At 33.6% G+C, this 72,089-nt stretch overlaps 5 protein-coding genes, 1 long non-coding RNA gene and 1 pseudogene across 7 annotated transcripts; 4 read left to right on the top strand and 3 right to left on the bottom strand.

Moving 5' to 3' along the window:
- Nucleotides 1-1,336: 1,336 nt before the first annotated feature.
- On the top strand, nt 1,337-4,601 carry LOC139898055 (uncharacterized). The gene is made up of 4 exons (XR_011776867.1): nt 1,337-1,482; nt 1,577-1,659; nt 3,830-4,162; nt 4,272-4,601. It is a non-coding gene; the product is annotated as an uncharacterized lncRNA (long non-coding RNA).
- Nucleotides 4,602-13,857: 9,256 nt separating this feature from the next.
- LOC139898054 (ATP phosphoribosyltransferase 2, chloroplastic-like) lies at nt 13,858-18,068 on the top strand. Its single transcript, XM_071880759.1, has 11 exons — nt 13,858-14,224; nt 14,338-14,397; nt 14,932-15,045; nt 15,141-15,206; nt 15,301-15,408; nt 15,508-15,591; nt 16,132-16,233; nt 16,323-16,436; nt 17,111-17,191; nt 17,274-17,393; nt 17,729-18,068. Exons 1-11 carry the CDS (start codon nt 14,000-14,002, stop codon nt 17,822-17,824), a joined length of 1,170 nt encoding a protein of 389 aa, XP_071736860.1. The 5' UTR covers nt 13,858-13,999; the 3' UTR covers nt 17,825-18,068.
- An 11-nt stretch (nt 18,069-18,079) lies between these two features.
- On the bottom strand, nt 18,080-18,722 carry LOC139901609 (uncharacterized; annotated as a pseudogene).
- A 13,399-nt stretch (nt 18,723-32,121) lies between these two features.
- On the top strand, nt 32,122-45,656 carry LOC139898053 (DExH-box ATP-dependent RNA helicase DExH7, chloroplastic). 2 transcript variants are annotated; one of them, XM_071880758.1, is made up of 34 exons: nt 32,122-32,532; nt 32,813-32,918; nt 33,034-33,224; nt 33,312-33,350; nt 33,729-33,879; nt 33,955-34,325; nt 34,948-35,166; nt 35,378-35,489; nt 35,606-35,797; nt 36,211-36,290; nt 36,507-36,629; nt 36,733-36,819; nt 37,159-37,259; nt 37,702-37,759; nt 38,257-38,322; nt 38,781-38,863; nt 38,970-39,150; nt 39,546-39,692; nt 39,779-39,880; nt 39,978-40,130; nt 41,048-41,152; nt 41,459-41,599; nt 41,698-41,787; nt 41,913-41,969; nt 42,110-42,193; nt 42,797-42,895; nt 42,975-43,115; nt 43,377-43,447; nt 43,957-44,026; nt 44,140-44,232; nt 44,544-44,756; nt 44,871-44,963; nt 45,096-45,218; nt 45,403-45,656. In XM_071880758.1, the coding sequence occupies exons 1-34, from the start codon at nt 32,233-32,235 to the stop codon at nt 45,478-45,480; spliced, it is 4,320 nt and encodes a 1,439-aa protein (XP_071736859.1). In that variant the 5' UTR covers nt 32,122-32,232; the 3' UTR covers nt 45,481-45,656. The 2 variants fall into 2 exon arrangements, 1 of the variants encoding a protein (XP_071736859.1); XR_011776866.1 differs by lacking the exons at nt 44,140-44,232; nt 44,544-44,756; nt 44,871-44,963; nt 45,096-45,218; nt 45,403-45,656 and adding an exon at nt 43,194-43,283 and having other exon boundaries at nt 43,957-44,022.
- Nucleotides 45,657-48,628: 2,972 nt separating this feature from the next.
- Nucleotides 48,629-50,734, top strand: LOC139898052 (uncharacterized protein At5g49945-like). Its single transcript, XM_071880756.1, has 3 exons — nt 48,629-49,615; nt 49,759-49,962; nt 50,409-50,734. The coding sequence occupies exons 1-3, from the start codon at nt 48,650-48,652 to the stop codon at nt 50,637-50,639; spliced, it is 1,401 nt and encodes a 466-aa protein (XP_071736857.1). The 5' UTR covers nt 48,629-48,649; the 3' UTR covers nt 50,640-50,734.
- Nucleotides 50,735-52,871: 2,137 nt separating this feature from the next.
- On the bottom strand, nt 52,872-57,084 carry LOC139898051 (embryogenesis-associated protein EMB8-like). Its single transcript, XM_071880755.1, has 14 exons — nt 56,739-57,084; nt 56,023-56,112; nt 55,650-55,711; nt 55,453-55,553; nt 55,267-55,356; nt 55,047-55,169; nt 54,883-54,960; nt 54,709-54,794; nt 54,525-54,573; nt 54,053-54,109; nt 53,775-53,905; nt 53,595-53,678; nt 53,401-53,470; nt 52,872-53,292 (listed from the first exon to the last, which is right to left on the bottom strand). Exons 1-14 carry the CDS (start codon nt 56,987-56,989, stop codon nt 53,080-53,082), a joined length of 1,485 nt encoding a protein of 494 aa, XP_071736856.1. The 5' UTR covers nt 56,990-57,084; the 3' UTR covers nt 52,872-53,079.
- Nucleotides 57,085-62,701: 5,617 nt separating this feature from the next.
- Nucleotides 62,702-63,739, bottom strand: LOC139901608 (uncharacterized). Its single transcript, XM_071884302.1, has one exon. It carries the CDS (start codon nt 63,737-63,739, stop codon nt 62,702-62,704), a length of 1,038 nt encoding a protein of 345 aa, XP_071740403.1.
- Nucleotides 63,740-72,089: the final 8,350 nt, after the last annotated feature.

Here is a 72,089-nt window from a genome sequence, read left to right as displayed (position 1 = left end):
ACGAGATCTCCCCGAGATCCGAATTCTCCAACCTTATTCTTATATAAGTTTAAGTTTTTTTTGGGAAAAAAGGATGGTTTAATTTCATAAGACATCAAATCTTGGTTATTATCGAATCATATTATATTGACCATTCAAAGCTACACACAAAAATTATGACTCAACAATCTTTGGAGGTAGAATAAGTTTTACAAAAATACCCCTGCATCTAATTCTAATTGAAGTAAAGTTGCAAGGAGGAAAAAAAAGAAAACAACAGTGGAGAAAACCCTTTGAATCCCCATCGAGTCAAAAACCCTAGAAATGTACGTATCATTATATTCGTTTCGAGTTATCAAACGATTTTCGTTCGTATCAATTGCGTTCGTATACATTCGAAATGTTCAATCGATTTTCAACAAGTGATTTAGTGCCGTCTTATTTTCTGCTTGACCAAGTGATTTAGTGCTCAAATTTATGGTGGCCTATTCTCCGATACATCTGCAATGGTAACTACATTCGATCTGTACTGTAAGGTTAGTTAATGAACTTGTTTTGTAATTATAGATTTCGATTTTATTGTTGCCGTTTTGATTTGTGCAATACCAATTAATTTAATGCTCAACTCATTGGTTCATATAATCTAAAGCATCACAGATCTGTATTGTAAAATTTGGTATTGATTTTGAATTTAATTGTATGCTTTGATTTTAAATTGTAATCTTAGGTTTTCACAAGATGTTGATATTACGGTGTTAATAATATGGTTTTAAGATTTGGATTAGGTTCTACTAAATATATTTAAACACTTGAATTTTATAATGTACGATGTTGTTTAATGATTGATCTATATACATATATATTATTCGTATTTTAAAACTGGGTTATCTCTAGAGTTTTTTGGATTCTCCCTACTGTTAAAGTCCATAACTATCATTGTTTGCAATGATAGTGGGAAGAAGTGTCAAATTACGTTATAACGGATTTTATATAACACCGTATCAATAATTTCATAGAGGGACTGGTGGTGGGATTTGATGACTTGAAACAGGTAAGCCATGGCATCGGCGAGAAGTTGAGGAAAAAGCACATGGGTGATATATAGATAATCAAAAAGAAAATTTATGTTTATATAAATGTATCTTGATTTCATGCTTCATTTTTTGCGTCTCTATACTAGTATCATGTTTAATCTAATTTCTTGTTTTTATGCTTATATTTGGGTTAGACACAATATTTTTTTTATTTTTACTAATAAATAATTCGATGAGTAGGAGTGAATAGATTTGCAGGCTACAAAATTTATGTATAACTTGATAACGTGTTTTTTTTATGCAGAACCATATATGGTGAAGTTTGTTCCCTTGAAGTTGTTGCATTAGAGATTCGATGATTCCATTAAATAATGCATAGATGAGTTCATGATATGATAAATATTCATCTAATCAATTATCAACCAAATACATCAATAAACAATCATCAACCAAACACATAACAAAACACGTAAGTGATATCATGTAAAACTTTGTGAACTGACTTTGTTTATTAATTATTTGCGGGTCATATGTTTATTATCAATATATTATGTTGGATACAGGTTAATCATGATGTAGTTGCTGCTTTGATCAATAACCCAAAAGCATTTGCAGTATTTGCAGAAATAATTTTAGAGTTGGTCTCGTAAGTGATTACCAAGTTATATTATGTTTACATATTATTTTGATTGTCTTGATCTGAAACACACAGTATGATTTAACTAATTACCTAAGCCCAGTATTATAGCTAAGGTGTAACTACAGTTTGGCGTTATACAGTGATATGTGTAATATACTCACAATCAATTACTTCGTAGTTTTTGTGGGTGTTATCTTTTTAAGTCTCTTTTAGCAGTCAATGTTTTCATTTAAGCAGAACAATTTTTAGTCGGCTATTCTAAATATGGTTGGAATTCTATATCTACATTAAAAAAAAATTAATATTAAAGCGCGTTGTCCTTTGTTGTCATTAATCTACGTTTATCTTCACAATTTAAGTGTTTAAGTTACTTTCACATGCTTAATTAAGCTTCAACAAATAACCACCATAGTTAACAAATTATTTTTTTACTTTGGATATTTGATCTCTACCAATTATTAAAACATGATACGGTTTATTTTTTTATTTGTAGCTTGATAGTGAAAAGTCTCAAAGTGCAAGTTTTTGATCAAAAAGCTTAAGTGTCGTGTGGATGTGTTAAAACAAAACATGTTTTGTTACAAAGAAAAGACGTTGCACAATCAATTTGAGATGATCATTATTAAACTGTCTCTGATAAAGTTGACAAAATTTACAAAGACGAGTGCATGGTCGCAATATTCAACCTTTTAGCTATTTTTTTTTCAAATTTTTCTCTAAAACTTTTTTATATTTAGCAAACGAGATTAATCATTATAATTTTTATACACCCTATTAGAGGAGGCTAGGGTTACATTATATACGTGTTTATATAAAAGGATCCATAATTGCAAAACTTGCTAGCCAAGCCGAGGCTTGTGTTTTGTGAGATCTCATTTTGGACTTTTATCTCGACACCACTTTTAGTCTCTTGGATGGTCAATAGCTCGAAAAGTAGCGTCGAGAGAAAATCCACCTGGTGGAGATCGCGCGAAACGCGTGCGTCAGCTTGGCCAATAAGTTTTGGGATTCTGTTTCCTTTTATGTGAAAATCTATATAATGTAACTCCAGACTCCTTTATTGAGGTGCATGAAAATTTTTAATGTAAAATCTATTGTTTGCGAAATATAGGAAAGTTCTTGGAGAAAAATTGATAAAATTTAGTCAACAGGTCGTACGCTGCGATCGTGCACTCATTCTTGTAATTGTTTTCAACTTTATCAACGACAGTTTGACAATGATCATCTCGAATCAGTTGCGCACCGTCGTATATTTGTAACGGAACATGTTTTCTTCTTCAACACGTCCAGACACTTAAACTTCTTGATCAATTTCTTGCATTATGAGACTTTTCTCCATCCAGATCCATAAAAATAAACCGTAAAGAGAATACTAATGTTTTTGTAATTGGTAGATATCAAAAACCCAATGTGAAGATTAATGTGTTAACTAGGTGATTATTTGTTTAACCTTGATTAAGCATAAATTAGTAACTTAAAGTTGCGAAGAGAAACACATATTAGATTGATGTTATGACAAGAAAGGACAAGGTGTTTTTGAGGTCGGTTATTACCAACTCTCCTACAGGTGAGAGGAATGGAAAGAACAATGAGACGACCGTTGAACTCAATTTCAAAGGGAAAATATGGACCAGAAAAGAAGGGAATGGTTGATAAAAGGAGGTTAACTAACATTAAAAAATTTCTTTATGCATATTTAGAATTTATTCAATCCATCTTTAGAAGAGCCTGCTAAAAATGTTCGTTTAATTGACTACTACACGAGGAAGTTAGAGTATTAAGGTTAGGGTTCTTGGAGGTCTAATGTCAAATATTAAGGAGTGGTTTAATATCACCGGTGAGTTATCTCACTTCTCGAAAGTAAACTGTAGAAGAGCTGATTGCTCTCTCGATTTTTCTATCTTATTTATTGTTTTATTCGTCCTTTTTAAGATATGAGAATTTGGTTCGTGTCATTAAAATACCCAGAGACGCTCTAATTCAAAATCTATAGTTGATAAGATATCCACCAATGTTATAGAAATAAGAGTTTGTTGTCATTTTAAGTGCTATGACCAATTGGTATATTATCATGTCCCAACTCTCAACATGGAATTCATACTGTTTTAATCATGGTACTTTTGATATGATAGTGATTTCTTTTAATGTTCTTGACTTGGGGATGAACTTTCTGTAGGCTGATGATATGAACTCGATACTTGAGATTAAATTGACGAAAGGATCGGGATTAAAAATGTGAATGAAGATGCATTTGACAGTAATGCATGTTGAAGGAAATGCGAGTTATAAATTTCTACTACATACATGCTTGTCAATTGTATGTATTGTACTCATTTTTTTTTTCAGTTTTTATTTATTTATATTGTTTAAGGTGTTTGCTGGGATGAAGTTCCTTCCAAAATCGCCTTATATTGGACAACTTATGGTCTGCTTTCTTGAACCGCCATGTGAAACCTATATTTGCTCACGGGTTAGATGTTAGTGAGAAACCTTGTGTCACCTCAGCCAGGTATCTTAACCTATCTCATCTATATTATAACACCGCAAAGTGTGTATGATGAAATGAATAACAATGTATGTTGTTGCATTTTTATTAATTGATTAAATTTATATTTTAGAATCTTGGTTTTCTATGGATGCGAAACAGCCTGTTAGAAATTGTTGGAGATTGTTGAAGCATCTGGCATCAAACCATTAGACATGAATGGTAAGTTTTCAATGCAGACTGTTCAGTTAATTTTTTAACCAATATGTTGATAACAACAATACGGTTAACCGATGGTGGTGGGCAAGGCGGTTGATAGCTAATGACCTTGAATATATAAGGTTTTTCTAAAAATTATATATTTTGAATTCTATTTCTATTGTTACTTTAAATAGTAGAAAAAAGTATGTTTTGTTGTCATCTAGGTCGATTGTGCGATGAGTGAGTAATTTTTATCACTACTAGCCAGGTACTGTAATTTTTTGTATTCTATTATCGGTTTCATACAAATTTGGAATTGATTGTTAATTAAAGTTAAATAATATATGTTTGGATGTCATCCAAGTGGATTGTCCATTCTACTAATTTATGTTTTTTCTGGTGACGGCCTCCAAAACTTTGCTGCTACCACAAGATGAAAAATACATTGGCTATCCCGGGTTTTAACCGAGTATGACCGAGTTTTTGCGGGTACTCCCCAAGTTGCAAAAAACCTAGTACTCGTTCCGAGTTCTGCAACACTGGTTTCGATCCCTATATGATTATATAGGTCTATTTTGGTTTTAATATTCAACCGAGTCATAATGGGGGAACTAAAAAGTTTGTTACAGTGTATATCGAATGTTTAGAACTTTCTAAATTATATTGTTAGAAAAACATAGATTATCATTGTAGTAATCCATATTTTTATGATATTTAAGACAAACTATATATAAAAATCCATACTGAGAAATTTACGGTTCTTTAACGTTACCCAACACATCCTTTTGTTGTCTACAGTATTCCTAATGGTATACCCTTTTCTCACACATGCAATCCTATTTCTATTACGTAGAAAAGCAATGTTGAAGCAGCTTCACACGAGCACACATTATCAATAATGGGGCCCGAAAGGCTGCAAGAAATAGGGGCGAACCATTTCCTCCATCTTATCCAATGTAAGATACGCCCCTATTTCTTGCAGTCTTTCGGGCCTTATTATTGGTAATGTAATGTGTGTTCCTGATGCAATGAAGTTGTTTCAACATCGCATTTCTACATAATAGAAATAGAATAGAAATAGAATTGCATGTTTGAGAAAAGGGTATACCATTAGGGACACCATAAGTAGACAACAAAAGGATGTGTTGGGTAACCGTTAAAGAATCGTAAATTTTCCGGTATGGATTTTAATATATTGTTTGTCTTAAATATTATAAGAATATGGATTACTACAGTGATAATCTATATTTTTCTAACAAAATGATTTAGGAGGTTCTAAACAGTTGAAATACACACTAACAAACTTTTTAATTCTCTCATTATGACCGGGTTGAATATTAATACCAAGATAGACCTATCTAAGCAGATTTGGATCGAAGTCAATGTTACAGAACTCGGCGAGTACTAGGTTTTTGCAACTTAGGGAGCACTCGGCAAAAATTCTGCTTGCAATAGTGGCTCGGTCAAAATGGTGACATTAAGATGAAAAATGGCATTTGCATACTAGGGCCGGCTTCAATTTCAATGTAATTTTTCTGTAGTTAGCTCGTCCTTGTTTAGATGAGTTCATTAGGGCGGTTAGTGATTCGCCAGTCAAACAGATTTGTAATATGTATCAATTGTAACCCCACAAGATCGACAGATCTTCCCCTTTTTATTTATTTATATATAATATGTTTTTTCGCCAAAAAAAAAAAAAAAAAACAAACTAGGGCCGGCTTCAGGATTAAGTGACCAGTAATTGACAATTAATACTTTATTCACTTACTCTAGATTTCATTGTGAGTTATGTGCTAAACACTCGCCTTACTTCAAATGTATTCGATTTCAGCCTTCATGGTTACTGTTGTTATCACTCTTTTATTTTAAATTTTAAATTCATTATATATTTATTACTGATTTGCTCTACAACTGTATTTATGTATTTTTGCTTGCATGCATTTCTTATACATCACGTTTTAATTCTAATCCCATGAATTCGCGGATTATAAATGAGTATTATTTTCAACTAATATTGCATTTTAACAAACGGACAAGAAATGTTTGATTTCTTTATATGGTATTTCTTACTTTTATAGTCGATTTACTAAGTTGTCAGAAATTGCTTTTTGAAGATAGATATGCATTTAATAGCTGGAAAATATGCAGTATACGAATATGGTCAAACCTTTTGATGTATGAGTTTTCATTAACAAAAAACAATTTTTAATTACATGGGTCAATTTTAAGACGTTCATTTCTTTCTGTTTTTGTTACAAAGGTGTTTAGGTTCTGAAGTCATTTATACTAACCAATAGCCCTAAATAATGGAAAACATGGGATGAAAGTGCGTGTATGTGAGCTGAGAATACGAGACAGTTCATAAAATAATCACATACCAACAACTTATTCAACCAACTGCTACACTAACTGTTAATGGATCAGGTGTGCCACAGATTATTCTTTAGCTTGAGCCTGGGCCGAATGGACGAGGGGAATTTGATGCATAAGTCCATGCTCGTATCACTGGTGAAAATGCCCTATTCTTCAAAATGTTTAACGATATGGCATAGAAAAAAACAAAGTTGTAAAAATGCCCTTGCACCATGCATCGAGCACCACACAAGCTTGATGAGTGGTGTGTGTTCATGAACAACACCTAACCCATTTCATTTTTTATTTTTTTTTTGGCAAATTGTTTTGATTCATCATTAAACTAATCTACACTCATTAGTCACCGAATACTTAAATTCGTACGGATCGTGATTTTAGGGCAAAATAAACATAATAAACACACAAATTAATTGGGGGCGGCTATCGTTGAAGGATAATGTTATGTGAAGCTGTTCGAATCTCGGTCTATCAATCTCAGATCTTAATTTATAAAAATCTATATCTAGAACCCTTAATAATAAAAATTATCCATTTTATACCTTACTAATTTAAATCTTCGGAATTCATCAAAGAATTGTTGAAATCGTCGAAAACAACTTCATATACGAACTGTCACCGGCTATATGAACACAAACGAACATTCAATCCCTCTACCAGTGGCCACTGTTGCTACCGGGAAAATAAATTGCCTTCGCTTTCATGATATTTTGATTGACGGTGGGGTGCTTTTGAACCTAGATTTTGAGGACAAATCGAACAATCCAACGAGGATGAATATGAGCAAGTGATGGAGAGTTGTGGATTTTTTCTGACCAAATATTCGATTTGGGCAACACACACGATGCGTGGTGTGTGGTCATGGTGTGGGTAAGGTAAAACGATGTCGGTGAAAGGAATCAACGACAAAAGAACACACACAACACAAGGCCCGGCACGCACGGTGTGTGGTGTTTAAGGACATGTTTGTTAGACATTTTGAGATTTAGGGTCATTTTGACCGATTTCACCGTATCTTTTCTCACCTACCTCTTTCTCAAAATCCTTGCTTTATTTACTCTTGTTCGACTTTTATCATTTTCGGTGATCTATTTATTCTTGTTATAAAGCTTTTGTTATTTCAGTGAAAGAACAATAACAATTATTTTTATGGGTAGAGATAAATTCTTCAATTAAATATATGAATATTAAATTTTAACTAATATTAACCACAGGCGTTGCCTAATGAAGCACACCACCCGGGTTTAATTTCTGGCTATGCCAAATTATTCAAAAAAGGGAGTTTCACTAGAGCGTGCGCATTTATGCGCAATTCACCCGGTACCAGGTCTTGCGCTCGAGAGGCTTGATTAACCGAGGTTTTACTTTCTATGGGGGAGCCAATGTGCTTATGAGAGTTTACTCGCTTAGTAAAAAAAAATATTAACTAAAAATTAAATATAGATTTTATTCACATGTTCATTTTCTTTTAATATTTTTTAAAATAAAACATAAAAACTGTTATAAAATATCTAGATTGGATGTTAATTTTATTATTATTATATTTCTTGCATAGTAATATTTTATACTATAAATAGACATGTATGGTAACCATTTAAGGTGCACCATTTCTCTTGAAATATCAATATCAATATTTCTTCTCTCCTTCTTCTCTCTTTTTCTCTCTTTGTTCTTATAACCATTAAAGGTAGTTATAAGCCTACTGAATTATAACACGTTATCAGCACGAAAAGCTTAGTGTAATTAAAAGATATCTCAAACGATCACGAATCACTAATCAAGGTATGAAATTATTAATAATTTTCAGACTCGAATATATCAAATTTTGGACTACTAACATTTATATTTATGTTATTTAAGTTATATATGGTCGGTTATACCACCTGAATTATATTTCTGTAATCTAACTTTTACTAACTTCACTAACATTTATATTTATGTTATTTAAGTTATATATGGTCGGTTATACCACCTGAATTATATTTCTGTAATCTAACTTTTACTAACTTCACTAACATTTATATTTATGTTATTTAAGTTATATATGGTCGGTTATACCGCCTGAATTATATTTTCTGTAATCTAACTCTTATTAACTTCACTAACATTTATATTTATGTTAATAAGACCTCATGATTGTACGCAACACGTCATTTGACAACACGGTACTTTATGTACGCAACACGTCATTTGACAACACGGTACCATGGGTCGAGATTAATTCCGATCAATACGAATACGACGGAGTCTTTATATGTTATCTAACATTTATGATTACTTATGCAATTAATCATTATTTATTTCATGCATACTAATGTTTATTCTTAAATTTATAATTTTAAAAGTTAAAATAAAAAAATAGTTTGTATTTTTATTAAAAGTAAATCTTAAAAGTTAAAATAAGAAAAAGTAGTTTGTACTTTTATTAAAAGTAAATCTTAAAAGTTAAAATAAGAAAAAGTAGTTTGTATTTTTATTAAAAGTAAATCTTAAAAGTTAAAATAAGAAAAAGTAGTTTGTATTTTTATTAAAAGTATATCTTAAAAGTTAAAGTAAGAAAAAAAAGGGGATGGTAAAATGGAATAGTTTTTTTTGTCAAAAATGAAGTATTGAAAATGAAGTGGTCTCCTTCTATAACTAAAAAAAATATATACTTTTATCAAATGAATTTTTTTGTGGCCGACAATTTCAAACACGAGTCCGTGTTTAGTTTATCAAGAATATCTCTTGCTTCGGTGAAAGGTCACGATCACGATATCAGGTGTTGTGAAAGAATTAAAAAATTGGTCAAGTGGCCTTTTAAAAACTAGAAAAAAAATTTAAACAAAATTTTTTTTTATATATTTATAATTTACGGGTAACGTAAAAAAAAGGAAGTTTTTTTTTAAAAAAAAAAAACAAAGAAAGTGTTTAAATGAGTTTTACAGAAAGGGGGAAAGCAAAGTAAAAAAAAAAAACTTTTTTCCAAACAAAGGTAAATGAAAGTAGGACTTAATACAAGAAAAAAGTAAACATCTCCTAGACGTGATAAAATCTATCAATAATAAGTATTAGACTTGATGAGCTAAATGTGACAAAAATGTTTCAACATGTCTTATGTTAATTTTCTAAAATAAGTTATTATTATTCCGAGTTTAACACATATACATATGTTAATTAAAAATAACCTTTTTGTTCTTATGTAGTGTTGAGTTGCAATTTTGGTTGTATGCCATAATTCCATCCAGTAGAGTGACAATATAAAACTTTTGATGATAATCAATAAAAAACTTTTTTCCAAACTTGTCAAATGTTTTGTTGTGACCGTTGAAAAAAAGGAGGTTGAATAATAAAACTTAAAAAACAAATTATTTTTTTAAGAGTGTGCATCAAAATGGCCCGTTTAATAATGGGGAGTAAAAATATAGTCAAATTGTTTCAACGAACAAGGGTTCAATTGGATGTCTCTTAAAAAAAATCCGCGGGTACGGGTGATGGATCCAATGGATCCGCATCCACGACCCGCGGGTGCTATCCCTAATTGTGACAAGTACAAATCAACTAAAAGTCTAAAAAATAAATGCTCTTATAGGGACCAAATGTTCACAATAATTGCCTAAGCTAGATATGAAACAAATAGTTCATAAATAAATAAAAAAGGTCGTTGTGCGTTTTCGGGATGATAGCCGAAATACACTTACAAAAGTAGGTCAGCCGTCAATTCTTTATGGCCATATCAACGTAGATCAATAAAATCATTTATGGTTTTGATAAAAGATTAATTAAAAATTAATTGTTTTTTGGTCTTGGATTCTCGGTAACAAAAGCAAAGGTTGTTTTTGGCTGCCACAACAAACAAGACAGAGGTTGTTGACTTTTGTTGTTAAACATGGCACAAGTGAACAATAACAATAGATTATTGTTTTTGAAAAGAATAATGATGCGTTAATTTTATTGTATAAAATAAAATTAAAGAAAATGGTTTTCATTGATGACTATGAACAAACGCAAACAAAGTGTTTGTGGTATTTGGTGATTAAAAAAAAAAGTGCATCTAAAGCTTCTACTGAAAATAATAAGCATCTAAAGCTTCTACTGAAAATTAATGTGCAAGGTACAACGTATAACTATATGGTCAAATTCATTTGAGCCTTCGGAGTCACAAGTATATGATGTATATATATATTACTCAATTAACAAAATAGTAAATCTAAATTAATTCGCATTATACCATGTGGAAGTCGTAAATATTTTCACTTAATACTTGATTTTGGCCAAGAGCCAAATATTTTCTACCTTAAAACATTGGTTGTGCAGTGTATGTTCCAATTGTATCACCACAACACAATAAAATGGTTCTTCAAAGAAAGATGATAATATATTTTGGATATAAAACATCTTCAATCATAAGATATATTGAACCCATGATGGGTGATGTTTTTACAGCACGTTTTGCTGATTGTCATTTTAATAAAACATTGTTCCCTAGATTAGGGGGAGAAATAAAAATAAAAAATAAAATGATGCTTCATGATGTGAACATCAATTAAGGTATATTGAACTCGCACAAAAGAATGTGAAACGAAAGTTCAAAAATAATGCATATGCAAGAACTTGCAAATTAATTACTTTATGCATTTACAGATATAAAAAAGTGACTAAATCATATATACCAGCGATAAATGCTCCAGCTCGAACTGAAATTCCAAAAGCTGGCAATAATGTCACTGTCGAGTCTTTGCCACGCATCAAACGTGGAAGATCAATTGGTTCCGAAGATAAAAATCCTCGAAAAAGAAAATCAGCTGATAATGAGGTAAGAGAAAGTGTTCAAGAAGAACCACAAATCAATATTCCTTCTGCAGAGGATATTGATAAATGTAAATACTAAAATTGCGATAAATTATGCAATATTATGGAACCGAAATGAAACTAAAATCTCTATGAGATATTTTCATATAATGTTACAATGATATCATGAATAAAGATGATGATCTGGAACTAAAATCTGTCATTGAATATACAAAATGGACATGATTGAGCTCAATGGAAAGGAGCAATAAGAGCTGAATTAGAATCGCTCGATAAAAGAAAAGTTTTCGGATCAATCGTTATCACTTTTAAAGATGTGAAACGTATGGGATGCAAATGAATTTTTATCCGAAAAGAAATGTGCAAATGAAGTTACAAGGCAAAACTAGACTTGTAACTCAATATTTCCCACAAAGACCAGAAATGAATTAGGAGGAAAAATTATCCTCCTGTAATGGATACAATTACTTATTAGATACTTAATCAACCTGGTAGTTATTTAAATGCATCTCATGAATGTTGTTACTACTTATCTGTATGGATCACTTAATAGTGATATATATGAATATACCTAAAGGGTTAAGGTATCATAAGCATCTAATGTAAAACCCAAGGGAATATATTCCATTAAATCACAAAGATTTCTAAGTGGGTTTATACAAACGGGACGTATGTGGTATAACCGATTAAATGACTACTTGATAAAAAAAAAGGGTATAAATATAAACTTATTTTGCACGTATGTTTTATAAAAACAATGTTCGGATATGAGATCGTAGTTGTTTATGTCAATGTTCTTAACATCATATGAACAAATAAAGAGATCTATGAAATCATTCAACTTCTAAAGAATTATTTTGAAATAAAAGATCTTGAAAAAACCAAGTATTACCTTGGATTGCAAATTGAGCATATGCCTAATGGTTTACTTGTACATCAAACAACTTATACCGAAAAGATTTTAAAACATTTTTTTTAAAGACAAACTCATTGTTGTTAGATCACTCAATATTGACACTGATCTATTTCATTCCTGCGAAGATCATGAAAATTTTAACAGATCGGAAGTTCTATATTTTAGTGCAATTGAGGTTCTTATGTATCTTATAGATTATACAAGATCTGACATTTCTTTTGCAGTTAATTTGTTGACAAGGTTCAGCTCAGCCCCTACCAAAAGACATTGGAATGAGATCAAACAAATAGTTTGATACCTTCGGGGAACTACTGATTTATAATTATTTTATTCTAACAACTCGAAACAAGATTTGTTTGGTTATACAGATGCAGATTATTTATCCGATCTACATAAAGCTAAATCTCAAACTGGATATGTATTCCTAAATGGAGGCACCGCAATATCATGACGTTCTCAAAACAAACACTTGTTGCAACATCATCAAATCATGCCGAAGTGATTGCATTACATGAAGCTACTCGGGAATGATTTTAGTTAAGATCAATGATACAAATCATTATTGATTCTTGTGGACTAGAACGCTATAAAAGCGTAACAACTATCTATGAAGATAATACAGCTTACATAATACAAATGAAAGAAGAGTATCAAAAATGACAGAACAAAACATAAATGCTGACGAGGCGCTAAAGCTATAAACGGTCTTAACGGTCATAAGTTTGATGGAAAAGAATGGTATATTGGTAAGGCTCAGAAAAAGACTGAAAGGGAATAGGAACTGAAACAACGGTTTGAACAAACCATGAAGGAGACTGTAGACAAATCACGAGGGCCAAACTTGTACATAAAAGATTTAGATGATACAGTTTCAGATGAAAACCTCAGATTTTTCTCATATACTCAAGATATCGTAAAAGACAACCAGATTAAAATGAGATACGTTCAATCAACAACTCTGCTGATCTTTATACCAAAGCACTGCTAACTGCTATTTTCAGAACACACGTTCATAATATTGGCATGAGGCATGTTCAGAAGATGTAACAACTCAGGCGTTGCCTACTTGAGGGGGAGTCAACTTTATGCTGCACTCTTTTTCCCTTAGCTAAAGTTTTATCCCAATGAGTTTTCTTTAGCAAGGTTTTTAACGAGGCAGTACTAGTTATTCTCTAATAAAATTGTCATTCAAGGGAGAGTGTTATAAAATATCTAGATTGGATGTTAATTTTATTATTATTATATTTCTTGCATAGTAATATTTTATACTATAAATAGACATGTATGGTAACCATTTAAGGTGCACCATTTCTCTTGAAATATCAATATCAATATTTCTTCTCTCCTTCTTCTCTCTTTTTCTCTCTTTGTTCTTATAACCATTAAAGGTAGTTATAAGCCTACTGAATTATAATAAAAACAAACCTTTGTAGTTTTTTTTGAGTGATAATAAGACAAAATAAACCAATCCGAGGCGCAGCAAGTGACCACCACATCTGTCACTCACACTCAATACTAACCCTCACCACCGGCGTGAAATTCATCAGAAATATCGCCGGAAAGTAAAATACAAGGCGAATAATATGTCTCTAATTCAAACATCATCATCGCTATCCGGTTTCACACACTTTCTTCCAACTTCACAATCTAAAATTTCCGTGAAATTTACCGTCTCATGTTGCTCCGTTACGTCGCCGGTGACCGTCGTTAACGGAAACGTAGAAACGAAACCGATAGATAGGAGTGAGATTAGGTTAGGTTTACCAAGTAAAGGTCGTATGGCTGCAGATACACTTGATCTTCTCAAAGTATACATTTATATAGTCTTTCATTTCACTATTTGTTATCTGATTATTATATTGTATATATTATCAATTATCAATATCAATTATCAATATTAATTATTAATTATCTGTTGCAGGATTGTCAATTATCTGTTAGGCAGCTTAATCCTCGACAATACGTTGCAGATATCCCTCAAGTTTGCTTCTATGTTTATTTATTTATTTATTTATTTTTTATTCATTTTATTAATTAATTTTACTTTAATAAAAATGTCCAACATATTACTAACTTTTCATTTATTAAAAACTAAATTAATGCTAGTAAAGCACTAAAGCATTTAGAGGAGGATAGCTAATTAAGTAGGAAACTGGACTCTATATATATTGTTTTCTGGAATTAAATTAGCTAATTGCTATATCTTGTAATGGATCATACTCGGTAATATAAAAGTGACAAGTAAAGGATTAATGTTGTTGAACGAATAGTGCTCTGTAACACATTTTTACAGATGATCAGTTGATTTAGCACTTGAACATTATGTGATTATAATTCTTTTGAAAATATGGTATGACCTAATGATGCAAGTAGTTATTTGACTTAGTAAAATCTTAGAAGAAAGTTGGTTTTCACAGCATCTACATAAGCACTTTGTGTTTGAGAATTTAATAAAGTTATCGTCTAAGCATACCTTTGACTTTGAACTTGATTTATTTACAATATCTTTTTGTAGCTCTCGAATGTAGAAGTCTGGTTCCAGCGCCCGAAGGATATTGTACGGAAGCTAGTTTCAGGAGATTTAGACCTTGGTATTGTTGGTCTTGACACACTTAGTGAATATGGTCAGGTAAGAGTCAAAATACAACATACGAAGGATATATCAGGTTTGTTATTTGGAAATTGTAGCATGTATATTTATGTTTCCATGTTATTTTTTTGTAGGGAGATGAAGATCTAATTCTTGTTCATGATGCTCTTGATTATGGAGATTGTCGATTATCTCTTGCTGTAAGTTACACTTCCTTTTATCTAATGAACAGACAAAGAAACTTGATAATTTGTAATATATTTATGTGACTTTTGTTTTTTTTATTCTTAATAGATTCCTAAGTATGGGATATTTGAAAAGATTAATTCGGTGAAGGAACTAGCACAAATGCCTCAATGGACAGCTGAAAAGCCTCTAAGAGTTGCCACTGGCTTCACATATGTAATATATTACGTCTTTCATACTATCATATAATATCTTATTCTTATCTGAAATCGTAATGAAGTCATTAATTTAAATAGTTTTATTTCTTTTCTACAGCTGGGTCCTAAGTTTCTAAAAGAGAATGGGCTTCAGCACGTTGACTTTTCAACTGCTGACGGGGCGCTGGAGGCAGCTCCTGCGGTGAGACGTTGTTCATTCTAAGTTCATCTAGCATGATATAAACGATTTTCCATTAAATTTGGGGCATTATGACGTATCATCTAGTATAAAACATGGCTCTGTGTACCAATAAATACTTTTATATTCTTGATTTGGTTACCTTAACCTATGAGTGAATGGCTCCAAATGGTTAATTCTTGTAGCTTGACTACGTTTACAACTGTGGTCTATTCCAATTGGTAATCAGACAAGATTCACGACAGGCAATCTTTAAATGCTGTTTGTCTAATTAACATTATCACAAGTAATGATAGAGTAGGTATAGCCTTGTACAATTATCAAATAATTGCATAAATATTTTATGACCCGTGGACACCAATTCCTACATCCGGCTTCATTAATCATTTATTTGCGATATACATGTTTATGCTCTATAGGTTTTAGCAAAAACAAGTATGATGACACCAATGGACTTTGATTCTTTTATTTTATTTTATTTATTTCTTTTAGAATAGGATGGGTTTAATTCTAATCTTTACATATTTTCGTTTACGTTTTTAGATGGGGATAGCTGATGCTATTGTAGATCTCGTTAGTAGTGGAACCACATTGAAAGAAAACAACCTTAAAGAAATAGAAGGAGGAGTCATTTTAGAAAGTCGGGTGAAGTTTTTTAGCCCAACTTTGCAGATCTTGTGCCTTTTTGTTCCTTCCAAATTGCTTCTTATTTTCTGATTAAAATGTTCATTTAGGCTGTCCTTGTTGCTAGTAAGAAGTCTTTACTTCAGCGCAAAGGCTTATTGGATATCACACATGAAATTCTCGAGAGATTCGAGGCACATTTAAGGGCACTTGGTCAGTTCACGGTAAGATGAGACACATTTTTTATGTCTTAACTGAATTCTAGAATACATGTAGGCAGTTCATCTAACTTTCAAATTTGTAGATTTGGTTATGAGAAAATCAAGGAAATTTTTATGAAAATAAAGGTATTACTCCTTACAACAAACACATGCCTAAGGTGCACTGTTAATACTTACAACTTTGTAAAAATGTTGTATTTTAAACAGTTAGATCCTAAAAAAATACATGTAAGGGCACTTGGTCAGTTCACGGTAAGATGAGACACATTTTTTATGTCTTAACTGAATTCTAGAATACATGTAGGCAGTTCATCTAACTTTCAAATTTGTAGATTTGGTTATGAGAAAATCAAGGAAATTTTTATGAAAATAAAGGTATTACTCCTTACAACAAACACATGCCTAAGGTGCACTGTTAATACTTACAACTTTGTAAAAATGTTGTATTTTAAACAGTTAGATCCTAAAAAAATACAATTTTCATAATCATATTTAATACATTAATTATTTGTGAATATAATTCAAAATGGACAAAACATGTTTGACCCATAAAAAGTTTATATTACTTAAAATTTGCTAAAAAGTCAAATATACGAGATATACTCTCTCTTTAAAATAAGGCATATGTTATAATCTATCATTACATTCCACTTCCTTATATGTTTGATTTTCTGTAGGTAGTTGCAAACATGAGGGCTAGCAGTGCAGAGGAAGTAGCTGAGAGAATTTTGAGCCAACCATCATTATCTGGACTGCAGGTGCAAATTATATCTTTCAATATTTGTTAAATTAGTACATTAGCAAAACTATACTTAACTAAACTTGCTTGTCTGCGTGCAGGGACCTACTGTCAGTCCAGTTTTCCGCAAAATTGACGGTGAAGTCAAAGCTGATTATTATGCCATTGTGATTTGTGTACCCAAGAAGTTACTCTACAAATCCGTTCAGCAGCTGAGGGCGGTAAGATACTCAAGTTTCATCTTGTTGGCTACATGTTCAATAATAAGGATATAGGCGGTCTTTTGTAAAAGATTGGAAACCTTGGGTAGGGGTCGCAACATGGGCTGTTTGTTCAGTTAGGTAACGGGTTTTAATGGTTCAGATTGAAAGAAGACATTTTTTGGTACCGCTTAAAACAGTTGTATTAAAGTTTGCTTTCAACTGATTTAATGTTTCAGAAAGTTGTTTAGAGAATCCAAACGGCACTGTAATGTGATATCATGAACACGTTTACTTGATTATTGTAATAATATAAATTTATTTATATATCATTTTGTGTGAATACGATAATGTAGATTGGAGGCAGTGGCGTTCTGGTGTCTCCTTTGACCTACATTTTTGATGAAGAAACTCCAAGATGGCGTCAACTTCTTTCAAATCTGGGGCTTTAAGGTAATATGCATTGTACCATTACTGTTAGCTCATTTTGTAAAAGCAGTTGGTAGATTTGAATTCTGGTGAGTTATTTGTCTCCAAAGAACGCTAGTCTAGATCGATAACCTCGTTTTGCATCTCCTAAAAAGTTATCATTGTATTTTTAGCATGTATAATGCAGCTTCGTAATAAAGATTTTTGATTTATAAGTTTGTTATCACTTTATTAAACGTGTAATTCAGCGTACTCATTTCATGAACAATTCAGTTAAATTAGTATAAAGTGATTTGATTTATGATTCCATATTTATTTATATGCATGAATGCACAAAACTTGTTCTTCAAGTTTTTAGTTTAATTCTTCCTTGTAAACAAGTTTGTCACCAATGGAATCACAGGCCTTTCTTTCATCACTTTCTTATTCTCCATCAAGTACAAACTTTTTCTATTTATGTCTGTCTTCTTCACCCCCAATATTTAGCACTTGACGCAAAGTCAACTTTGACCTAATCGCCACCGCTTTCCCTGCCACCTCAGCCTCTGCTTTTGCGATCTTTGACATGTTCTTATGAAGCTCGGCGTTTAACAAAGCCAAAGCCACCTCAGTTACAGACTCTCTTTCCTTAAGTATGTTTAACTCTCGTTTAGTTTCTTCCAACTCCATCTTGAGTTTTTTGAGAGTGTTCATGAGCATTGGAGAAGTAATTTCTTCATTTCTATCAGAATCTGGTTTATTTTCTCCTATATGTGTTTCTTGTTTTGGTGACGGCGAGTCGATTTCAGTGGCTAAAAAGCGTTCTCCGAAGATGGCTATGGCTTCTTTTACTGATCGGAAAGGGCGGGAGGTGTCTACGGTCGAGTGGTCATCTAACGGTTGTTGTGGGGTTTTTGGTGAGGTTATTTGGGTTTGATCCATGGTGGTGGCCTGGTGGGAAATGGGATTTGAAAGAAAAAGAGAGTTAAATGTGGTTTTTGATGGGTGAGGTGGGGTCGGGTATCTTGGCTTGTACTTTAAATCACGATGTTGGTGAGATGGTGCAGTTTAAGGGTTAAGAGTGAAGTGAATTTTGGAGTTTTAGAAATTTGGACTTCTCATCTCAACAACTTGGTAAAATCATATGCAATGGGTTAATGGGCCGGGTCGGGTCAAGTCATGAAAAGTGATCTATATCCTATGCTAATACACTATTTTGTAATGATATAAATAAATATAAATAAATAAATAAATACAAACAAATAAGCCAGAAGTTTTATATGTGACATATAAGATCATTTGTATTTTTTTTTCTTTTTTTTTTGGCCGTAAAAAACGAATGCTCATATAGAAACGAGGTCGTTTTTTAAAGAAAAATTGCCCTCTACAAAGGATACAAAAAGACGGAGAAAACGAGGAAACTCGCACCTAGAAAGCAACTATCTAAACAAAACTATCTATAAGCGGGCATCCATAACAACCCGAAAAACATAATAGACCAATTAACCAATCAAAACCGAATACAACACGAAAAGGAATCAAACCAAACTAACAAACAAAACGAACCCAATCACTCAACGTCGAGGTCCCGCCCTTTTTAGTTTACCGTTTGCCGTCTCTTTCAAAGTATTTTTTCCGGACCGATTCCCAATCTTATACGATAACACATCAGCGGATCCGTCACCCGGTGCGCTCTCGTTGGCCAAACGTGTCATCATTTCATCGAAAGCCACAAAAGCTTTCGCGGACATAAGATCATTTGTATAGATGTCAGTGGATTGGGTGGTTTGAAGTAGGCAATCTGTCATGATCTTCTTCTGGAAGAACTAAAATAAGAGGGTCACCCAAGCTTATAAGCCATTAACTAGAAGATAACAATACTCCATCCTTATGAATCAGAGTCTTCGCGGATGGTTGCTCTGAAATCAATCGTCATGAAACCTTGGGATTTTAAGCAATTGGAAAAGAAGGAATAGGAAATTAGGAAGTGAGCCGGAGTAGCTATAAAAACTATTTTGAAGGAGGAGGGGATACCCAGCTTATAAGCCATCAACTAGTTTCATACTTAAGGTATGTTTGGCAAAACTAGCTGGTAGCTGTTAGTTTTTTTTTTTATGTTAGATTTTTATGTATATTTTGGTGTTTGGTAGAGTAACTTAATATGTTAAATAAAGAGTAAAATGACAAAAAACTAGAAGTTAAAAGTTAAACGCTAGTTCTAGTAACTTTTGGTTTTTTCCCCTCTATCTAAAAGCTTTAAGTTCATTAAACCAAACACATCATTTTATTAAATATGAATTTTTTCATAAAAGTTAAAAGCTTCGCGCCAAACATACCGTAATCAATATGAGATCATAACACAATCATTTTGCTACAATAGAAGACTACATTTATTTGTATAGATGTGTAGTCGAATAATAGGTTTATTTATTTTTGACAACAAACAAAACTGAATTACACATATGGGGGTATGAGAAAATAAGAAGTATGCACTTTTTTTCAACCCTGGAATAATATGAGAGATGTTTCTTCTTCACTAGAAAAGTTAATTTTCTGCAAATGAGTAATTGTTTATTTATTTAATTTTGTTTATCCATATCCATTTTAAATTCATTAAATTTAAGTTGATCTATATCTATATCCAATAATTTACAGATTTAGCTACTTAATAGATATCAGTTAAATTTTTAATAAAATGTTGAAATATTTTTCTAATATATAATAAAGACAAAATTATTACAATAAACAATAAATATGACACATAATAAAAGTTTAAGCTTTAAGAATGTGCAATTTTATCGTCAATAGAACATAATAGTTACTGTACTAGTTAACATAAATTTTGACGAATACTAATTCTATAATTTAGCTATGAACAAGTCGGTTATGGTCAGAACGAATTATAAATTAGACCAATATGTCACGGATCGCCAATTCCAATTTTCAAGTTATATATGATGGTTTCGACTAATATGTCATGGTCCGATCGTCAATTTCAATTTTCAAATTATACCCGATGGTCTTTCTTTATCAAATAAGAGCTTTTTTAGATACATGATATATACGAGGCGTTGATCCATTTTTTCCTGTTAACACCAAGCTTCGAGACGACTTGACTGCTGCTTAGAGGCAAAAATGATTTACATGCAGGGTTTAAAACTCATGGAAATTTGATTCTACCATTTTCACGGCGTCTCTCTTTTTTATTTTTTTTATTTTTATTTTTATTTTTAAATTTTTTTCTACTTATTGGCCGGAGGTCCACTCGTAAACAATCTCCTTATCCGTTGAAGAGAGAGAGTGAGGACTTTCTCTACTGCTTGGAGTGTTTTCACTCTGAGTAAAGAAATGACTTCTATTAATTCAAAGATAGGAGAAAGATTGTGATACTTTCACTCGGACGCTTGCTGTTAATTATGTAATAGAAAAAATGGATCCCCGCCTCTTATATATCATGTATCTAGAAAAGGTATTACTGAAATGAAAGACCATCAGATATAATTTGAAAACAGGTAATGATGTCTACATCTTACATCGCCCATACATCACTTATGTAATATTGAGTTTTATTGTTATTGGTGTTGCAACAAAAAAGGTGGTAATACTTTCACCATCCAAATTTATAAATCCACCATCATATCACTTTTTTCAAACCCCTCAGTAAATTTTAACAAGAAAATATGCGTAACACAATATTAAGATAGAAAATTTAGGTAGATTTATTAAAAACGATGTCTGCAATATCAATTATATTATACCTATATACTAAAAGCCACCAAGGTTTTTTAAGTTTCAATTGTTCTGAATATAGGACTTCGTGATTTAGAAAAAGCGGCTAACATGCAACATAAAGAAGCATGTTATGCTTACGGGTTAGTAATGTTCACTTCTCACCAAAGTGAGAACAAGAACATCGGGCTACAACTATTAAACAAAACGTTCCCACAAGTGACGGAGTCGGTAATTGGGGTAAGAAGTGAGGTTTTTAGGTTATTACGAGACTGTTGGTCATTACGTAACCCTCGTCCCTTTGACGACGTTACAACACGCTGTCTTATCAACGGTCATAACGGTTATGTTCCACAAGACCAAGGATGGGAAGTAGTCCTAGTAAAACCAGAATGCATGACTTGTTTCTGGACGTATGAATTACGTGTCTTTATTGCCTTTGCTGAACGACTTGTGTACTAGCTAGAATTATCTTCACAACTATCTTGTATCAAAGTTATTGTGTGCTATATTTCATGCTTTATGTAAAATAAGCGGTATTGTAAGTTTGTAAAATATTGTATAAAAGTTTGAACGCGAAATATTATTACAATCAGTTTTTCATATAGAATTGTAGTAGTTGAATTGTATATTAGCTACTAAGTATGAACTTAACGGGTAGGTACTACCCGAATTTAAACTTATAAAACGCTAATATGAAGAAAAAGCTTTTATAAATGAGTTCATATTATGCTACGAAATACTATTAACTACTCTTAATATTCTGTATGATTAACTTGTTCCATTTGACTATTTTGAAGGAAATGGCACCGACTACTCGACACACCGTGAATATGAATGAAGAGGAATTCCGTACTTTTCTAGCTTCAAACATAGCCGCAGTACAGGCTGCGCTACATACCAACAATAACCTTGGATCTGGCAGTACAGAAAATCGTGTAGGATGCACCTACAAAGAATTCACTGCCTGCAAACCTTTGGAATTTGATGGAACCAAAGGACCGATCGGATTGAAACGGTGGACCGAGAAGGTCGAATCGGTGTTTGCCATAAGTAAGTGTACTGAAGAGGACAAAGTGAAGTACGCTACGCATACCTTCACAGGTTCTGCGTTAACATGGTGGAATACCTATCTAGAGCAAGTGGGACAAGATGATGCGTACGCACTACCGTGGTCAGCATTCAAGCACTTGATGAACGAGAAGTACCATCCCAGAACCGAGGTCAATAAGCTCAAGACAGAACTTAGAGGGTTACGAACCCAAGGATTTGATATTACCACGTACGAAAGACGATTCACAGAATTGTGCCTATTGTGTCCGGGAGCATTCGAAGATGAGGAAGAGAAGATCGACGCGTTTGTGAAAGGATTACCGGAAAGAATCCAAGAAGATATAAGTTCACACGAGCCCGCCTCCATACAACAGGCATGTAGAATGGCTCACAAACTAGTGAACCAGATTGAAGAAAGAATTAAAGAATAGACTGCTGAAGAGGCCAATGTGAAGCAAGTCAAAAGAAAGTGGGAGGAAAACGGTGATAAGAATCACCAATACAACAACAACAGCAATTACAACAATAATCGCAACAATTATCCCAACAATCGCAACATCAATCGCAACTACAACAAACGGCCCAACAACAACAACAACAACAACAACAACAACAACAACAACAACAGCAACTACAACAATCATCCCAACAACAATAATAACCGCAACAACAACAACAATCAGAAGCAGCTATGCCAAAGGTGTGAAAAGTATCACTCGGGGTTCTGCACCAAATTTTGCAACAAGTGTAAAAGAAATGGTCATAGCGCGGCGAAGTGTGAGGTCTACGGACCAGGAGTTAATAGAACGAAAGGAACAAATGGTGTCGGAACGAGTAATGGCGGAGCAAGTAGTGTCGGAGCAAGTTATGCCAATGTAGTTTGTTATAAATGTGAAAAACCGGGCAACATTATTAGAAATTGCCCGAACCAGGAGAACACGAATGGACAAGGCCGCGGAAGAGTTTTCAATATTAATGCGGCAGAGGCACAGGAAGACCCGGAGCTTGTTACGGGTACGTTTCTTATTGACAATAAATCTGCTTACGTTTTATTTGATTCGGGTGCGGATAGAAGCTATATGAGTAGAGATTTTTGTGCTAAATTAAGTTGTCTATTGACGCCTTTGGATAGTAAATTTTTACTCGAATTAGCAAATGGTAAATTAATTTCAGCAGATAATATATGTCGGAATCGAGAAATTAAACTGGTTAGCGAAACATTTAAGATTGATTTGATACCAGTAGAGTTAGGGAGTTTTGATGTGATAATCGGTATGGACTGGTTGAAAGAAGTGAAAGCAGAGATCGTTTGTTACAAAAATGCAATTCGCATTATACGAGAAAAAGGAAAACCCTTAATGGTGTACGGAGAAAAGGGCAACACGAAGCTACATATTATTAGTAATTTGAAGGCACAAAAACTAATAAGAAAAGGTTGCTATGCTGTTCTAGCACACGTCGAGAAAGTACAAATTAAAGAAAAGAGCATCAATGATGTTCCCATTGCAAAAGAATTTCCCGATGTATTTCTGAAAGAATTACCGGGATTACCCCCACAGCGATCCGTTGAATTTCAAATAGATCTTGTACCAGGAGCTGCACCAATAGCTCGTGCTCCTTACAAACTCGCACCCAGCGAGATGAAAGAACTGCAAAGCCAATTACAAGAACTTTTAGAGCGTGGTTTCATTCGACCAAGTACATCACCGTGGGGAGCTCCTGTTTTGTTTGTCAAGAAGAAAGATGGTACATTCAGGTTGTGTATCGACTACCGAGAGTTGAACAAACTTACCATCAAGAACCGCTACCCACTACCGAGAATCGACGATTTATTTGATCAACTACAAGGCTCGTCTATTTATTCAAAGATTGACTTACGTTCCGGGTATCATCAAATGCGGGTGAAAGAAGATGATATTCCAAAGACTGCTTTCAGAACACGTTACGGTCATTACGAGTTTATGGTCATGCCGTTTGGTTTAACTAATGCACCAGCTGTGTTCATGGACCTTATAAACCGAGTGTGTGGACCATACCTTGACAAGTTTGTCATTGTTTTCATTGATGACATACTTATTTACTCAAAGAATGACCAAGAACACGGTGAACATTTGAGAAAGGTGTTAGAATTATTGAGGAAGGAAGAATTGTATGCTAAGTTTTCAAAGTGTGCATTTTGGTTGGAAGAAGTTCAATTCCTCGGTCACATAGTGAACAAAGAAGGTATTAAGGTGGATCCGGCAAAGATAGAAACTGTTGAAAAGTGGGAAACCCCGAAAACTCCGAAACACATACGCCAGTTTTTAGGACTAGCTGGTTACTACAGAAGGTTCATCCAAGACTTTTCCAGAATAGCAAAACCCTTGACTGCATTAACGCATAAAGGGAAGAAATTTGAATGGAATGATGAACAAGAGAAAGCGTTTCAGTTATTGAAGAAAAAGCTAACTACGGCACCTATATTGTCATTGCCTGAAGGGAATGATGATTTTGTGATTTATTGTGACGCATCAAAGCAAGGTCTCGGTTGTGTATTAATGCAACGAACGAAGGTGATTGCTTATGCGTCTAGACAATTGAAGATTCACGAACAAAATTATACGACGCATGATTTGGAATTAGGCGCGGTTGTTTTTGCATTAAAGACTTGGAGGCACTACTTATATGGGGTCAAAAGTATTATATATACCGACCACAAAAGTCTTCAACACATATTTAATCAGAAATAACTGAATATGAGGCAGCGTAGGTGGATTGAATTATTGAATGATTACGACTTTGAGATTCGTTACCACCCGGGGAAGGCAAATGTGGTAGCCGATGCCTTGAGCAGGAAGGACAGAGAACCCATTCGAGTAAAATCTATGAATATAATGATTCATAATAACCTTACTACTCAAATAAAGGAGGCGCAACAAGGAGTTTTAAAAGAGGGAAATTTAAAGGATGAAATACCCAAAGGATCGGAGAAACATCTTAATATTCGGGAAGACGGAACCCGGTATAGGGCTGAAAGGATTTGGGTACCAAAATTTGGAGATATGAGAGAAATGGTACTTAGAGAAGCTCATAAAACTAGATACTCAATACATCCTGGAACGGGGAAGATGTACAAGGATCTCAAGAAATATTTTTGGTGGCCGGGTATGAAAGCCGATGTTGCTAAATACGTAGGAGAATGTTTGACGTGTTCTAAGGTCAAAGCTGAGCATCAGAAACCATCAGGTCTACTTCAACAACCGGAAATCCCGGAATGGAAATGGGAAAACATTACCATGGATTTCATCACTAAATTGCCAAGGACTGCAAGTGGTTTTGATACTATTTGGGTAATAGTTGATCGTCTCACCAAATCAGCACATTTCCTGCCAATAAGAGAAGATGACAAGATGGAGAAGTTAGCACGACTGTATTTGAAGGAAGTCGTCTCCAGACATGGAATACCAATCTCTATTATCTCTGATAGGGATGGCAGATTTATTTCAAGATTCTGGCAGACATTACAGCAAGCATTAGGAACTCGTCTAGACATGAGTACTGCCTATCATCCACAAACTGATGGGCAGAGCGAAAGGACGATACAAACGCTTGAAGACATGCTACGAGCATGTGTTATTGATTTCGAAAACAGTTGGGATCGATATCTACCATTAGCAGAATTTTCCTACAACAACAGCTACCATTCAAGCATTGAGATGGCGCCGTTTGAAGCACTTTATGGTAGAAAGTGCAGGTCTACGATTTGTTGGAGTGAAGTGGGGGATAGACAGATTACGGGTCCGGAGATTATACAAGAAACTACCGAGAAGATCATCCAAATTCAACAACGGTTGAAAACCGCCCAAAGTCGACAAAAGAGCTACGCTGACATTAAAAGAAAAGATATAGAATTTGAAATTGGAGAGATGGTCATGCTTAAAGTTGCACCTTGGAAAGGCGTTGTTCGATTTGGTAAACGAGGGAAATTAAATCCAAGGTATATTGGACCATTCAAGATTATTGATCGTGTCGGACCAGTAGCTTACCGACTTGAGTTACCTCAACAACTCGCGGCTGTACATAACACTTTCCATGTCTCGAATTTGAAGAAATGTTTTGCTAAAGAAGATCTCACTATTCCGTTAGATGAAATCCAAATCAACGAAAAACTCCAATTCATCGAAGAACCCGTCGAAATAATGGATCGTGAGGTTAAAAGACTTAAGCAAAACAAGATACCAATTGTTAAGGTTCGATGGAATGCTCGTAGAGGACCCGAGTTCACCTGGGAGCGTGAAGATCAGATGAAGAAGAAATACCCGCATCTATTTCCAGAAGATTCGTCAACACCTTCAACAGCTTAAAATTTCGGGACGAAATTTATTTAACGGGTAGGTACTGTAGTGACCCGAACTTTTCCATGTTTATATATTAATTGAGATTGATATTTACATGATTAAATGTTTCCAACATGTTAAGCAATCAAACTTGTTAAGACTTGATTAATTGAAATATGTTTCATATAGACAATTGACCACCCAAGTTGACCGGCGATTCACGAACGTTAAAACTTGTAAAAACGACATGACGATATATATATGGATATAAATATGGTTAACATGAGATTATGATAAGTAAGTATCTCTATAAGTATATTAACAATGAGTTATATACATATAAACAAGACTACTAACTTAAGGATTTCGAAACGAGACATATATGTAACGATTATCGTTGTAACGACATTTAAATGTATATATATCATATTAAGATATATTAATATATCATAATATCATGATAATATAACAATTTAACATCTCATTAGATATAATAAACAATGGGTTAACAACATTAATTGAGATCGTTAACTTAAAGGTTTCAAAACAACACTTACATGTAACGACTAACGATGACTTAACGACTCAGTTAAAATGTATATACATGTAGTGTATTTAGATGTATTAAAATACTTTTGGAAGACTTCAAGACATATATCAAAACACTCATACTTAATGAAAATGGTTACAGTTACTTTTCCATTCTTTTCTTTCATCAAGAATTCTAGTCGTATTCTTACCCGTATTATACACAGCTTCAAAACGTACTTACTATGAGTATATACCAATAGGAACTAGCATGGGATTCCACTCTTGATTATGTCATGTATGACTAATCAATTTTAACTTCTACCATGAGCTAGTCAACTAACTAGAACTCCTTTTAACCCCACTCACCACTCACCAATTACCACTCATCATTCACTCCATTTCACTTCCAATTCTCTTTCTAATTCTCTCTCAACACACACACACACTATTATGAACGTATTTTTTCCAGTAGTTAATCATCATCTTCATCAAAAATCACTTCAAGAATCAAGCTATAATCATCATAGGAAGAACACTTCAAGAACACTTCAAAAATCCCTTCAAGTTTACTAATTTACTTCCAAGCTTTCTAATCCATTCCAAGTAATCATCTAAGATCAAGAAACCTTTGTTATATATAGTAGGTTATCTTTCTTATTCAAGGTAATATTCATATTCAAACTTTGATTCAATTTCTATAACTATAAACTATCTTAATTCGAGTAAAAATCTTACTTGAACTTGTTTTTGTGTCATGATCCTACTTCAAGAACTTTCAAGCCATCCAAGATCCTTTGAAGCTAGATCATTTCTTGTCACTTCCAGTAGGTTTAAATACTAAACTTGAGGTAGTAATGATGTTCATAACATCATTCGATTCATATATATAAAACTATCTCATTCGAAGGTTTAAACTCGTAATCACTAGAACATAGTTTAGTTAATTCTAAACTTGTTCGCAAACAAAAGTTAATCCTTCTAACTTGACTTTTAAAATTAAATACACACATGTTCTATATCTATATGATATGCTAACTTAATGATTTAAAACCTGGAAACACGAAAAACACCGTAAAACCGGATTTACGCCGTCGTAGTAACACCGCGGGCTGTTTTGGGTTAGTTAATTAAAAACTATGATAAACTTTGATTTAAAATTTGTTATTATGAGAAAATGATTTTTATTATGAACGTGAAACTATATCTAAAAATTATTGTTAAACTCAAAGTGGAAGTATGTTTTCTAAAATGGTCATCTAGACGTCGTTCTTTCGACTGAAATGACTACCTTTACAAAAACGACTTGTAACTTATTTTTCCGACTATAAACCTATACTTTTGTGTTTAGATTCATAAAATAGAGTTCAATATGAAACCATAGAAATTTGATTCACTCAAAACGGATTTAAAATGAAGAAGTTATGGGTAAAACAAGATTGGATAATTTTTCTCATTTTAGCTACGTGAAAATTGGTAACAAATCTATTCCAACCATAACTTAATCAACTTGTATTGTATATTATGTAATCTTGAGATACCATAGACACGTATACAATGTTTCGACCTATCATGTCGACACATCTATATATATTTCGGAACAACCATAGACACTCTATATGTGAATGTTGGAGTTAGCTATACAGGGTTGAGGTTGATTCCAAAATATATATAGTTTGAGTTGTGATCAATACTGAGATACGTATACACTGGGTCGTGGATTGATTCAAGATAATATTTATCGATTTATTTTTGTACATCTAACTGTGGACAACTAGTTGTAGGTTACTAACGAGGACAGCTGACTTAATAAACTTAAAACATCAAAATATATTAAAAGTGTTGTAAATATATTTTAAACATACTTTGATATATATGTATATATTGTTATAGGTTCGTGAATCAACCAGTGGCCAAGTCTTACTTCCCGACGAAGTAAAAATCTGTGAAAGTGAGTTATAGTCCCACTTTTAAAATCTAATATTTTTGGGATGAGAATACATGCAGGTTTTATAAATGATTTACAAAGTAGACACAAGTACGTGAAACTACATTCTATGGTTGAATTATCGAAATCGAATATGCCCCTTTTTATTAAATCTGGTAATCTAAGAATTAGGGAACATACACCCTAATTGACGCGAATCCTAAAGATAGATCTATTGGGCCTAACAAACCCCATCCAAAGTACCGGATGCTTTAGTACTTCGAAATTTATATCATATCCGAAGGGTGTCCCGGAATGATGGGGATATTCTTATATATATGCATCTTGTTAATGTCGGTTACCAGGTGTTCACCATATGAATGATTTTTATCTCTATGTATGGGATGTGTATTGAAATATGAAATCTTGTGGTCTATTGTTACGATTTGATATATATAGGTTAAACCTATAACTCACCAACATTTTTGTTGACGTTTAAAGCATGTTTATTCTCAGGTGAATACTAAGAGCTTCCGCTGTTGCATACTAAAATAAGGACAAGATTTGGAGTCCATGTTTGTATGATATTGTGTAAAAACTGCATTCAAGAAACTGATTTCGATGTAACATATTTGTATTGTAAACCATTATGTAATGGTCGTGTGTAAACAGGATATTTTAGATTATCATTATTTAATAATCTACGTAAAGCTTTTTAAACCTTTATTTATGAAATAAAGGTTATGGTTTGTTTTAAAAATGAATGCAGTCTTTGAAAAACGTCTCATATAGAGGTCAAAACCTCGCAACGAAATCAATTAATATGGAACGTTTTTAATCAATAAGAACGGGACATTTCACTTGTAACCTGTATTTCCGACTATAAACTTATACTTTTTCTGTATAGATTCATAAACTTAAGTTCAATATGAAGCCATAGCAATTGGATTCACTCAAAACGGATTTAAAACGAAGAAGTTATGGGTAAAACAAGATTGGATATTTTTACTTGTTGTAGCTACGTGAAAATTGGTAACAAATCTATATTAATCATATCCTAGCTAACTTATATTGTATAATACATATATTCTAATATATTATGTAATCTTGGGATACCATAGACACGTATGCAAATGTTTGACATATCATATCGACCCATCTATATATATTATTTGGAACAACCATAGACACTCTATATGCAGTAATGTTGGAGTTAGCTATACAGGGTTGAGGTTGATTCCAAATATATATATACTTTGAGTTGTGATCTAGCCTGAGACGTGTATACATTGGGTCGTGGATTGGGTCAAGATAATATATATCAATTTATTTCTGTACATCTAACTATGGACAACTAGTTGTAGGTTACTAACGAGGACAGCTGACTTAATAAACTTAAAACATTAAAATGTATTAGAAATGTTGTAAATATATTTTGAACATACTTTGATATATATATGTACATATTTGTTATAGGTTCGTGAATCGACCAGTGGCCAAGTCTTATTTCCTGACGAAGTAAAAGTCTGTGAAAGTGAGTTATAGTCCCACTTTTAAAATCTAATATTTTTTGGGATGATAATACATGCAGCTTTATAAATGTTTTACAAAATAGACACAAGTACATGAAACTACTTTCTATGGTTGAATGATCGAAGCCGAATATGCCCCTTTTGCTTGGTAGCCTAAGAATTAGGGAACATCACTAATTTTGAGAATTAGTGCACGCCTAATTGACGCGAATCCTAAAGATAGATCTATTGGGCCTAACAAACCCCATCCAAAGTACCGGATGCTTTAGTCCCGGAATGATGGGGATATTCTTATATGCATCTTGTTAATGTCGGTTACCAGGTGTTCACCATATGAATGATTTTTATTTCTATGTATGGGATGTATATTGAAATATGAAATCTTGTGGTCTATTATTACGATTTGATAAATATATAGGTTAAGCCTATAACTCACTAACATTTTTGTTGACGTTTTAAGCATGTTTATTCTCAGGTGATTATTAAGAGCTTCCGCTGTTGCATACTAAAATAAGGACAAGATTTGGAGTCCATGCTTGTATGATATTATGTAAAAACTGCATTCAAGAAACTTATTTTTGATGTAATATATTCTTATTGTAAACCATTATGTAATGGTCGTATGTAAACGGTATATTTTAGATTATCATTATTTGATAATCTACGTAATGCTTTTTAAACCTTTATAGATAAAATAAAGGTTATGGTTGTTTTAAAAATGAATGCAGTCTTTGAAAAAACGTCTCATATAGAGGTCAAAACCTCGCGACGAAATCAATTAATATAGAACGTTTATAATCAATATGAACGAGACATTTCACCTCACCTTTGCCTCAATTTACACAACGATCCCTTAAGTTTACATTTTCTTAGGGGTAAAAAGTGTAAATATACAATTTTATTAAAATAAAAGAAACTAATTCCACCTGAATTTTTAGCGGGCCTTATCTTCTCGCTTGGTGCGAGTTAAATTTTTTCAAACCCACCGTTCAACTCAAAAAAATCTTACGAACACAACGAGACTAACTATACGCGAAACAGACACTTAAAAAAAATGCTTAATACCTCAGACTATATTCTATACAATATACACACCTATAATACGCTCCGTTAACTATGAATACGCAACCCAAAGGTCCCGCGGCATCGCGCTTGCTCGTTTTTCTAGTTCCCAACTACTTAGCAACTGATAAAAAGGATGGATTTTAGGGCCTTTCGTCTTTGCCATTTTACTTTCCAAGTCCGGTCCAGTTACGTAATTAATTGGACCAACGATCCATTTCTTTTACTTTACAACGAAATTTGACTGCGTACTAACCACGGCGAGACCCTCCGGCCACCGTTTCACACACTAAAAACACACACACATGGCTCCGAAAAAGAAGAATCAACAGCAACAAAAGCAGAAGTCGTCATCATCATCATCATCTAATAAAAACAAGTCTCAATCATCATCTACCGGTCCAAAACTTCAAATATCAGCTGAGAACGAAAATCGGCTTCGTCGGCTTTTAATTAATTCCGGCCGGTCTACGGCGGTTCCGGTTCTCGAGGATTCCAATCTTACGAAAGCTCAAAAAGCTAAGAAACTACATAATGTCTACGAAAAGCTATCATGTGAAGGATTCACTGATGATCATATCGAACGTGCTTTATCTCATCTCAAGGTTTTCCCTAATTAATTAATTAATTAATTAATCAATTTCATTGAAATGTAGTTTCAGAAGATAATGTATAATTAGATTGAATAATAATTTAGTAATTCATTGTCAGAGTTTAAAGTTTATACAATAGCAATAGTTGAAAATTTGATACACGTTGTAGGCTTTAATGTTAAATACATTTGCAGACACCTAACCGTTTATAATATATATAAACAGTGATTATATCTATATGTGATTCTGTTATAGTGTCTTTACGCCATAATATGATTTGTATTTTGAAAAGGAAAGTGCTACTTTTGAAGCTGCTTTAGATTGGCTATGTTTGATTCTGCCAGCAAATGAGCTGCCTCTGAAGTTTCGTAGTAGTACTGCAGCTCTTCCAGATGATGGTATGCGTATAGACGTTTCTCTTTTAATTTAGTATGGTCAAGTTTAAGTTTATTGTTACTCTGGTTTACAAGTTAGTGAATTGTTACATTTATTGTGCCTGATTTGGTATAACAGGTGGTTCTGTGGGCATTATTTCAACTGCACGAGATGACTGGGTACCTCTGTCAAACTCGTCTGTTGCTACTGAAGATGAAATGCCAGAAGTATCGATTAAGAGTGTGGTGCAGAGGAAAGTTGATACGTTGGATTCTTTCCAACAGTCTCAAGCAGACTGGATTCGTCAGTATATGCAGCAACAAGAAGAGGTGCTTAATTGTATTCTTTACTTTGTTATAAAGAAATGTTTAGTAATACTAATGACTAATGAGTCTGTGTTATGTCTTATCCTGTAGGAAGAATATGAATCTTGGGAAGATGCTGCGGTTGATGAGGTATATATAGCCCCATCAGCAAATTCCATAATTTAAAAATATGGATGATGCTTGAAAGTCTCTATAATATTGTTACATGTTACCGTTAAAAGTTAAATATCAGTGTTCTAATGTATATCACTCCATCTGTTTCGAATTATTGTCCATGTTGCTCTTTTAATTCATTTCCTTTAATAAGTGTCTACTTCAGTTTCAGTAAATTAGTAACTATTTAAGTGGGTAAGGATGAAATATTACTGGTTAACGGTTAGTCATTGCACTTGTCTAAAACTGTGTGCATTTGTCTTGTGGATAATTGAATTGGGATGGAGGGAGTACTATTTTCTATCTCATTTAAGCATTATCAAAGTTCTTCATTTTAATGATTTCTCTTTTTAGGTAACAGAGCCAAGAAGCTATGAAATTATTCGTGAGGAATATTTCAGTGCGAGGTTACAAGCTATAAGTGCCAAAGAAAGAAAGGATAAGAAAACCCAGGAACAATCTGGACAAACGATTCGTAAACTTAAGCAAGAGATGGCTGACCTAGGTTAATCTTTAGTTTGTATCTAGTGTTTTGTATTTACTTTATGTTTGTTAATTACAGATATAATTTTCTGTGCAGGTATATCTGTGGATACCTTAGCTGCAGAGTTTGAGAGTCACCATTTGGATTCTCATTGCAAACACCTGGATACTGTATGTGAAGACGATCATTTCATAGACTCTTCTGTAAAACAAACGGGCCCACAAGATAATAAAACTGTTAGAGAAGATATCTTAGAGGATGAGAGTATTTCATTAAGTGTTCTTGGTAAAGATGAAACTGTTACAGATGAGGATTCAGGGGATATTGAACTTGGTGATATGTTTCTAGAAGATTCATCATCTGGCCTCGATTTGCATTCTGAGATTGTGGAGATGCAAAAGAAGGAGAAGATGAAAGAGTTAACTAGTGAAAAAAATTTGGAAAAGTTGGAGGGCATTTGGAAGAAGGTATTACTTGCTTTCATATGAGGTTGTTATAAGGTGTAAATTTAGAGGACCCAATGTTGCAAATCTCACTATTCGGGGAGTACTCGGTTGGGACTTTTTGAGGAGTACTCGGGGAGTACTTGGTCGGGTCTTCTTGAGGAGAACTCGGGGAGTACTCAGATGTTGACCAAGTTTGACTTTGAGTGATTTTGACTGACTTTTGAGCGATTTTGACCGATTTTCCAAGAAATTTCGAGTTTTGATTTGAGTTTTGACCGATTTTCCGAGTAATCCCGAGTTTTGGCCGAGTTTGACCTAGTTTGATTACTCGACCCAGAACTCTCGCTGAGTTCTGCAACATTGAGAGGGAATATTTACCTATTTTTTTCTAACATAATTAGATACATATTCAATCAGTTAAGTTTCTTGTGTTTCAACAAACATAACAATGTCATTTTTGGTAAGTTTTTAACACCAGAATTTCTGACCGTTGGTTATCCCTAAATACTCCTTACTATTCGAGGTCTTTTGCTACTTGACTTGTTTGTTGTCCATGCCTGGTCTTTTTTTTTGGGTAAGGGTTTTACCCGGGAAAAAAATGTAGTTATTTATTTGTGTGTTTTTATTTTTGTTCTTCTTATAGGGAGACCAACTAAAAATTCCGAAGGCCATTCTTCACCAGTTATGTCAAAGATCTGGCTGGGAGGCACCAAAATATACTAAAGTACCAGGCACAGGAGATAGATGTAGTTATACCGTTAGTGTTATACGTAAAGCTAGTGGAAGGGGTAAGAATAGAAAAGTTGGAGGACTAACTACTCTTCAACTACCTACTCCTGGAGAAACATTTCAAACTGCCGAGGTATATTTAATATTTAGTGATACAAATTGCCTGTTACTTTAGTTACTTTACATGATTGTTTGCACTTACAGTTATGTTCTTTTAAGCATTTAGTCAATTTTTAGGGATATTTTAGTTAGCCTTTTTATTAGTTTTTAAAGCATGTTGTTTTTCAAGCTTACAAACACCATCTTATATTACTTATGTTCATGTGATTTCCTTTTTGTCTTAGGATGCACAAAACAGAGTTGCTGCATATGCCTTGCATCAGCTTTTCCCTGACCTACCTGTTCACTTGATGATGGCAGATCCATATGCTTCACTTGTTCTACAATGGCTTGAAGGTGATTGTTGGAGATCACCTGATCCCACTTTCATTAACCAATTCCTCTCGTGAAATTACTTTTTTACTTGGGTATATGTTCTTGTTTAGGGTTAACATAATTTGAAAAACTTGCAGGGGACTTATCTGGAGATGTGAAAAACACTGAAGTAGACAGACGGGCGGGTTTTGTGGATTCTCTACTTAATACTGATTCATCTGATGCTGCTGTTTTTGCAAATCTCCCCGATTCAGCTGAACAAAAAGATTCTCAAATATCTCATGCTCAAGAAGATATAAGTTCTAGAGATGTTAATATGAATGCCGAAAGTACGTTTTTAGTTTCTTCTAATTAATAATATATCAATAGACAATATATTCAGTTTTATTAGGGAATTTTTTTATATTTTTACTTACAAAAGCGCCAACTGTCTTAGTAATAAAGCGGCAGTTTAGTGGACTTTATTTCTGAGAAAGTTGTGGCTTAGATTTGGGTACATTAAGCATGACTACTTGACAGTTTTCATCTTAGAGTGAGTGTATATAGCCAATTTCTCGCACTAGCATGCTTGTTTGTTTGTTTTTTTGTTAATCTCTTTCACTTTATGCATTATTGTATGTACTATGGCTCAAAAATTTTAAACTAATATGTGATCAGATGCACGGATATTGTTTATTGCCATTACCCAAAGGCGCAGTCTTTAACTGTGTACACACATTTTTTTTTTTTAATATTTTGGCAGGTACCTACTATCATAAACAGGTGGAGAGTTCTAACTTAATAAAACAACAGGAGAGTAAAAGGAATATGAAGAAGTACAAGGTTAGCACATTTACTGTTATTCAACTATATGCATGAGTAGCACAGACAGATGCTGTTTGATAAGTTATACCTTTAGATTACCAGAACATGGAAGTACTTGTTAGTATCAAGCTAAACATGTTAAAAAGCGTATTTGATATGCATTTAGATATTCTTTACATGCGTATTAACTTTTGTCCTTTGGTTGTGTATGATATACCGGCATTGTTTCTTTAGGACATGTTAAAATCTAGAGCGGCCCTTCCTATTGCTGAACTGAAAAGGGACATTTTGCGTTTATTGAAAGAGAACGATGTTCTTGTTATCTGTGGTGAGACAGGTTGTGGGAAAACAACTCAGGTAAAAAATAAGTGCACTATTTTCAGTGCTTCGTCCTTTGTTTACATACTTAATATGCCCAAGTTTATGCAAAAGATAAACAATTGATTAATGTTTCTTGTAGGTGCCTCAATTTATTTTGGATGACATGATTGAAGAGGGGCATGGTGGGATTTGTAACATCGTCTGCACACAACCAAGGAGGATAGCGGTTAGTCAGAAATTTGTAATGTTATGCATGCATATAGAATATTACTATTTGCAAGTCAATAGAAATTTGTTTGTTAACACAGCCACATTTGTTTTCAAGATCCATATACTAATTATTTCAACTTTATGTGATACTGGGCATATTAGGTGCCTTACAATACGTGCTTTTACATATATTGCTTGTTAGATGTAACCTTTGGCAGTTTAGGGCTGCCTGGAGGTATCTTTGCATTAATTTAAAACTATACTCATGCATGATTGAATATAAGGAAAGCACTTTAGCTTTGTAATATGACCACTTGAATGTGTAGTTAACTGGAATGTATTTTTTTATTTGTAGGCCATTTCTGTAGCTGAAAGAGTTGCTGATGAACGTTGTGAATCTTCACCAGGTTCTAAAGATTCTTTGGTTGGTTATCAAGTACGTCTTGATAGTGCAAGGTGACTAAGATACACTAGTTCTATATGTGTTCTATACACTAGTTCAAAAGTAGGTTGAGATTGATGCTCAATAGACCTTTCTAGTGTTCTTTTTATATAACTTCTTGAGTTGTAGTCATGGTAGATGATTGATGTATTTGTTTTCAATTGAATGATATCAACCACATGCTATTTATCTACTTGTATCGTCCGGTAGTTGCCAGCAATTCTTATATATTTTGTTCCTATTTGTTTATTCCTAGTGCTTTATAACCAACACACCATATTTAATACGATTTCCTGGTGAAAGTTATCTAGGTCAATGGCTTAGCCAGGCTGTGTAAATTTATCTATAATGGGATAATATAATGAAAATTGTTGAACATTTGAGTAATCCTTTTGCTTAATTAAAATATCAAGCCATCTCTTCTTATACTGACAAGTTGACTTATTTTGCATTCAGAACTGAGAGAACAAAGCTTCTGTTTTGTACAACGGGCATTCTGCTGAGGATGATTGTGGTATGCCTGTTCGATTAAGTGGATTGTGTGCTGTTGTGTTTGTTTTACTTGTACGTTCATATTTGATTATGTACTGGTCTTTACATCTGTTTGCTTTACTGACCATAATAATACTATTGTGGTCTGTCAAACACATTAACCTATTTGAATTAGATAGTTACAGTATCAATGCACTTAAACTGCTCTCATATTTGGATAGTTGCTTGTGCCATGTCAATTAACAGCTAATCTAGGAATATCCATATCTTTTGTAATGATCTGAGTTTATACTATAGATTATGTTGATGTTTTGGAATCAACGATTTATGTACATTCCTTGTATCTTTGAGGATTTCAATCAATGCAGCATGTGAAAATAGTAGTATAATTTTTATTCGTTGATATGTTGGTCTTATGTGGGCACTTTTAAGATTAATCGACAATGTAAGGACTGTTATGGAAGTGTATCCTAGCAGGCAGTTTACATTCTCATATATTCATACCCTTATAAATTGCAGGGAAACATAAGCTTTGCTGATATAACACATGTCATAGTTGATGAAGTGCATGAACGGTCTCTATTGGTGAGTTAGTCCAAATTGATATATCTTCTAGTTTTGTTAAAATATACTACCTAATAATCAATTGACAAACGAAATGCACAAATTCTCATGATATACATCAGTTTTCAATTTATGCTGAGTTATAAATGATGCACGCACATTTTTCTTTGTACATGACGTTCTTCAGTTTGGTGGTCAAATTACACTATGCCACAAGTTCATTCTTGAAAATAAATTTGGAGATGCTATTCATGTTATTTGGTAAGATAGATTTATATGCACCACCACTTGAGAACTTCAAATCAAAATTATGGTATTCCTTGGATTTACACTATTGACTCATCATGATGATATGGTTTAATTGCTCATTCTTGCTTTTTTATTAGCAGTTAGCATTGTATAATTTGGTAGATAGTAGATGAGTCTGGTTATTGACTGAATTTTTTTTTTATATGTCTATAACTTCCCCCTTTGAACAGGGCGATTTTCTACTAATTATTTTGAAGAGTTTTATTGAGAAGCAATCAGTCCAACGCACACACAAGCTGAAAGTTATCCTTATGTATGTTTAGATGAACAATATTTATTCCCAATTGCTAATGCAATATCTTACATCTGTGTTGGAACTTGCAGACTGTAACAAATCTTCTGTGTTAAACATGTTTCAGGTCTGCAACAGTTGATTCGCAACTGTTCTCTCATTACTTTGGTGACTGCCCTGTTATACATGCACAAGGCCGAACGCATCCTGTGACGTCCCACTTTCTTGAGGACATTTATGAAAGTATCGATTATCGGCTTGGTTCAGATTCCATAGCTTCTTTAAGATCTGATGCACCAAAACAGAAGGTATATTTACATATGAATGAGTCTGATATATACTTCTTTGCACAAATACTAAAGAAATTCTTAAAAACTCACGGGTGGCTATATGGTGAACACTGAAGTTTAAAGGTTAATAAGCTGAAATGATTGAATAACCAGTGTAGTTTTGGCTACCCCCGTGCCTATCATGCATACATTTCTATCTTATTAAAATTGTTTTTGTAGGTCTATTAACATGTATTTTAGTTCTGATTTTTCAAAAATCACTACAGGAGTATATTATATTATATTATATCCTGATGAGCTGGCACTCCAAATATTAGTAGTTTTTGTTTAGACTGCTATCTTTTTGGCCATTTGTAACGTTTTAGCTGTTTAATTGCACACATAAGTTACAATATTGAACTTGATTGCATCAGGGTGCTGCTGTTGACAACCATAGAGGAAAGAAAAATCTTGTCTTGTCAGCATGGGGTGATGAATCTGTTTTTTCCAAAGGCTATTCAAACCCCTATTATGTTCCTGAAAACTATCAGACATACAGTGAGCAAACTCAGCAGAATTTGGTAAATTTTTGTTACAACGCAATAACAAACTTGAGTTTTTGAGATACACTTCTGGAGTTTGCTTCATCTATAATCTTTCTGAACAGAAAAAGTTGAATGAAGATGTTATTGATTATGATCTTCTTGAGGACTTGATTTGTCATGTTGATAAAACTTACCCTGAAGGTGCAATATTGGTTTTTTTACCAGTAAGTACTTTCATTAATGATATAATTCTGTTTGGTTCATAGATTTAATATATGCGGCTTGTTTAAGACGAAAATATAAAGTATTATGTTGTAACAGGGGGTTTCTGAAATTCATACATTACTAGACAAGTTAGCTGCGTCTTACCAATTCCGTGGAGTTGCGTCTGAATGGCTTCTTCCACTTCATTCATCTGTTGCATCGTCTGAACAGAAAAAAGTGTTTATGAGACCTCCTGATGATATCCGTAAGGTAATTATCAATGATTAATTGGTCAACATCGGACAATGGTTCAAAATCAGATTTAGTTGGTCAAAGTAGGATTCAGTCGGTCAAAGATAATATCGGTTAACATTTTAATATGAATTAAAATTAAAATTTTAGAGTTCTTGAACAAGTGAAGATTATGTTTAATTTTCTAGACAACTAGGTTAATGTTTATGTCTATGGATTTCTGGTATATTTACACACATAAGAGTAAAATTTATTATTTGAATGTAAATGTATAAGAAGTCCAATCTGATTACTCCTTGAGTTCCCGATTACTCCATCAAAAGACCTGACCGAGTACTCACCGAGTACCGATTTTTGCAACCTTGGTAAGTACACCATACCTGTTGGGACTGATTTGTTAAACCACTTCACTTACTAAATAGGTATGGAATATGCTTCTGAAGTTAGGAGCACAGTTATGGTAGAATAAAAATTCAGCATGATGTTTCAGAAAAAAAAAAAGTTGGAATAATTTTCGGTGATATTATTTGGTTTCTTCTAAATTTCTACTAAAAGGAATAGTTTTGGTTAGGGAAGGAAAATAAAATCTAGGCAACTCATTTAAATTAAGGGCATCAATGAGATAAACTGAAGATTTTTAGTAAGACATGAGGAGGTTAAAAAAAGTGGGAGGTACTTTGACGATTTGTAGTATGTGCTTACCCTTGCCCTTCCTAATAGACTATTGGCACATTTGATTATACTTTATGAGGTAAAGCAAGTGTTTGTTGGCTTACTGTCTAGCTTACCAAAATATTTTTGCTTCAATGGCTTGATCCTTTTGTAATTAGTGCTTTCTGATTTTCTCCATAATCCATCATTAATTTCATACATAACTTTTCCCAAAAAAAATTAGGTTATCTTATGAACTTCTTGAAATGATCTTTATGCTCCAGGTAATAATAGCAACAAATATTGCAGAGACTAGTATCACAATAGATGATGTAGTCTATGTGATTGACTGTGGTAAGCATAAGGAGAATCGTTACAATCCGCGTAAGGTTTGTCCATTTCTCACCCATGTTTGCTAAAAACTGTAAATATTTGTTGCCTGTACACATCATTTTCATCCTTATTATTCTTACCAGTAAAACTAAAGTTGTTGCTTATAATACGTACTATACACCAACTAATTGTTGTTTGAATTATCATTTATTTTGAGAAAATATTTTTCCTCTCACCAATCAGATATAAATTAGATCTTGTTAAGATGCATATTAATAAAATTCCACTTATGAAATGTATATTTAATCTAATTTTGCTTTGTGCTCTAGTTGATTTGAATATGTTGGTTGTGATTATGCTAGAAACTTTCAAGCATGGTTGAAGATTGGATATCTCGAGCTAATGCAAGGCAACGTCGAGGAAGAGCTGGGCGAGTAAAACCAGGAATCTGCTTTTGCTTGTATACACGCTACAGGTTTGAAAAGCTGATGCGCCCATTTCAGGTATCATTATCATTATTATGATTATTATCATGATTATTATAGTAGATGTTGCCATTTTTTGATCATCGCCTTGATAATATATTTTTTTTTGTCCGAAGCTTCCTGAGATGCTACGAATGCCGTTGGTCGAATTGTGTTTACAAATTAAATTACTCTCTCTTGGTCGTATTATGCCATTCTTACAGCAGGTAATAACATTAATATGTAATAGACTAGTTGATATATATTTTATTCATATATACATTTGGCTGCTGCCCGATGTCCTTTTTTTTTATTCTCTAAATATATGTTTTGTGGTTACTCATGCTTTTAGGCTCTTGAGCCTCCAACAGAAGAGGCCATTACATCAGCGATTTCGTTGTTATATGAGGTACTGCGACATCGTTGTATCTTTTTCCTATCATCCTTTGTCCTCCAACATGATTAAATGTTGTCAATTGCATCTTTGATTAATTGTTAATGATTGCAACTCTTAGTTTCATTCTATATCTTGACTTGAATGTGTTTCAGGTAGGGGCTGTTGAAGGTGATGAAGAGTTGACACCTCTAGGGTATCATTTGGCAAAACTCCCTGTCGATGTGTTAATTGGAAAGGTTTGTCAACTTAGTTTATAGTATCCCGTCATTAATCTTGTATTATGTTATTGGTGAAGGATAATTATAATTAACTGATGATACCCTGATTAGTTTTCTACTGCACAATTTGAAATGTCGTCACGATGGTCATTCCTGTTTTTGTGGAACTTCATGAAAATTACTAGCCTAATGCTAAATATGCCCCTTAGGCATATGATTAAATATCTAACTATCAACAATATGCTGTTAGGTTTCCAATACAAGACAAACTGAATGCTGTTCTTTTGATCTTTAAAACACAGAAAATATCTAAAATAAGAACTCCATATTACTCCCCCCTCAAGATTATGTTGGAGTCGAAATCTACAATAAATATAGAGTTTTTTACCATATTCTGATAGATAATGCACTTATAACTGGTTTTGAAAGATTCATCTGTGTCGTATAATCTTTTTAATACAAGAATCAATCTTTGTAAATAAGAAATATTTTCATGAATCATGTATGATGAGTCGGGGAGGTAACCCGTAAGTGATTCGTGCTAATTCAAGGTATTCTAATTTTCATTATTTACAATCAGGAAACAGTAATATGTGGTCTTAATGGTTGTTTTTAATGCAGATGATGTTATACGGTGGAATATTTGGCTGCTTATCACCAATCCTATCTATTTCAGCATTTTTGAGCTATAAATCACCATTTATATACCCCAAGGATGAGGTTTCTTCTTGCTTAAATATCTCTATATTTCTTCACATAAAATAATATATGCATTAAAAATTAAAATTTTATTCTTCAGAGACATTCTGTTGAAAGAGCAAAGTTGGCTCTATTGACTGATAAGATTGGTGGTGTAAATGAGCTGGATATTGGAGTTCGACAGTCTGACCATTTAATTATGATGGTTGCATATAAGAGATGGGAGAAAATTTTACGAGAGGTTAGGTTATTTATTTATTTATATAAATATATATATATATTTTTTTTATATTTTACCTCTGAAATATCCTTCTTACAGGTTCTAATCCGTGATTGTATTTAGCATCTTTGTATATGTATACCCCATTGTTACATTTTTCCTTTGGAAACATATGAAATAGTAGCATTTGTAAGCATATACGAAGCCCAAACATCATGCATGATTAAACACTGCTCCAAAGTATAAACTTATCTACTTAACAAATCGACTTTTTACTTGCAGAATGGAGCTAATGCTGCAGAACGGTTCTGCAAGTCATACTTTTTGAGCAGCTCGGTTATGTACATGATAAGGTTTGGCATATTTTATAGATTTTAACAATCTTGTACTTTGGCATATAATTTTGAACCATTTGCTGCTTCTATTCTGATAATTGTGTACTGCTTTATGAAGTCATCAACAATGTTAACAAAAAGTACTTGAATCCCTCCATCCGTCATCTTGGTGCTTCTAAATAGTTGACATAGAGTTGGCTGGTTGAATTCAACGGCGATCGTAGTAAGGACCCAGTGGGGTCCAGTGATACCACTACTTTGGAATTTTGTTTACTAAATTTGTATATAACACCACTAAATTTAGTGATAGGACTCCATAGGTTTTTAAAATCCATAGTTCTTTCAAGGTAAACAGCCAATCTTTGAATTTTTTTTACAAAAATACCACTCTCTAATTCTATAGGACCCCTTTAAGTTTCGATCCTAGAATCGCCAGTAGTTGAATTGCATCAGGATTGATCCATTTAATTTATTTGTCATATTGAGTTGGCTCTAATTTGTATCGAATATATGCACCAACATGGTAGGGACATGCGGGTACAATTTGGAACGTTGCTGGCAGACATTGGTCTCATTGACCTTCCGAAAAATTATCAGGTTGGTTTATCTGTTTTTTGACATAATGTGTACATATGCATATTGCCTTTAAATAAATATGAATATGTTTCCTTCACAAGAGGGCTTAACGGTTGGTGATTTCTATTCATCAGAGTGGGGGTAAATGGAGAGAGAAACTTGACATTTGGTTTTCAGATGCTTCACAATCGTTCAATGTTTATTCAAATCACTCCTCAGTCGTTAAGGTTAGCATCACAATCTTTTAAAGTCGTATATATACTGATGTACTTTAATTTTCTATATATGATATATATTAGTTAACCGTATCGGGCTCAGGTAAGGAATATCTGATTAATTACCTTTTGCATCATGTATATCACTTCAAGAACTATGACCAGTGAGTCGTGAAAGGAAAACAACAGACGTCCTTAGGAAATAACTATTTTTTTTAACTTCCATAGTTGAAAAAAAGATGCTGAGTGACCAAATATGAAACCAACAGTTGATAATGTGTCATGTTTAACTGATTTTTATGGATCCAAATATACTTGTGCAGGCATTACTTTGTGCTGGTTTATATCCCAATGTAGCTGCAACAGAACAAGGTATATCTGAGAAAGCTCTAAATAGCCTTAGACAGTCTGCGGGTCCCGCAACGGACGACTCTAGTATGTGGTTTGATGGAAGAAGGGTAGTCCACGTTCACCCCTCTTCTGTAAATCACAATTCTAAAACCTTACAGCACCCGTTTCTTGTTTTCCTTGAAAAGGTACGCCTTATATGTATATATACCTGCACCAGTTGTCTTACAAAATATATAAGTCTAGGGATGGTTTTTAGGTTAAATTTCTAAATATAGTGTATGTGATGTTGATATTTCTAGGTTGAGACATCAAAGGTATTTCTTCGAGATACAACCGTCACATCACCTTACTCTATCTTGTTGTTCGGTGGTTCCATGAACATTCAACACCAGGTATCTTTCTTCTTTTGCAATGGATCATATTCAAATTTAAATCATCAGTTAAATACTTAAATTTGAATATGGTTGAACCCCATGTATATTGGATTATTAAAGTTGCTAGTCCTGGGTGGTTCTGTTTTGCAGACTGGTCTTGTAACCATAGATGGGTGGTTGAAAATGGCTGCACCAGCTCAAACCGCCGTCCTTTTCAAGGAACTTCGTCTAACTCTTCATTCAATTTTGAAGGAGCTAATTAGGAAGCCACAGGTTTGCTGTCTCTCACTTCAGTTTTTTGTCATTTCTTGATGTTTTAATTTCTGTTTTTTAATCCAAAAAGAATATTTTTTTTGTCCTGTTTCCTCGGTAACGTATGTATCGTATTAACATGAGTTTGCACAATTTTTCCATACCTACCTTCTGCTTGCTGATATTGTTTTCTTGAATTTTGCAGACTTCAAACATAGCTGAAAATAGTGTCATCCAATCTATAGTACATTTACTATTAGAAGAAGATAAACCTAAAAGGTGATATCATACCTAAAGTCTTTGAAATGTTTTTCTAAAACATTAGGTTTTTGACTCACAGCTTAAGTCGGAAGATACCAGCATCAGCCCTTGTTTTCAAGTCAAGCTAATCAGCTATTTTGAGAAAGAGATCTGCATTATATGCATTACGTTGTCGTCAACTTATTATTATCATCATGTAAGTTATCATTTACTCTGATTATATATGTAAAGCATATATGTGACATTAAACTGGTAAAGGGTCCCCTTTCTTTTATCAGGTGTTCGATTATTAATATACCTTTCAATGGAATACAACTAGTTTCTGACCCGTTGAAGTGAGTGAAATTTTTATTTTACCTGAAAAATATGTTAGTATTTTATAATCAAGGGAACCAAATCGACGTGTCTATAAATAGTCACCGGTACTGTTCAGCAACTGTGGCAATCACCACCTCTGTCTCGAGCCACACTTTCATGCGGATTGTCTTTAAATCTGGTTTTGTGTGATGATTCCCAAGTTAAACTCCTCTGTCTCTTGCTTATCTTATTAATCATCCGAGTTGATTTTCAACAACAAAATTATCCAATCTCGTTGATGTGGAGTTTTGGGAGGTAAAGACGTTCATATCTTTATCCCGAGCTAAAATGACTACATTTATTTATAATTATGCTATTAGATTTAACTCAACTTAATCAAGAGAGGATATTGGGATATTGCCTTTTTATACATGACGTTTAACTTAACTGAGTCTTAGGGTGTGCTTGGTTTACAAAGGGTAATGGGAATGGAAATAGAGATGGAATGATAATGGGAATGGAATGATCATTATCATTCTATTATTGTTGCTTGATTGTTTTTATTTAATAACTTTAATCTAAACACCCACTTTGTAAAAAAAATACTGATTATATCAGTATTGAGTACATTGCACTATATTACATCGTATCATATATCATATACAAGTATAAGATTAATCTACAATTAAAACGTAAATGTGATCGGAAGTCTAAAAACAATCATGCTTAAATAAGTCGGAAGTATTCTTTTCCATGAAATATCAAACAAATACATATATGGGGCGATAAAAATCATATACTCCGTAATTAAAAATATGCGGAGTATTTAATACTCCAGAATTCTTTTGGCTAGTTCAGTTATTGGAGATTAGATGTAGTACATGGATGAAAGAGATGAATTGCAAAATAATTTTATAGTCTTCGTTAAAGAAAAAAAGAAGAATTGCAAAATGAAAATATAACCTCTAATATAATGGAATGGATTCCGCTCTTTCGACTCATGATATATTAGACTACTTTTCACAATAAATGTACACATTTTGCACTTTTTCAAGAAAAAAAAGTTTTATGACCGTGTGACATTGCAATATGAAAAATAACTGGGAGTGCTAAATTTGAGTGATTTGAAAATATTTTTGGTGATGTAGTAAAATATGATCGGAAGTTGGAGGATAAAATAATTCAATATATACATATATGGAGATGAGTCTCACACACCACTTTTTGATCAACGTACATTTTTGAAACATAAAATTACAGTTATGCCCCCTAGGAAGTTGAACTTATATTATTAAAATAAGTATAATTAAGGGCAAAATAGGTAATTAGGTGTACATGGATCAAAAAGTGGTGTATGAGAATCACCTCCCATATATATGTGTTGCATTTTGATTCGCTGAAAAATATCAAACGCCGAATTTTGTTTTTCGTCAATGGCTTGAATGACGCCTCGTTGGCGTCAAATCTAACATTGCGTTAGTGGCATATGTTGTATTAGCGGCGTCAGCCGACATCAAGGGAGCCACCTCACCGTCATATTTGAGTTTTGACGTTGCTTTAGTTATGATCTAAGGGGTCAAAAAATTAATAGCATATCTTGAACTAGCTATGGTAAGTGTCGAAAACAATCAGAATAATTAGTTTAGCCACCACTTTGGAGTAATACGCCTACTCATGCGTTTCAAACGATTCATGCTTGTACCTTATATTTGTATAGACCTTGTGCTTATTATGCAAACTGTCCTTGTCTTATGAAAATGACACTGATAGTCCCCATGGTTTTTACGAAATAATAGCAATCGTCCTTATCTTTAAAAATTACATTTATAGTCTCCAATCGCACATTTTAAGTAAGGTGGATCATCAACATATATTTTTATATAAATAAGGATTATCATTATACGAGTAATTTTTAAAACATAAGGAAGATTGATGTAATTTCATCAAAACAACGGATGATCGTAAACTATCAAATTACTATAAAAGCTATTAGCAAGAGTGTTTCTCGCACTCTGATTTGCCGAGTTACTGTTCACTGGTTTTTTTTTTTTTTTTTTTTTTAAGGTGTACCAATTTTTACATTTAAGTCATTATTATAACGTACAATAAAGATTCAACTTTTTTATGTTCTTTTTTTTTATTATTCTTCCTTAAATAATTTTATTTTTTCAAAATCCGTTTGGTACTTTTTAGAATAACTTATGCTAGCCGAAAGTTGAGTAAAAGTTAATGATAAAAAAAAAGAAGATATGCTAAACGATCTTTGATTTTTAATCATTAGCGTAAAAATATATGAGCTTACCAACACTCATTCGCAACGTAGTGCCACTTTTTTTTTAGTTAATTGTGTTATCTAACAACATGCATCTTTAGCTTCTTTTATTTATACATGGTATATATTTTTTTTATTTGTTCACAAAAACTACTTTAATAGTCAAAATGTAACACTTAAACTTATTTGAATTATTATATAGAACTTCTAAAAAATCGACTAATATTGTAATCAACATATAATGAGGGTGACATAACAAATACTAATAAACATTTTTTACCAGTATAAATGATTATGTTTTGTACAAATATATATTTTTAATATAACGTATGTAATTAAATAATACACCTCCGTAAACCACTTCAAATCAGTATTGCAAAAACTTTCACCGCCGCAACGGGCGGTTACCTCATCATCTTGTTAATCATTAATATCAATAGTCGGTTTAAATTGCAAAAGATAATATTGATTGATTCGCAACTATCGGCTTTAATTTAGTTTATTTACTTTTATTTTATGTTTACAACGAACCATCCACATCATGTGCGTTTGATTCCACTTTGTTCCGTCACCTCCTTCATCCCGCCAAATCACACTCTCAGAAAACTCCAGTCCATTATCAATGGCGAAACGACGTCGTTCTCCATCTTACACTCTACTCACCATTCTCGCACTCATCGTCCTCCACCTCCACATCTCCGCCACCGCCGATTCTCACTTCGAAGGTTTCGATGCCGACGACGAACTCGATCTCTCCGACGACTCACCAATCTACGTCCCCCGACGTCGTTTTGTACCTAACATCCTTATATTAAAACCCTCGGATTCCCCTAATTTTCCTGATCCCACTCTCAAACCCTCAATCTCACATTCATCTTCTCTTCATGATGATTTTTGGGATGAAGATGAATTCGAAGGCTTCGACTCAGCACCCGAACCCGCCGCTCCCGAACCGGTCTCCGCACCTGAACCGGCCGAGTCAGAACCGGAATCGATTTCGCCTAATCCGGCTCCAATTCCTAAAAGTATCCGAAACTTTACAATTGAGATAGTATCCGTATTAATTTTAATTATATTCGCGATTAATTATTTCACTGGTAAAAAAGACAATGAAACCCTAGCTTTAGCTTGGGCTGCTAAATTCGCAACCAGCGATTCGGTTTTTGAGAGGAATTTTAGTAGGTTAGGTGTAGGAGAAAGTGAGGATTCACCATTATTATTGAAAGAAGGTCAAAATGTGTTTAAGTTTTATGCGAGTGGGCGTAGGTTTTGTGAAGGAGTACTGGGAACAATGGAGTTGAAAAGTAAACATGATTTGATTGCTAGATTGTATAATATGATTGTGCCGTGTAAAGATGAGATGACATTCGAAGTTTATATGAATGAAGATGCTATGGATCATGTGGTGTTTGCGTTAGCGAAAAAGAAGGTTGTGAAGAGTATGAACAAGGAAGTTAGGGATTTGCAGAGGTTTGGGAGTTTGATGGCTGCACCGAGTAATAGAAAATGGGTTGCGAGTGAGTTGGGTGTTGTTACGGAGTCGAAGGAAGTTGCTGGTGATTTGATCACCGAATTTGTTCTTGATCAGGTCTGTGATTATGATAGTGTCAACTAGTTGTATTATAGTTTTTTCTTTGCTTAGTTTTTGTTGAATTAGAGTGTCCAAGTAAAATTCATGTTGTACATTCATGACTTTCGATTCACAGTGTGCCTTATGTGTACACTTTGCAGGTATTTCGTGAAAAAGCATTTGAGAAATTCGGGAAGTTGTTTATCTCAATGCACTTTTCTGATCAGCATCCGAGTAACAACCGGAAGATTCTGATATTTAAATTTGCTCTTCCTGCTGTTGATCAAATGGATGACATGACACGACTCGTGGCTCTAATACCCTATTACATTGACTTCATAGGCCGTTACAAACTCAGTTCACAGGTACATGTTGCTTTAATGTGCAAAATGGGTTAGTCAGACGGGTGGATGGGTAATACGTCAAAACAAGGGGTCATAACTGGTAAGTTTTGTGTGCATGAGGTTAACATGAAACATATCTTGCCTCATACATTTTAGCTTGTCTAATATGTGTGTAAAAAATTGTGTCATCATATCTCTATTATTATTAATATTTTAACAAAGTGATTTAGAGTTTTTATGCATCGGAATCTCAGTTTGAACAGACCGGTTCAACCTATTTAAGTAGTTTCTGTTTTGGTAAATGTTTCCTATATACTTTTTGAACTGTTAGAGATCAAGCATAACCCAAATGGACCCATTCATTAGCAAAGTGGTTGAGATGACCACCTCTACCTTTTTCCTTTACATAGCAACCAAACTTAAAACCCGAATCTTGATAATAACCATTCATGAACTTCTTAAAACAGGCTCGGTCAAAACCCGAAGCAGCCAGAGCAAAACTTGCACAGGAAGTGCATAAGGAGCTTCAATATGCTAGACAAGAAGCCATTCAGAGAAGGAAGGCAGAGAAGAAGAAGATGATGGAAGAAGCCGAGTCGAAGCTCAATGCTGAAGCTTTACGTAAGAGAGAAGCAAAAGAGCGGTCCCGCCAGCTGAAGAAAGCAATGCCTAAAATTAAAATGTCTCGTGGTGCTTAAAATGCTCCCTCCATATGTTCAGCAGGTCAACTTTTTAGTTCCCCGATTTTATAGTCCTTTATTCTTTTTAGTATGTTTCTCTTAGTATTACTATACCTAGACATGATAGAAATTGTACGAACTCACGTCTATGTACTTTAGTGGTTTGATATAGGGAGTTTTGCAGGCATTTTGTTTTTCAATATGTTTGTAGTTTCGTTTACTGTCATATTCAGTACGTAGAAAGCTCTGTTTCACTTGGTACCCAAAGTTTATGTATTGTATTTAGTCCACATTGGTTTACTGGTAATATTATTTACTCATTAGTAAAGATTTCATACATAAATTAAGCATGTTTTTAGAGTTTCACTGTTATACAAGACACTTTTTGTAAAGAAAAGGAGAAGATTGTATATTGGCATTACGACTTTCTATCTTACCCAATCATATTTTCTTTTCTTTTTTTATTTTTCTTCACATTTTGGACAAGTGGAGAGCTTAATACCAAGAAAAGGACAAATTCGTATTCGTTGGTTTTGAATTCACTCAGCATTATAAAGCATTATAAATTTATAACTACTTATTTCTTGGCTTCTTTCTTAAATCATAATCCTTAATTTTGTTTACTGTCCATAATCCTTAATCTTATACTCCGTAATTACTTATTTTTTGGTTTTTGATATGTTTGTATCTTCGTTTACTTGTCAGATTTAGTACACAGAAATCACTATGTACCCAAAATTTATCCGTTAATTTAGTCCAAATTGGTTTACTGGAAAGTTTATGGTCATTAATAAGTATTTCTTAGTAAAAAAAAAAATTCGACGTTCAAAAAAATCAAAAGTATTTCATAGTAAATTAAGCACTTAAGTGTTTTTATCTAATGTCATTGTTATACAAGACACGTTCCATAAAGAAATAAAGAAACGGAGAAGATTGTATATTGACAATGCAACTTTGTATCTTTCCCAAACATATCATCTTTTCACTTTATTTTCTTCAAACATGTGGACAAGTGTAGAGCTTAATTATTATTACATTATTATTACAATTACAATTACAATTACATTACACATATACTATTTTATTATTATTATTATTATTATTATTATTATTATTATTATTATTACACATATTCTAATTGTCATGGCCTCATGGGAACTTGGTCGTTTCCTCATGGTCAAAACGGCAATATTCCCACCCCTCTTTCACACTTGATTTTTCCTTCTTTCCCCCTCAATTATAAACAGCTCACATAAAATATCCCAACCTACAGGGGGTAAACTGTCAATAGTCTGAAATAAAAAATCCACCCAAACACTTCGACAGCCCGTATCTTCCTCCTCGCTCCGGGTTAAATTTCACCGAACACACCGTTAAACTCGAAATATTTTTGTGAACAAAACAAAACTAACTAGATTCAAAACGTACACCTTTTTAAAAAAGCTTAATATAGCGATAGCACGTATCTTTCCGCTCGGCGCGAGTTAAATTTTTTCGACGGCAGCGTCTTACTCGAAATAATTTTACAAGCAAAACGATAAAAATTACGTTCAAAATGGACACTTCTTAAAAAACGCTAAACACAACAACAACCCGTATCTTCCCGCTCGCCACGAGTTAAATTTTTTCGCCGGCACTGTTAAACTCGAAATATTTTTGTCAACAAAACGAAACTAACTACGTTCGAACCTGACCAAGAGCCCCCGCCGCATCGCGCGGGCCGGTCCCGGACTAGTTCTAAGAAAAGGACAAATTCTAATTAGTTGATTTTGAATCCACTCAGCATTATAAACTATAATTTTATACTCCTTAAATCATTAATCCTTGCTATCAGAGTTATAAAAAATCCGATTAATCTCCGATTAATCATTTTTAGGAGTAATCCGTTCCGATTTCTAAAAATTCGTTTAATTAAACAGTCAACGTCAATTAATGGATCAAAATCGAATTTGGTTATCAAAGTCAGTCAAAGTAAAAAAATGATTTAACATTTTAACGTGAATTTAAACTAGAATTTTATAGTTTTGAAGCAAAATGAACAATTTTAAACAATTATTTTTTAAAAAAATTATTTTTATATTTATGGCTTTTTTTACAGTTACACATAATTTTTAAAATTTAATATTTAAATGTATACAGTACAATCCGATTAATCTCCGATTAATCCTTCCAAGGTCCCGACCGATTAATCCCCGAATAGCGAATTTTGCAACCTTGCTTACTATAATTCACTCAACATAATCATAATCATTAGAATTAAAACTTATTTTATTATTCTATACAAAATACACCTTACCTCAAATACTTTGAGATAGAATATAATAAACTCCAATGAAACAAATAATTACCACCTTCATCTTCTTTTCAGATCTCTCTTACAGATCTAAAACTTTGAAGGAACAACGATCCTGTGGCTGGCGAAAGCCAACATAAATAATGTGTGTGTAATATCATCCAGCTAAAATTGATCCATGAACCTTTTTAGAAAGAATATTATACCGTCAATTCTTGAGGGTGTCTTAGACCCTTGTGCATCTGACTTTGTTAAAATCTTAGTCATTTGCGGTAAATTGTCTACGTGAATCAGATTGTCGGTTTTCTTCACATAACGAATATTAGAATCTTTGTCGATTAGTGACTTCTGAGGACTGACCCTGAGAGATTCTGGCATCTAAACAAGGAAAATATAAATGTGTTACTATTAACCACCACTAGTTGACAGTAACTATCTCTGTTTTAGTTCTTTGAATACTTCGGTTTTTAATTCATTTATTCTTACCTTATTTTGTCTGCGGATTATTGTGCTTGAGCCTAGAACAGTAAGGAATTCATCAACAGCTCTTACCCACCTGCACATTATAAACAAGTTGAGAACTTTATCGGTAATAAGTATAAACAATAGAGACGATAATTTGACCCAGTTTACATCTATATGTATTAGAAATGATAAGATAGATCTATAAAAGGTTTTACCAGACGCCCTTCGCGTCCAACCCATCAAAATATCCCAAATGTCCTCCATGTTGTGTAGTAGCTAAAATAACATTCTTGTTAACCCTAAGTTCAAAGCAAAATAAGACCATATCAGTTATAGCTATGGATGTTATAGAATTAGAATGTCATTGTTTAAATTAACCTGAAGGAACAACGTACCGACATTCATCCCATATAAGGGCTTCTTCGGTGCAAACTGGATCATCTAATGCGCTAATGCAGAGGAGAGGCACCTTTATGCGTCCGACATAACCAACACAACTAGATTCTCGGTAATATATGTCAGCCGTCTGAAGATTGTAATGAGGTTATAGACAAAAGAGATCAAAGTGAGTAAATTAAAGTATAGTGAACCGTAAAATGATTAATCGTACAGAATCTTCGGTTATACACAAAAGAGATTAAAGTATATTGAACAGGGAAAAGTTTAATCTTACGTCAAACTTTCCAACACGGCAAGTGCCACTGGTATCGAACTCACGAACACGTCGTGCCTGCAAATATGCACATTGGAATTTGTGTTATCTTGTACTTTGCTGTAAGCAATATTGTAAAAAGACATGCTGACAAGTTACATCCACCCAGAATATCTTTTAGCATGTAGTTTAACAAGCTTATAGTAGTTTTTAAAGGGTAGTTTAACAAGCTTATAGTAGTTATCGTGTCAAATATAATAAACTCTTTTGGTTAAATGTTATGAGGTAGGTTTCAATATTACGGGTTATCTTGTTTTTGACCCGTTAGGAGACAAAACATAAACCGAATGGTCCTAATCAAGTAGTAGTAATTTACCCCTATAGTAGTTTATAAAATTTCAAGTAGATCATGACCCGTTTCAACCCAAGCCCATTTGATCCTTGACCCAACCTGACCCATCTCGACCTGTTTGCCAGGTATAATCATTAGTACCTTTTCAATGCCATCCCAATCTGAAAGGCGAGTAAAGAAGTCCTGATGCCTGAAAATACAGCAAAAGTTTCAGCGTAAATCAGATAACTCCATACGCAGTCTTGTGAAGTTAAACTTTCGAACATCTAATCTGAAACATCATGCGTTATCTAGCGAATAAGTATTTAAGATAACGCATACATACTTCTTTGCGTAACGTTTTAAACCAGCTCCCAAGGCTCTGTCGTAGAACCTCTGCACTGCATTTCGTCCAATAAATCTGTCACAAAGCTGCCATGGAAATCAAAGTGAGTGATCAAACACAAAATCTTTTTTAAGTACAAATTGTTTTTAAATAATGTTTTATAAAAAAACAGACCAGTAGGTCCCAAGGACAGCAAACAGCTGCAGCCCCATCTATAAGAATGTCATCCCCATCTTCACCTAGATATTTTACCTGAAATCACGAGTAATGATAATCTAGTCAACCTTTTGACTCAGTCAAAATTTTGACAAATGTTTATATGGTCAACATTATTTCACCATCATATTTGCTCCAAGACTTGTTCCAACAACGAACAAAGGAACGCCAGGTGATTGGGAACGAATATGTTCAACCACTTTACGTAAATCATTTGTCCATCCACCGTTGTAGAAAAAATCAGACTGCATTCAAAATATAGACCTTGTTAACATTATTAATATTAACCCATATAACTGAAAGGTGTTAGAAGTTGAAATGTAGGAACTTTTAAAGTCTTACGGTCAATGGTACTCCCCCGAGCCCTCGATGGTTACTCACAACAACATTCCAGCCTCGTTTCGCCATGTAGAAAGTTAGATGTTTTATATACTGTCATGTAACATAACATATGATTTTATTATAGGCCATTTTATGATTATGCACTAGGAAAATCGACCCAATATCGTTAAAGGATCGGAAACTTACAACTGAATCGGAATCACTTGTTAATCCGGGGATCACTATGACAATCGGTGTGGTAGCATCTTGATGAACGTCATCATTTCTTATCTCTTCTTTTTCCATGACTGGAAAAATAATTTGAACCCAAAACATATCCTGTTAAAATGTTAACACTAACAGTTTGAAGCTTTACTCTGAACAAGTTTAAAACAGATCGTTACCGTCATAACGTGCCAACCAATCCAGAGCTACTATTCCACCATCACCTGTGTTAAATATCTCCCTGTCCAAAAACACAATAATTCAAAAACCTTTATTAGATTCAAATGAATATACTCCTATAGTATATTTAAAATTACCACATAGGCTATGGATTAAGGGAAACAGTTATTTTAACTCACAAGCTGGTAATGTTAGCTAAGTAAAGTTTATTTGTACCCTTAATGTAAGCATATAAGCCAAAAAAGATATATAAAAAATAGAGTGTAATAATAATAATAATAATATTTTTTAAACAGTTTTTCTGTAGACAACTAAATTGAGACAGATGAATAATACTAATAGTTAATAGTAACATAATGAAAGAAAACACACCTTCTGTAGTTGAAAACAGGGGGCCTGCCAAAGAATCTCAAGAAAGTAGTCTGAAGATGAGGGCTGGTAAGCCATGGTGTAGACATGTACCTGCATATTCTTCCAACTTTAACCATCCAAATACCAAAGGGTGGTGAATAAATCCACCATTTTCATGCATTAAGTACTTGTACATACAAGTACTAAATTTTGTTTAACATGTATACATACTAATCAACTTAAAGTGTACTCCAATTTATTTATTTATTTGCTAATATATCTTTTTAGAACAGCGGAACGACTTGCGGTCCGCGTTATCTCAGAGACCTGAACCCACGGCCTCTAGGTTTTTGGTTATCTTAATACCGCTAGGCCATTTTGAATAGACTTTATAGTTTTTGGTTATCTTATAAATTGCAGGCTGAAAATTATTTATCCCTAGATTAAGTAAACACTAAACAGGCTGATTTTTACATGAGGCATAGCATTAACTGAACAACTAAACCAAAGAGCCAATGGCTTGACGGTATCGAGGTCACCCTTACAACCTTGAGGTTGAGAGTTCGAGTCCTCTTTAGGACATTTTGTGGTGTATATAATCGTGTTAGTATTAGATGGTTGGGTGAGTTTTTATATAAAAAAACATAACTGAACAACTAATGATTACTAAGTTGTTAAAAACCTTTTCAAACACAAATAAAATTAGATAAATGAATTGTTAAGAGAGAATTTTGAACCTTCCATGAAGAAGTGTGCACTTGGAGACAACTTCATGATACAATTGAGAGCAAGAATTATAAGTCAACTCGACGCGTTGTCCTCTAAATCCACTTAACAAATCCTGAACAATATGAAACTCAAGAAAATTATACACCATCACGAACAAAACTAGCACCAACCCAATCACATAATGAGTGATCGGGATGTGACACAGAGCTGTGAACAAAAGCCCGTATGGCGAATCGACATACGAGCTGTTAATATCCATGATAGTGAACGATATATGGTTTTCTTTGAGCGTGTGTGTCTATATTTTTTGTATATGTAAGGCAAGAAAAGGGAGAAAAGTTTGTTTGAAATTTGTTGGTTTGAAACAAGTTAGTAGTCTTATGGGGGCTTGGAGAGTGTGTGTGCACAACATGTTCCAATTGTCTACATCATTAGTCTTTTGTCACTTTCCTGGTTTTTTTTTTGTGGTTTTAGTTAACTTTAGTTAGCTTATCAAAATTGACTACTAAATGATTGTTAATGCAAATGAGTAAAATGAATGAGATTGTCACTTTTTAGATTATTATTTCGGTAGGGGGAATTATTTTATTCTGATATATGCAAGGTAATCTATATTAATTGGGTGATATTTTTTTTTTTTTTGAAAGGCAAGGTTAGTTGTTAGTTGTTAGACTCGAACCTGGGTCACTCTCGAATCCATGATACATGGATACCAATGAAGCAAGGCCTCATTGGCATATTAATTGGGTGATATATTTATGGTAATCTATAAAAATGTTAGTTTGAGTGATTTTAATTGTTCTAATAGTGGTATGCTTATCTTATTTGGAAGAATAGAAACATGAAGGTTTTCGGCAAAGAGACATGGGCTCCAGCGAAGGTGATTAGCGAGATTCAAGTCAAGTCGTATGAGTGGATTAAGAATAGATCAAAGGCGCTCTCGGGTGAATGGCTTCAATGGCTATTATGTCCGTCCAACTTGGAATTTCCGAGCACAAATAACATAGATCCGGGTTGATTAGTCCTTGTGTCAAGCATGTGTCTATTTGTATCTTCATAGAATAGAGCGTGTGATATATATTGTTTGTTGTGTTCTGGTGGGGTTAGTGCCTTTCTTGCCCCCATCGTTTCTTGTGTACTTGTAAATACTTCTTTTTATATATATATATATATATATATATATATATATATATATATATATATATATATATATATATATATATATATATATATATATATATATATAGCTTGTTTTAAAAATAAAAATAGTGGTATGCTTATTGCATTAGTTATTATAAAATTTCTTTTAAATATATTATTAATATTAATTATTAATAATAACTTTTATCTGATAAAATGCAATAGTTAGTAAATTGCAACTATGATGATTTAAAGTTAGTCCACTATAGAATTATATGATGACAATCTCCATAATTTGTGCGTTATTAATAACTTGTAGAACCTACTCACGTAGCAGGAATAAACAGGATATTAGACTACATAAAGCCAAATCACAAATATATAAGTATATATATATGGATGTTTCTTTATTTAGTTTTTCAATTTAACTATTCAACTATTTATTGCTAAAGTTGTCTAGTTGAAAAGAACTTTCTGTAAAAATAAATAATGAATTTCTTAAATGTTCTTTTTGTAGTTGCTAGCGATATTTATAGTAAAAGAGAGATAAATAGTTTCCTACACATCATAATAATATCATATCTTTCTTTTTATCACAAAAATGAACAAACAATTGTGGTATCATTGAGGATTAAAAGAAAATTGAGAGAGAATACAAATTCATATCGTGTTGCGGGGAAGTGAGGGAGGGGATTTTACCGCTCATGTTTTTGAATTGGGCTGAGTTTTCTCATGTACGGTAGTTGGAGACGAGTTATACAGCTGCTCGAAAATGAACGCGTGAGTGGTTAAGTATTTGGGTGATCTTGTGCTGCTGTTCAAATATATATATATATATATATATATATATATATATATATATATATATATATATATATATATATATATATATATATAAATGGAGATGATCCGGTGAGAACTCAAAATGGGAGGGAACCCTGAGAACTCCAAAAACACTGAAATTCGAGCAAAAAAAGTGGCGGGCGAGAAAAAAAAAAGAAATTCGAGCAATGTGAAATTCGAGCAAAAATAACACACGGGCGAACAAAAAATGCTTGATCGAATTCATATCAGGTTCTACATTCATACCAGGTTCTACATTATTTTGTTCGAATTCGTCAAAAGTTGTTCGAATTTCACCAATTTTGTTCGAATAAGCCATTTTTTGTTCGAATTCAAAATGTAGAACCACAAATGTAGAACCACACTTAACAAAAAGCGTTCGAATTTCACCCATTTTTGTTCGCCCGACAAGTTTTGTTGCTCGAATTCCCAGGTTCTTAGGGTTCTCACCATCAAAATGGTTCTCATTTGATCCCTGTAATATATATATATATATATATATATATATATATATATATATATATATATATATATATATATATATATATATATATATATATATATTCACATCATTTTTTCTATAGGCAATATTAATTTTATTATTAAAACCACAGAAGATACAATACAATCCGAGCTATTACATTGAGGATAACCTCACACGACTTAAAACTGAAACTACTTACTAACTTGCTTGCTAATTACAGAAAGACTCGAAATATCCAATAACATGCTGAAATAGCATTTGGGACCTTGAAATGGCTGATAAGATGTCATTTGGCACATAGTATTCTTTTGGATTATCGAGCCATGTATGCCAATCAAGATGCACGCCTTTTATTCGACGAGAAATCCAATCAAAACTAATGATTTGTATCTCATTTATAGCCGAAGGGCTGCACCATACCTTGTTTTTGAAGACTTTGTTGTTTCGGTTTTTCCACAATAAATACCCGAACGTCCACTCAACCGCCTGCCATATTTTTGATCCGAGGTCGGTTGTTGTAGCATTTGTGTTACCTCCAAAAGATTCGATAAGGCTAAGGTTAGTGTATGAACCTAAGCCCCACCATTTGTAGACCCGTGTCCATATATCGAAAGCTAAGTTGCAAAAGATCAAGGAATGCTCTATTGTCTCCACATCGTTATCACACATAGGACATCGAACCGAGTGAAGATCAACGCCCCTTTTGTCTAACTCAACTAGAACTGGAATACGTTTGTGTAGAACCCTCCAAATGAAAATTTCGACCTTTTTAGGAACCAAGTTGTTGCGGAGTGTTTCACGACTGCCTCTACCCTCGGTGAGGAACTTTTCCTCGATGAGTTTTTGAAGCTTTTTTGTAGTGAACCTCCCCGTCGAGCTTAAATTCCATTTCCATTCATCGAAGTCTTTCCCTGAACATATATACGAGTTTAACATGTTGATTAGAACCTGCAGTTCGTTGCTTGCTCTTCCAATAATGTTTCTGTTCCATTCCCACGTTAATTCACAAGTGCCATTTACCCATCGAATACGATCTGCCACCTTTACCCCTTGCTTTGCTTCTGATCGAAATAGTCTGTTAAACCTCGTCTTTAAGTTTGTCACATCTTACCATCGATCTGACCAGAAGTCTGTTGAGGATCCGTCTCCGATGGATCGCTGAATCGAACTTGCATGGGCACTCCCAGGTTGTTGACCGCTTTACTTGCATTTAAGATGTTAACCCAAGTGCCCGAGAGACCCGAAACAGAAGGTAACCTACTGTTATCGAGCCCCCCTAAAGGCCCGTATACGCTAGTGATGGTTTTAGCCCATAATGAGGAACGCTTGGTATGGAGCCGCCACCACCATTTACATAGCAGGGCTAAATTTTTGCACTTAAGTGAGCCAAAATTCAAACCACCGTCCGAATAAGGTAGGAGAATTTTATCCCACTTTATCCAAGACATTTTCTTCCCCGACCCAGAAACCCCCCAAAAAACTCTCTTCTCACTCGCTCAAGTTCATTTATCACACAAGGCGAGGCTAGGAATATCGAGAAGAAATACAATGGAAGACTCGAAAGGACCAACTTAATGAGAATAACAAAGCCACCGAAGAAAATCGAACGTGCTTTCCATTCCGACAATCTACTTTTAAACTTATCGAGAACCGCTTTCCAATCACTTGGTTTCTTCATGTTTGAACCTATTGGGAGCCCGAGGTAAGTAAATGGGAAGGTGCCCATTCTACATCTGAACTCGTTAGATAATGCGGCTATTTCATTGTTATCGACCCCTATACCGAGTTTGCTGCTTTTATTCATTTTTACTTTGAGGCCCGATGTTAACTCGAAATATTTGAGCAGGTTCATGAGACTTCTAATGTTATCGTAACTCCACTCGCCGAAAAAAATTGTATTGTAACATCTCGCCTTACCATGACCACAATATTGTCCGCTTTAACTGCAGAGTTCTGATGGGATCTGCTGTGCTTGTAGCCCCAAAACGCGTTGTGTCTGATAAGGATGGAAGTTACCTTATAAGGGACTCAAACTTTCTTACACAAATCGATGTGGGACAGGGTATTACAAACTCCCCCACTTAGAATCCTGACGTCCTCGTCAGGCCGAAACAAATTGATAGCCAGGATCTATACCTCTAGAGATGCACGATCCGAGTGCCCGTCACACCCCGAGAGGCTAGTGCTCTGATACCATCTGTAATATCCCGCCTTACCATGGTCTCAATATTGTCCGCTTTGCTCGTAGGCGCACGGCTTTTTCTTGGTGATCACAAAAGGATTTCCCAGGAGGTCACCCATCCTAGTACTACTCTCGCTCGAGCACGCTTAACTGCAGAGTTCTGATGGGATCTGGTGTGCATGTAGCCCCAAAACGCGTTGTGTCTGGTAAGGATGGAAGTTACCTTATAAGGGACTCAAACTTTCTTACACAAATCGATGTGGGACGGGGTATTACAAACTCCCCCACTTAGAATCTCTAGGTCCTCGTCAGGCCGAAATAAATTGATAGCCAAGATCTATACCTCATGAGATGCACGAGCTGAGTGCCCATCACACCCCGAGAGGCTAGTGCTCTGATACCATCTGTAACATCCCACCTTACCATGATCACAATATTGTCCGCTTTTCCCGTAGGCGCACGGCTTTTTCTTGGTGACCACACGAGGATTTCCCAGGAGGTCACCCATCCTAGTACTACTCTCGCTCGAGTATGCTTAACTGCAAAGTTCTGGTGGGATCTGCTGTGCTTGTAGCCCCAAAACGCACTGTGTCTGGTAAGGATGGAAATTACCTTATAAGGGACTCAAACTTTCTTACACAAATCGATGTGGGACGGGGTATTACATGTATCGTCTGCATATTGGAGGTGAGATATCATCACTTTATCGTTTCCCACCTCAATGCCCTTAAACAGCTTTTTTTCAACCGCCACTTTCGCAAGAATATTCAAGCCTTCAACCGCGATGATGAACAAGAAGGGTAACAGGGAATCCCCTTGCCTAACACCTCACCCCATTTTGAATTCGTTTGTAGGGGACCCGTTTACTAGAATAGAAATTGAAGCCGAGCTAAGACACGATAATATCGACTTGCACAATTTCTCCCCGAGCCCCATACTTTTCATCACCTCCATCAAAAATTCCCAATTAAGTGAATCAAAGGCTTTTTCAAAATCAACTTTGAATATTAATCCTTTTTTTACGTCCCCGTTTAATGAAGTCCACGGTTTCATTCGCGATGAGGACCCCATCAAGAATATATCGACCCTTTAAAAACACACTTTGTTCTACTCCTACAACATTAGGTGTAACCTTGCGGAGCCTATTTAAAAGGGCTTTCGAAATTATCTTGTTTAAACTCCCGATAAGACTAATGGGGCGGTAATCGTTTAAACCAAGTGGATCTTTTGATTTCGAAATCAAGGTGGTAAACGAAGCATTGCACCCTTTTAAAATTTCATCATTTTTCCAAAACCAATGTATTGCATTCATGACGTCGCTTTTAATGGTATCCCAGTGTTTCTTGAATAATCGAATATTGAAGCCATCTGGTCCCACTCGCAAACGCTTTCAAAGACTTCAGGACGCTTTCAGTAAACTGCAATTCCAACTCTACCTTCTGGGACTCTGATATGACCGGATAATTTAGATTACTCATTGATGGCCGATTTATTGGTTGGATATTAAATAAATGGCTGAAGTGATCATGAATAGCTTCTTTTATATCTTGCGCGTTTTCATTCCAAACTCCATTTATTATTAAGCCCCTGATGTTGTTTTTGTTGAACCTTTGCCGAATAACCGAGTGAAAATAACTCGAGTTTTCGTCCCCCTCTAGAATCCATTTGACCTGTGCTTTTTGACGTAACAATTTAGCTTTTGTTTTTTCTTTGTCTAACCAATTTTTTCTTGTTTCCATCCATAGCTGCCTTTCATCATCTATTAATGACCTTGTCTCAGCTAACAGTTCCCACTCGTTCACCTTTGATCTTAAATCTATGATTTCCTGATCTAATTTGTAGTAGGTCAATTTATTCCAGGATTTTAGTGCGGCTTTGACATTTTTGAGTTTGTTTCTGAAAACGCAGTCTTTCCTACTACCATTGACTTCTTCACCCCAATCCTTCTTAATGATTTCATTCGCTTCATCAACGTTTAGCCATTCATCAAAAAATCTAAAGGGTTTCGGTCCAAAGTCGATAACTTTATCTCTTAACACGATAGGACAATGATCCGAAAATTTCCTGTCTAGAACGATGGCCGAAAGGTCACACCATAGGTTGAGAAAATTTTCGGATGCAATAAATCTGTCAAGCTTGCTTAATTTAAAACCGTTGTCACATACCATGGTAAATTTCCTGCCTCCCAAGGGAATTTCTACCAGACCATTATCTTTGATGAAGGAGTTGAATTTGTTTGCACGACTGGAAATAAAAATACTATTGAATCTTTCGTCTTCCTCCCTAACCTCGTTGAAATCCCTACACAAAAGCCAATTCGTATCAATACTTCTCATCAGACTTTCCAAGGCGGCCCACATTCTTATTTTGTGACGACCCGAAAATTTTCGACCAAATTTAAACTTAATCTTTAAATGATTTCGACACGATAAGCAAAGTTTGTAATGTTGAGTCTCAAAATTTTTGAACTGATTCACATATTCAATTGACTGTCAACTGTTCCCGACGATTCACGAACAATTAATTAAAATGAATGTGTGTGTGTGTGTGTATATATATATATATATATATATATATATATATACATAAGATTTCTATACATAAGTAATATTATACGTATGTTGTAATATATATAAAATGTAAATATTAAATACTCAATATAAGTTATTATATAAATATAATATATATATATATATATATATATATATATATATATATATATATATATATATATATATATATATATATATATATATATATATATATATATATATATATATATATAATCAGTAAATATTACATAATTAATAATACGTAATACCAATATAATAAATTTACTTACAAGTTAAAATATAGTTGTTATATTAATATCATTATTATTTTCGTTAAAATAAACATTAACATTAATATTAATAACAGTATTATTAATACTATTAAAATTATAATATGTAGATATAAAATTTGATACAAGTAATTTGTTACATTATTACTATTGTTACTTTTATAATTATTATTACTATTATCATTTTTTTTATATTTTTATCACTTATTATTAGATTTTTAATAATATTAACAATATTATTATTAATATATATAAATTAATTATTAATATTAATTATAGAATGTAAAGACAGATTTTTACGCGTAATTCTATATCACTGTCAGTTTCATTTTTTTTTCTTCTTCTTATATATCATTCTGTTCAACTTCTGATACCATGTCGACACCATCAACCATACAAAACCATCTTGATCAATTATTATTGGAGGATCAATCTTTCAAATCGTAAAATGTAAATCCTCTGTTGCTACAACTACTTTGAAAAGAATCCTATGTTACTATTCCCTTGTGATTCATTGTTGAACATAATATCTACCATCTATCTCATTCTATATAAACATAGGTATATACACTTACACAGACTTGATCATTCTCTATATTTGCTTTTCAGTTGTCAATCACCAGCCACTCTAGCTTCACCATCTTCATACACCACCGAGAACCATCACTTCCGGCCAACCATCTTCAACCTCAAACACCTCACCCATCTCTTCTCCTGCAAATCATCATCTCACGAACCAACACAACCTATATCAACCACCACAATAATCATCATCAATTAAACCCACCATCATCGAAACCATCCATTAAAACTGGTGCCAAAACCTCTGTTGTTACTATTATACCTGGACAGCCTACTACTACTACTTGCTGTTTTGTTTTCTGTTCGAACGATGAGGAAAAGGACTCGATGATGATTAACAATGGTAACTTTTTACACCCGCTATCTGTTTTTGTTTTAAACTCATCAATACCTTCACCACTTTGATCACAACTCCACCATCAAACCTTTCATCATTATTAATTGCTACTGCTATACTCGTTATTATGTATTTGTTCTTCTACTTCTTGTCTCAACAGACCGTTACCTGTTTCATGCTTGATTCAAATCAAACAAAACGCACACACCATCGAAACTCATCTCAATCGCCACCCCACCTTGGATCTTACTGTTTTCTTACTCAATTGACAATACTATCAAGAATCACCAGCCTGTTATACTATTGCTCCTATCTATCTATTTCTTGCTCGTCTCCTCTACCACTGCTGCTACACTTGCCACTCATACTGTCGCCATGTTCAAACTAAACTATTACCTTTATTACTTTTCTTCCTTTAACCCGATTAACCCACAAAACAACCACCTTCAATCCCTAATAACTGCTGCTATGCGTGTCTGTTTCTACTCGAAGAGAAGCTACTGCACCTTCAATTTTTTTTTATCGAATTGCTACAGTTGCAGCATGTTTTCTGTTTTGGGTTCTGTTGAAAAGGAGAAGAAGAAAGTGTTTAGATATTGATTCAGTTGTTGATGAACATGATGAGCGATGATTAGGATACTTTTCTTATTCTTTATTCGGTTAATATAGCAGGCCCTCATGTGATTACATTACTTTTCCTATGGTGGGCCGAACTCAACAAAACACAGCACTACTTGTTGTCGATATGCAATACCACTATTTTTAAGTCCTAATATTATATGATAAAAACGTGGCCATAACCTTTCTCATAGGTCACTGATTTAATGCATAACATCATGAGTCATGGGACCCCTTCTAATCATACATGGTTAATGATTGAGGATTTTATGTTTTGATAAATTACCCGATGATTTCGATAATGATAAAGATTGTACAATGATGATGAATTATGTTAGCAAATGAAGATTAGCACATGATAATTTCTCCTGCTCGTAAACTTGTTGATTTTCCTGCAATTCACAAACGGCTCCTGTGAACCGAACCCTCGTTGTTGCTCTATGATATTGGGTTACCTTGTGGACTTAATTAAACATACAAATGGGCTTGTACCTTGGGCCGTAAACTTAGTTTATTAATTAGGCTTAGATAATTTAATGGGCCGAGATCCAGTGCTGTTTTCGGTTGGGCTAATGCTAATGACGATGGTATGATAAGAGGGATAAAAATCGATGAAATGATTTTAGATGACGATGATATAAGTTCCATGATTGCCGGGTGAAAGGATGAAGATATGATGATGTTAAGTGTGTTACATGTATTATGATTAATACCATGGCATGATGATTATGATCGAGTAATGAAAATGATTATGATTATGAATTTATGATTTAGCTAATAATCATGATGAAGTTAATAAAAGATAACGAATTATGATAGGGGTTAGGGATCGTATGATGTATGATAACTTGGTGATGGAAACTGGAAATTTAGAAAATAATGATGAATAGTTGATTATTGGTGATGAATTTACGATGGGTTATAACCCATTAATTCACAAAGTAAATCAGAAAAGAATAAACAGAGCATTGGTTTAAGGATGTTATCATGTTCAAACCCGGACTTGGGCATTTTTATGACTACTCCTTTGAGGTAGTTATTACTAATACTCTTATTATTATTATTATTATTATTATTATTATTATTATTATTATTATTATTATTATTATTGTTATTATCATTAATATTAAAAATTAACATTATAATTAAAATTATTACTATCATTATTATTATTTTCATTAACATGATTTTTATATAATTTTATTTACATTAACATATTATTATCAAAGTTATTATTTTCATTATCACTATTAAGATTATTATTATTAATTTACTAAATAAATATTATATATATAAGATAAATATATTTATTACATATAACATAACTATAGTGATATTTTTGTAATAAATACTAATTATTTATCTAAAGTATATAAAATAAATATAGATAATTTAGTTATTAATGAAACATATAAGTTACTAAAATAACAATTAATAAATAAATTATTTGGTTACGATTATATGTGTTAATATATATATATATAAATGATATAGGTTCTTGAATCCGAGGTCAACCCTGCATTGTTCAGTTTCGTCGAATGAATATTTTTACTACAAAATATTGGATTGTGAGTTTCATTACTCCCTTTTAAATGCTTTTGCAATATATATTTTTGGGACTGAGAATACATGCGCTTTTATAAATGTTTTAAGGAATAGACACAAGTAATCGAAACTACATTATATGATTGAATGATCGAAGCCGAATATGCCCCTTTTGCTTGGTAGCCTAAGAATTAGTAAACCAATCTACTAATTGACGTGAATCTTAAAGATAGATCTATTGGGCCTAACAAACCCCATCCAAAGTACCGGATGCTTTAGTACTTCGATGTTGTTTTTATCATGTCCGATGGATGTCCCGGAATGATAGGGGATATTCTTATATGCATCTTGTTAATGTCGGTTACCAGGTGTTCAATCCATATGAATGATTTTTGTCTCTATGCATGGGACGTATATTTATGAGAAATGGAAATGAAAATCTTGTGGTCTATTAAAATGATGAAAATGATTGATTATGATAAACTAATGAACTCACCAACCTTTTGGTTGACACTTTAAAGCATGTTTATTCTTAGGTATAAAAGAAATATTCCGCTGTGCATTTGCTCATTTTAGAGATATTACTTTGAGTCATTCATGACATATTTCAAAAGACGTTGCATTCGAGTCGTTGAGTTCATCAAGATTATTATTAAGTCAATTATAGCTGGATATATTATGAAATGGTATGCATGCCGTTAACTTTCGATGTAATAAAAGTTTGTCTTTTAAAAACGAATGCAATGTTTGTAAAATATATCATATAGAGGTCAAGTACCTCGTGATGTAACCAAATGTAATGTATTCGTCCAGGTGGATTTGGACGGGTCATGACATGTGGTATCAGAGCCGTGGTCTTAGCGGACCAGGTCTTGCATTAGTGTGTCTAACTGATAGTTGTTTAGATGCATTAGTGGGTCTGGACTTCGACCGTGTCTGCATGTCAAAAGTTTTGCTTATCATTTTTGTCGGAAAAATTGCCTGAATATCATTCTTAGTCTAGACACATCTTATTGCATTGATTGCATGAATAGTGTATAGACAAAATTCATATCTTAGCGTATCTGCTAATTCATATCTTAGCGTATCTGTTACTGTAAACTTTGCCTGACATATCCCGTAAATTCCTCCGTAATCTACGAAATCTTTTGCTCTATATACAGATATTCTATGTAATTAGAATACCATCCAATAGCCGGAAATTATTTCCTATCGAAAAATCCTTTACTCAATCGTACGAAATGAAACTCGCCACTAGTTCAAGTTCTTCGGAATCCGACAGCTATTCCGACATGGACGTTCACCTAAGCTCCGGAGGTAGCGTTACTAGAATGAATCAACCAATCAGCCATCCCCAATTCATCTGGTGGGTTCGTAGCCTACTTAATCATTGGAGACAAGAAGAAGGCGATCCCTTTCATCCACCACAGTTCCTTCTTGGTGAAGAATCTGAAGTACTTACCGGCGAACCTATCCGAAACACCATTTTCAGCCTCATTCTAGAGTAGCTCAACACGATTATATTCTATCCACAATTCTAAACCTTATTCATCTGCTCGTTCCGATCGACAATCATCCCGGAATAATAGAAGAAGTCAACGAACTTCGCGCTCGAGTAATCAATCTAGAGAATATGGTGCAAAATTTACCAGCTTCAACAACATCATCGGCACCAACATTATCATCAATAACAGCACCAGTACCATCAACAATCCACGCCTCAATATCGCAATCTATACCTCGAGCATAATCATCATTCTACATGACGTTCTACATCATTTATCTTCGTACGACATGACGATTATGTAATCTCTAATGTTCTAGAGATTATATATTCTTGTTCTAATGGTAAATCAAATGAGTTTAATATCATATTGACTCATTAAATCCATGATTACATATGAAGAGAATATATATGTAAGTATATTTTCATAAAGATTGTAATTAAAAATTCTTTTGTACAAACGATTAATGGTGAAAATATTTTAACGGGTAGGTAATACCCGAGAAATATTTAAATTTCACATTAATAAGTTACACTGTACATTCTTCGAATCTGATTCAACAGTCATTTACTATCCTACTTACACCCACAGATATACGTATCCGTTCACCGCAGAATAACTATTTTCATTCAATTTCATATTTGGATTTTGACCTATCAGAATCTAACAAGTGGCATAATGAAGAAAACATTGGACAAAAATAAAACTTGTTTGAAACAAACAATTTAATTATGAGAAGAATTTTGATAAGAATCCACGCTAACTGTTCCTAGCTAAATGTTCCTAGCTAACTGATTAATTCCATATTACATTTTATTTATCGCAATTTATTTATCGCAATTTAAATTCTCGCAATTTTATTTATCGTCATTTAATTTCTGTTATTTATTTTAAGCACTTTAAATATCGGGACACGTATACAAGGTTTTGACATATCATATCGACTCATATATATATATTATTTGGAATAACCATAGACACTCTATATGCAGTAATGCTGGAGTTAGCTATACAGGGTTGAGGTTGATTCTACAATAATATATATACTTTGAGTTGCGATCGAGTCTGAGACATGTACATGGGTCACGATACGTATTAATTAATTCGAATATTATATATTAAGCTATATATGAATTATTGGACTGTTAACTGTGGACTATCAACCGTGGACTACTAATATTGGACAATTAAAATGAATTAAAATACTGATTATAACATATGAAACTAAACAATTCTTCAAGTTTGCCACTTGATTTCATCTTAAACCTCATTTGTATCTTGACGATTACAATCTGGGTTCAAACCTTTCATGATTCATAAAAACACCTCAATCGAGATAATGATCCAACCACATGTTATCCACAGTCACGTACCTGGGAGAACTTCCGGAATCCAAGTAGAAGTTTAATACGAATCTATGACCCATCAGCGTGTTATTACCGAAAATCACTTTACAATCCCTCTCCAAATTAGCCAATTTTGTCACAGCTTCAGCAAATCAACTTCAACTTTCATTCAGATTAGCCTAATTACAACCTGGAGATATAAGTTTGTCTTTCATCATCGATACCGGGGAACCGTTTATATTCCCCCATATTAGCAGTAAACTTACCCGCAACTTCAATGAATTTGGACTTTCCGAAAAATTATTATATTTATTGAAACCCCATCGTGTATTCATCTATACCCTGTAACAATAATTTCCATACCAATTACCGAGAATCAGCAATCAGTATTTCGAATCTCGTAGCATTTCTACATCAATAGTTATATGTATACATATAACAATTATCTCCTAGAATTACGATCTTCAATTCTGAAATTTTGAAAAGCACCCAGCCTACGAATCAATACATTGAACTTTGAAAAAGCTGAATGAAGCAGCAGAAACTGTAGGTAACCGTAAATGACCTTAATCGTCGGAAGGTTGATGATAAAGAATAATATGTTGGAAAAGCTCAGAAAAGTTGGAACTGGAAAACGGATTGAGCTAACCACGAAGGAGACCAGGGATAAATACAAGGAACATACCCTATATTCAAAGAATCCAGGTAATTCTGGATCCGTTGAAATCTTTAGAGAATATCTTGCTCCGAAGTCATGTTAAAATCTTGCGAAAAATTTTTCTTCATCAACCTTCGAACTTGAAAATTCCAAAATATCATCATATATATCTTCGATATTTTTGAGGATATTTTCATAAATATTCTCGTCCGAAATTATATACCTCTTCGTGCTTCCTGTGTTTCATTATATTGGAAACTTCTGTAAAATTTAAGTTTAATTTATGAATGAATTCTGGAGAAATGTAAAGAAATTGATACATGAATTAGTATAATATAATGACACTTGATCAACGTGATTATATTACAGTAAGTTATGCTGAGTTTTTAAATGGAACGTGATGATTCACATATCATAACGTCATCATGTGCCATGTTACACGACTCTTGTATTCTACTTAATCTCTAAACATATCAAGAAAATGTTTTCTTGATGATTCGGTCTTTTCTGGGATATTCTAATAATTTGACAAATCAAGATCGTGCCATTACGATTTCCTTCTTAGAACATTAACTATGTTTATTCCGAATTTCATATCTACAAATTCTGGACCATTATTCGCTTGACTTAGAGTCGAGAAGAGAATAAAAAGGCAAAGAGCACCGAAATATAAGGGAGTATATAAAGCCCGATAATAACACATAAATTACAAACCGTGTATATCAATGTTTATCGCAACATAAAGACACGGGAGAATTAAAAACACTATAACACCAAGGGCGAAGTAGAAGAAAACAGATTCCTCCGGTGGAAGTTGGAAAAGGAGAATGATTGTTGACAAGGATTAGAACTGGATTAAGCATTTTCACAATCTTTTGGATGTATGAACTAAGAAAGAAAGTATAGGAATGGTGAGAATAATGGAACGGAAGAGTTTAATTTATAAAGAAAAAATCAGACGTAACAATCGAGACAGATGACCGCATTTAATTAAAGAGATCCTAATTCCCTTAAATCCCGAAGAATCGGAATCTTATAGATTTTGAAGATTTTCTTTAATTCCTTGAATCCCGGAAATCAACCGTGAATACATCACCGGTTAAGACAAATCTGCATTTACTCATTTCACACTTTTGTGATAGCTTCACTCGTACTCTTCACGTAAACGAATTGTTTATTCTATATTACTCACTGATGATAAAACTCTATTTATTAGCTCATATGAGTCATGAAAACATATTTATTGTCAACCATGACGATTCCAATCAAATTTCGGG

This window comes from Rutidosis leptorrhynchoides, chromosome 3, assembly GCF_046630445.1.
Source record: "Rutidosis leptorrhynchoides isolate AG116_Rl617_1_P2 chromosome 3, CSIRO_AGI_Rlap_v1, whole genome shotgun sequence".
Classification (NCBI taxonomy): Eukaryota; Viridiplantae; Streptophyta; class Magnoliopsida; order Asterales; family Asteraceae; genus Rutidosis; species Rutidosis leptorrhynchoides.
This window is presented reverse-complemented; position numbering and strand designations above follow the sequence as displayed.

Excerpts from the sequence above, each read along its gene's own strand:
- LOC139901608 (XM_071884302.1), bottom strand. The coding sequence starts at position 63,739 with ATGTGGGCCGCCTTGGAAAGTCTGATGAGAAGTATTGATACGAATTGG.
- LOC139898051 (XM_071880755.1), bottom strand. The coding sequence starts at position 56,989 with ATGGATATTAACAGCTCGTATGTCGATTCGCCATACGGGCTTTTGTTC. Across the intron at positions 55,357-55,452 it reads CAAGTGATTCCGATTCAGTT|TATATAAAACATCTAACTTT; the intron begins GTAAGTTTCCGA and ends GTTACATGACAG. Across the intron at positions 54,961-55,046 it reads GTCTTGGAGCAAATATGATG|GTAAAATATCTAGGTGAAGA; the intron begins GTGAAATAATGT and ends TCGTGATTTCAG.
- LOC139898052 (XM_071880756.1), top strand. The coding sequence starts at position 48,650 with ATGGCGAAACGACGTCGTTCTCCATCTTACACTCTACTCACCATTCTC. Across the intron at positions 49,616-49,758 it reads CCGAATTTGTTCTTGATCAG|GTATTTCGTGAAAAAGCATT; the intron begins GTCTGTGATTAT and ends TACACTTTGCAG. Across the intron at positions 49,963-50,408 it reads GTTACAAACTCAGTTCACAG|GCTCGGTCAAAACCCGAAGC; the intron begins GTACATGTTGCT and ends TTCTTAAAACAG.
- LOC139898053 (XM_071880758.1), top strand. The coding sequence starts at position 32,233 with ATGGCTCCGAAAAAGAAGAATCAACAGCAACAAAAGCAGAAGTCGTCA. Across the intron at positions 32,533-32,812 it reads GTGCTTTATCTCATCTCAAG|GAAAGTGCTACTTTTGAAGC; the intron begins GTTTTCCCTAAT and ends TATTTTGAAAAG. Across the intron at positions 35,490-35,605 it reads TGTTCTACAATGGCTTGAAG|GGGACTTATCTGGAGATGTG; the intron begins GTGATTGTTGGA and ends AAAAACTTGCAG.
- LOC139898054 (XM_071880759.1), top strand. The coding sequence starts at position 14,000 with ATGTCTCTAATTCAAACATCATCATCGCTATCCGGTTTCACACACTTT. Across the intron at positions 15,046-15,140 it reads CACTTAGTGAATATGGTCAG|GGAGATGAAGATCTAATTCT; the intron begins GTAAGAGTCAAA and ends ATTTTTTTGTAG. Across the intron at positions 15,592-16,131 it reads CGCTGGAGGCAGCTCCTGCG|ATGGGGATAGCTGATGCTAT; the intron begins GTGAGACGTTGT and ends TTACGTTTTTAG.